Source organism: Ranitomeya imitator, chromosome 2, assembly GCF_032444005.1.
Source record: "Ranitomeya imitator isolate aRanImi1 chromosome 2, aRanImi1.pri, whole genome shotgun sequence".
NCBI classification, from domain to species: domain Eukaryota; kingdom Metazoa; phylum Chordata; class Amphibia; order Anura; family Dendrobatidae; genus Ranitomeya; species Ranitomeya imitator.
The window spans coordinates 273,732,292-273,803,479 of record NC_091283.1 but is presented as its reverse complement, the minus strand read 5'-3'; the positions used below and the strand labels follow the sequence as shown (position 1 = coordinate 273,803,479).

General features: G+C 49.8%; 3 protein-coding genes across 3 annotated transcripts in view; all 3 read left to right on the top strand.

The window, feature by feature from the left end:
* The window catches only part of LOC138666397 (E3 ubiquitin/ISG15 ligase TRIM25-like), a 2,055-nt gene extending 2,025 nt beyond the window's left edge, over positions 1–30 (top strand). Inside the window, exon 1 of the mRNA XM_069754625.1 lies at positions 1–30. This exon is cut by the window's left edge and continues 2,025 nt beyond it. The gene's annotated coding sequence lies outside the window, so the exon portion shown is untranslated.
* A 26,302-nt stretch (positions 31–26,332) lies between these two features.
* LOC138666396 (uncharacterized) lies at positions 26,333–27,788 on the top strand. The gene is made up of 2 exons (XM_069754624.1): positions 26,333–26,943; positions 27,198–27,788. Exons 1-2 carry the CDS (start codon positions 26,503–26,505, stop codon positions 27,786–27,788), a joined length of 1,032 nt encoding a protein of 343 aa, XP_069610725.1. The 5' UTR covers positions 26,333–26,502.
* An 8,185-nt stretch (positions 27,789–35,973) lies between these two features.
* Positions 35,974–39,788, top strand: LOC138663125 (E3 ubiquitin/ISG15 ligase TRIM25-like). Its single transcript, XM_069749259.1, has one exon. The coding sequence runs from the start codon at positions 36,105–36,107 to the stop codon at positions 37,680–37,682; it is 1,578 nt and encodes a 525-aa protein (XP_069605360.1). The 5' UTR covers positions 35,974–36,104; the 3' UTR covers positions 37,683–39,788.
* The last annotated feature ends 31,400 nt before the right edge of the window (positions 39,789–71,188 follow it).

Here is a 71,188-nt window from a genome sequence, read left to right as displayed (position 1 = left end):
ATCCTGAGTTACATCCTGTATTATACCCCAGAGCTGCACTCACTATTCTGCCGGTGCAGTCACTGTGCACATACATACATTACTGATCCTGAGTTACATCCTGTATTATACCCCAGAGCTGCACTCACTATTCTGCTGGTGCAGTCACTGTGTACATACATTACTGATCCTGAGTAACCTCCTGTATTATACCCCAGAGCTGCACTCACTATTCTGCTGGTGCAGTCACTGTGCACATACATACATTACTGATCCTGAGTTACATCCTGTATTATACTCCAGAGCTGCACTCCCTATTCTGCTGGTGCAGTCACTGTGTACATACATTACATTACTGATCCTGCACTGATCCTGAGTTACAGCTTGTATTATACTCCAGAGCTGCACTCACTATTCTGCTGGTGCAGTCACTGTGTACATACATTACATTACTGATCCTGTGCTGATCCAAAGTTACAGCCTGTATTAAACTCCAGAGCTGCACTCACTATTCTGCTGGTTAATACACACTGTAAATGATGCAGCATCAATCAATTATATTATGCTGTTCGTAATGTCACCAGTGAGCACCTGTACACTATACACTATATACAGAGTTCTGCATAATGTCACTGGTGATCACTATATTACCTGTATATTGACACTATTTACAGAGGTCCTGTGTATAATGTCACTGGTGATCACTGTATTACCTGTACACTTACACTATATACAGAGCTCCTGTGCATAATCTCACTGGTGATCACTGTATTACCTGTACAATATATACAGTTAGGTCCATATATATTTGGACAGAGACAACATTTTTCTGTCAGATGTTCAGCTTTCATTTGAGGGTATCCACATTAAAATTAGATGAAGGGTTTAGGAGTTTCAGCTCCTTAACATGTGCCATCCTGTTTTTTAAAGGGACCAAAAGTAATTGGACAATTGATTCCAAGGCTATTTCAAGGACACGTGTGGGCAATCCCTTCGTTATGTCATTCTCAATTAAGCAGATAAAAGGCCTGGAGTTGATTTGAGGTGTGGTGCTTGCATTTGGAAAGTTTTGCTGTGAAGTAAACATGAGGTCAAAGGAGCTCTCCATGCAGGTGAAACAAGCCATCCTTAAGCTGCGAAAACAGAAAAATCCCATCCGAGAAATTGCTACAATATTAGGAGTGGCAAAATCTACAGTTTGGTACATCCTGAGAAAGAAAGAAAGCACTGGTGAACTCATCAATGTAAAAAGGCCTGGGCGCCCATGGAAGACAACAGTGGTGGATGATCACAGAATAATCTCCATGGTGAAGAGAAACCCCTTCACAACAGCCAACCAAGTGACCAACACTCTCCAGGAGGTAGGCGTATCAATATCCAAATCTACCACAAAGAGAAGACTGCATGAAAGTAAATACAGAGGGTTCACTGCACGGTGCAAGCCACTCATAAACATCAAGAATAAAAAGGCTAGACTGGACTTTGCTAAAAAACATCTAAAAAAGCCAGCTCAGTTCTGGAATAACATTCTTTGGACAGATGAAACCAAGATCAACCTCTACCAGAATGATGGAAAGAGAAAAGTATGGAGAAGGCGTGGTCCAGCTCATGATCCAAAGCACACCACATCATCTGTAAAACACGGCGGAGGCAGTGTGATGGCTTGGGCATGCATGGCTGCCGGTGGCACTGGGTCACTAATGTTTATTGATGATGTGACACAGGACAGAAGCAGCCGAATGAATTCTGAGGTATTCAGAGACATACTGTGGGCTCAGATCCAGCCAAATGTAGCCAAACTGATTGGTCGTCGTTTCATACTACAGATGGACAATGACCCAAAACATAAAGCCAAAGCAACCCAGGAGTTTATTAAAGCAAAGAAGTGGAATATTCTAGAATGGCCAAGTCAGTCACCTGATCTCAACCCAATTGAGCAGCATTTCACTTGTTAAAGACTAAACTTCATACAGAAAGGCCACAAACAAACAGCAACTGAAAACCACCGCAGTGAAGGCCTGGCAGAGCATCAAAAAGGAGGAAACACAGCGTCTGGTGATGTCCTTGTGTTCAAGACTTCAGGCAGTCATTGCCAACAAAGGGTTTTCAACCAAGTACTAGAAATCTAATCTAAAATTATTGAATCTGTCCAATTACTTTTGGTCCCTTTAAAAACAGGGTGGCACATGTTAAGGAGCTGAAACTCCTAAACCCTTCATTCAATTTTAATGTGGATACCCTCAAATGAAAGCTAAAAGTCTGAACTTCAACTGCATCTGAATTGTTTTGTTTAAAATTCATTGTGGTGATGTCTATAACCAAAATTAGAAAAATGTTGTCTCTGTCCAAATATATATGAACCTAACTGTACAATATACTGGAGCTCTGTATGTAATGTCACTGGTGATCACTGTATTACGTTTACATTGACACTATATACATAGCTCCTGTGTATAAGGTCACTGGTGACCCATGTATTACCTGTACACTAATACCATATACAGAGCTCCTGTGTATAATGTCACTGGTGATCACTATATTACCTGTATACTTGCACTATATACAGAGCTTCTCTGCATAATGTCAATGGTGGTCACTGTATATTACCTGTACTCTATACACTATATACAGATCTCCTATGCATAATGTCACTGGTGATCACTGTATTACCTGTACACTGACACTATATACAGAGCTCCTATGTATAATGTCACTGGTGATCACTGTATTACCTGTACACTATACGCTATATACGAAGTTCCTGTGCATAATATCACCGGTGATCACTGTATTACCTGTACACTGTATACAGAATTCCTGTGTATAATGCCACTGGTGATCAGTGTATTACCTGTACACTGACACTATATACAGAGCTCCTGTTTATAATGCCACTGGTGGTTCATGTATTACCTGTACACTAAACACTATATATAGAGCCCCTGTATAAAATATCACTGGTGATCGCTGTATTACCTGTACACTGACATGGTGGCAGTATTTGTCCCCTTTTTGGGGTTTTATTTGGTCACTATGTGGTGGTAATATCTGGTTTGGTCATGGTGTTGCAGTATTTATCTCCTGTATTTGGTATTATTTGGTACTATGTGAAGGTTATATAGTCTGATCATTGTGGGATGCTTTTTTACACATATTTGCTGAGAAGGCCAGAGATTAGTTGCAGTAAACAGTTGAGGTGAGAGATGGACTGGTCATCCTTTCCAATTTGAGTTCCTTCAGTACTAATTTTCAAATCTTGTAAAAAAAACCCTTTAAAACTCTCCTTGTCCTTACTTTTTAGTTACCGTTACTTGTATTTTGTGGTTGAAGAAAATGTGCATGGAAATGGGCGTGTCTAACAAAACGGGTGTGGCTTTTTAGATGGGTGTGGTTTCCTAACACAAACAGGGAACCTGTTGTTAAAAAATTGAATCCCATCCCTGTCTCCATGATAATAGAAGCAGCCACAAGTTTTTGAAAAATATATTTCTACATCTGTCTAGTGGGAAGTTGACTTTCACCTTAAAGGGTATGTCCACTTTTGGGTGTCATTGTGCACTTTATGTTATAGGCAAAATCTCTGCAAGGAATCTGCTCAGGATGTAACATTAAAAACTAGAGTGGAAGGTGGGTGGGGGAGGAGGGCGATGCAGCTGCAGTAAAACCTGCAATATTTTTTCACATAATGAGCTCCAATTAAAAATATAAAAGATCGTTCCCCCTTGTTTAAAGGGTCTTTTGCAGAAGCCAATGTAATCTGTGAAAGGAATCGCAACAAGGCAGCCATGAAGTGGATACCCTGTAATGTTACAGAGCGGGGTCATAGAGAGGTGAGTAACATACGTGTAAAAAAAAAAGTCACCACCGCTCTACTGACTCCATAACTGCAGAGTCCAAAGGTCATCTGCAATTCACATCAGCACAAACACTGCGCTCCATGCTAAATTAATGATAAGGATGGACATAATAGCTAATTTTATAATAAGCAAGGACATAGTAGCAAGTTTTATAATAAAAGGCGACAGAGAGGCAGATTTTATAATAAGGGAGGACATAGTGGCCAATTTTATAATAAGCAGGGACTTAGTGGATAATTTTATAATATAGAGGGGCATAGCGGCAAGTTTTATAATAAGGTGGAGCATAGTGGTCAATTTTATAATAAGAGGGGACATAGTGGCTTATTTTATAATAAGAGGGGACACAATGGCCAATTTTATAATAAAGGAGGACATAATGCCTAATTTAATAATAAGAGGAGAACTAGTGGCTATATTATAATAAGGGGGACACAGTGGCTGATTTTATAAAAAAGGGGGACATAGTGGTTATTTTATAATAAGGGAGGAAATGGTGCCTAATTTTATAGTAAGGGAGGACATAACGGCTAATTTTATTATAAGAGGGGACATAGCCACTATGGCCCCTCTTATTATAAAATTAGCGACTAATTATATAATAAGAGGGGACACAATGGCCAATTTTATAATAAGGGAGGACATAATGGCTAGTTTTATAATACATAGTGGCTATATTATTATAAGCGGGGAAATAGATGATAATTTTATAATAAGAGGGGAGAAAGTGCCTAATTTTATAATAAGGGAGAAATAGTGCATAATTTTATAATAAGGGGCAAAATGGTGCCTAATTTTATAATAAGGAGGGACATAGTGCCTAATTTTATAATAAGGGGGGACATAGTGACTAATTTTATGATAAGGGGTGACTTAGTGCCTAGTTTTAAAATGAGGGGGACTTAGTGGCTAATTTTATAATAAGGGGGATATAGTTGCTATGCTAATATTATGGAGGGTGGGCACAGTGGCTAGTTATATTTCAGTCCCCACCTCCAGGACTTAACGCTAACATATATTTTTGTTAACATTAATGAACATCTAAAATTACATTTCACTTTATAAAGACTAACAGCCCCATCTAGTGGCCGATAAGTGCATGACAGCACATCGCATTTCTCCCTCTCTCTGTTCCCATCATGAGAGCCTTTCTATAAGGCCAGAGTCCCACTAAACTTATGAGTGTCATGCGAGTACAATCCGATTTTTCACACCTAGCATCCAATTTATGTCCGAATGCAATGCGATTTTAACAAGAGCTTTTACATAGAGAAATTCTCTGTCACTCTGATTACACATCGTTTTCAAAGGAAATATTCGTGAAAACAGACATATGATATATATACAGTTGTGCTCAAACGTTTACATACCCTGGCAGAATTTTTGCTTTCAGAGAATATGAATGATGACACCAACAATTTTCTTCTCTCATGGTTAGTGGTTGGGTGAAGCCATTTATTGTCAAACTACTGTGTTTTCTCTTTTTAAATCATAATGACAACCCAAAACATCCAAATGACTCTGATCAAAAGTTCACATACCATGATGACTTTGGCTTGATAACATGCATAGAGGTTGGCACGAATGGGTTTGACTGGCTACTACTGGTAACATCCTCACCTGTGACCTGTTTGCTTGTAATCAGTGTGTGTTCATAAAAGTTGAGTGAGTTTTGTGGGATACAGACAGACTCTTGCATCTTTCATCCAGCCACTGACTTTTCTGGATTGTGAGTCACGGGGAAAGCAAAAGAATTGTCAACGGATCTACGGGAAAAGGTAGTTGAACTGTATAAAACAGGAAAGGGATACAAAAAGATATCCAAGGAATTGATGATGCCAGTCAGCAGGGGTGGATTAAGGGTAGCCAGGGCCCCGGGCTGTTCAGAGATTGTGGGCCCGGTCATGTGACGGGGGGTGGGGTCATGTGATGGGGGGTGGTCATGTGACAGGGGTGTGGTCATGTGACGGGGTGGTCATGTGACGGGGGGTGGTCATGTGACGGGGGGTTGTTGGTCATCATGTTATACCTGAACCTGATTATTCAAGAAAAATAGTTGCTGTGTGAAACTATAACCTGTCAAACATCCATTGATGTAGTCAATTTTCCCTTCAGTTAGGAAGAAAAACAAAACAAAAATAAAAACACTTTAAACCATAGCTTTGAACAGTCCAATTTTAACCACAGTGATCAAATTATATCACATACAATGAACAAATGCCAGACCACATATTACCACCAGTGACCGAATAATATCACATACAAGGAACAAATACCGCTACACCATGTCAAGAGCACATATTACCACCACTTGGTGACCAAATAGCACACACAAGGGACAAATACCACAACACCACATATTACCACCACATAGTGACTGAATACTACAATACTGACAGTAATAAAAAAAATAAAAAACAAAATACAGTCACCATAACGGCCAGTATTCACAGGAGATCTGTAATTGGTATGCAATGTCTGTGTAGAGGTAATACAGCGATCACTGGCGACATTATACACAGGAGCTCTGTATATGGTTTACAGCAGTTGTGTCAAACTGCATTCCTCGAGGGCCGCAAACAGGTCATGTTTTCAGGATTTCCTTGTATTGCGCAGGTGATAATTTAATCACCTGCACAGAATGATTCCAGCACCTTGTGTAATGCAAAGGAAATCTTGAAAACACTCATGATCTGAGCTGAGGCCCTCGAGGAATGCAGTTTGACACCCCTGGTTTACAGTGTATAGTGTCAGTGTATAGATAACACTGACTCACCAGTGACGTCTCTAGCGGTGAAGTCCTTCACCTGTCATGAAGCACAGACCGCCATCATTTATTCCAGCCAGGACTTGTTTGTTGTTTCTGCAGGAAATAACACAGTTATCTCGAGCTCCGCTTGCAGAACACATTACTTAATTTTTCCCAATTTCAACATTACACCACATGAAGAAAAAAGGCAATATAGTGTCACTCTGCAAAGTAACAGGACCGCCCTCCCCCCCCATTTAAAACAGTATACTCAAAAAATAAAATAAATACATAACTGCAGTAATAATATCCCTTAATTAGCCCCTATGGTAATAATATTCCCCATCCTGGCCCCCGTGTATCTCATTCCTGGCTTCAGCCATATGTTCTCCCATCCTGCCCTCTTGAGTATCCATTCTACCCCATATGATCTCCCCATCCTGCCCCATCTGTCTCCATCCTGTCCCATGACAGTGTGTTCAACAATCTGCCCCAGTGTGGCCAGCATATTATCCCCAGTGTGTCCAGCATATTACCTCCACACAGTGTATCCAGCAATCTGCCCCAGTATGTCCAGCATTGCCCAGTGTGTCCAGCAATCTGCCCCAGTGTGTCCAGCAATCATCTGCCCCAGACTGTGTCCTCCAGCATTGCCCCCCCAGTTTCTCCTGCATTGCCCCCCCAGTGTCTCCTGCATTGCCCCCCCAGTGTCTCCTGCATTGCCCCCCCAGTGTCTCCTGCATTGCCCCCCCCAGTGTCTCCTGCATTGCCCCCCCAGTGTCTCCTGCATTGCCCCCCCAGTGTCTCCTGCATTGCCCCCCCAGTGTCTCCGGCATTGCCCCCCACCCCCAATGTCTCCTGCATTGCCCCCCCAGTGTCTCCTGCATTGCCCCCCCCAGTGTCTACTGCATTGCCCCCCAGTGTCTCCTGCATTGCCCCCCCAGTGTCTCCTGCATTGCCCCCCAGTGTCTCCTGCATTGCCCCCCCAGTGTCTCCTGCATTGCCCCCCCAGTGTCTCCTGCATTGCCCCCCCAGTGTCTCCGGCATTGCCCCCCACCCCCAATGTCTCCTGCATTGCCCCCCCAGTATCTCCTGCATTGCCCCCCCAGTGTCTCCTGCATTGCCCCCCAGTGTCTCCTGCATTGCCCCCCAGTGTCTCCTGCATTGCCCCCCAGTGTCTCCTGCTTTGCCCCCCAGTGTCTCCTGCATTGCCCCCCCCAGTGTCTCCTGCATTGCCCCCCCAGTGTCTCCGGCAATGCCCCCCACCCCCAATGTCTCCTGCATTGCCCCCCCAGTGTCTCCTGCATTGCCCCCCCCAGTGTCTCCTGCATTGCCCCCCAGTGTCTCCTGCATTGCCCCCCAGTGTCTCCTGCATTGCCCCCCAGTGTCTCCTGCATTGCCCCCCCAGTATCTCCTGCATTGCCCCCCAGTGTCTCCTGCATTGCCCCCCAGTGTCTCCTGCATTGCCCCCCCCAGGCCACCAGTGTGTCCAGCAAATGCAATCATTTGAGGCCCCCAGTCCCCAGACTGTGTCCTCCTCCAGCATCATTGCCCCAGGCCAGTGTGTCCAGATTCAATCAGACTGCCCCAGACTGTGTCCTGCTCCCAGCATTGCCCCCAGTGTGTACAGCACCCTGCCCCCCAGCCCCAGTGTCCGACTCCTCCACTCCACCGTTATAAAAAAAAAAAAAAAAAATTCTCCTCACCTTACCAGCGATCCAGGCGGTGAGCTCCCTCCAGCAGCGCGCACCCGCCAGCGACTGACAATGACGTCAGACGCCGGCGACATGTGCGCTGCGGCCGACGGCTGTTGTTAACTATTGCCGTGCGGGCGCGCCCGCACGGCAATAGGAAACCGCCGCAGGCAGCGCCGCTAGGGGCCCGGTGAGCAGATGAGACGGGGCCCGATGCGGGCCCCCTCTCTCTGCCCACCGGGTCCGGGGGGGCTCCCGGAACGGCATGGCAGTCAGGCAGTGAGTCAGTGACGGCACGGCAGGGGCATGGCCGCAGGCCCGCACGGCACATAAATCAGGACTCAGTCAGGAGGTTATAACGCGGCGGCACCACCAGTCTGACAGGGGCGGGCGGGCGGCTGGTGGGTCACGGCACGGGTGCCACTGTCTGTCACTGTGTCACTCGCTGACTCTCTGGACTAGTCTCTGCACAGTGCGAGTAATGCCCTGATGATGCCGGCGAGCAATCTGTGCGGTAGCCCAGGGCCCCCCCACACCACTGGGCCCTGGGCTACCGCCCAGATTGACCCTCTTATAATCCGCCCCTGCCAGTCAGCAGTGTTCACACTGTGATTAACAAATTAAATATAAGGGTCTCTTTAAAAACAAAACCACAGTTAGGTAGATCAACAAAAATGTCGTCCACAACTGCCAGGAAAATTGTTCGGGATGCAAAGAAAAACCCACAAATACCATCAGCTGAAATGCTGGACTCTCTGAAAACTAGCGGTGTGACTGTTTCAAGATGCACAATAAGGAGGCACTTAATGAAAAAGGGGCTGCATGGTCGAGTCACCAGAAGAAAGCCATTACTGCGCAAATGCCACAAAGTATCTCATCTACAATATGCAAAACAGCACAGAGACAAGCCTCAAAACTTCTGGAACCAGGTAATTTGGAGTGAGGATACCAAAACTGAACTCTTTGGCCACAACCATATTCATTACATTTATAGAGAGGTCAGCAAGGCCTATGATGACAGGAACACCATTCCTACTGTAAAGCACGGAGGTGGCTCGCTGATGTTTTGGGGATGCTTGAGCTACAAAGGCACAGGAAACTTGGTCAAAGTTGAAGGAAAGATAAATGCAGCACGTTATCAACAAATACTGGAGCCAAATTTGCACTCATCAGCCCGGAAGCTGCGCATGGGCCGTACTTGGACTTTCCAACATGACAACGATCCAAAACACAAGGCCAAGTCAACCATTGGCTACAGCAGAACAAAGTGAAGGTTCTGGAGTGGCCATCTCAGTCTCCTGACCTCCACAATATTCCTCACCTTTCCGCAGAGATGCTGCTAATCCATTTGTCCCACGACGGATCTAGCTCTGATACATCTGGATGGCAGGCTGCATGGTTGCATGATGCGACCATACAGCCTGTCATCCAGCAGAGACACTGTGCACCATGTGCTCAGTGTCTGCCTGTGAACTGCTTTTTGCTGAGGGAACCGCGAGCATGAAAAAGTTCTCCTGCTCGCGGTGCCGTCTGACGGGTCCTGGGAGTTCACAGCCAATTAACTCACTTCTCCTTTCTGACGTCAATGCAAGCACCGTGGTAGAATTTCATTATTATTATTGTTGTACATTTTTATAGCGCCATTTATTCCATGGCGCTTTACATGTAAAAAGGGGCAAATATAGACAAATACAACTAAACATGAGCAAAAAACAAGGCACACAGGTACATAAGGAGGGAGGACCCTGCCCACGAGGGTTCACAGCCTGCAGGGGATGGGTGAGGATACACTCATGCAATCTGCCATCTAAATGTAGCACAGCTAGACCCATCATGGGACAAATGTATTAGCAGCATCTCTGTGGAAAGGTGAGGAATATTGTTGTTTCTTTTTTACCTCTTTTGCAGATGACGAGGGCATCGTGGGAATGGGAAAGGTCGTAAGTATGGTTTAATTAAGATTTATTAAAGGAGTTTGTGTTATTCTTTCAATTAAAGAACTTTTTTCTGGGTGTCTCTGTTTTCATACAATGTGACTGGGGGCATCTTATTGATGACTCTGCAATACTAACCTCGGGGCTTGACATCACCTGACAATACAAAGGTGAGATCAACCCTCCCTCCCAAACTATCAGCCTACTTGCCACCGCTAGCGGAAAAGTGTGAAGCGTGAGGCTAAGTGCCAGAACTGGCAGATTATAGAGATGCGCCTTTTCTGGGGTGGCTGAAAGGTGATTTTTTTTTAGCTTGGGGGGGGGGGGGCTAGCATCCATGGCCCCTTCCTAGGCTATTAATATCATCCCGCAGCTATCTGCATAGCCTTTGCTGGTTATTAATTATAGGAGGACCCCACGTCATTGTTTGGGGAGTCCCCCATTTTAATAGACAGTAAAGGCTAATTATCCAGCTGTGAGCAGATATTAATAGCCTGGGAAGCTCCATGGGTATTACCCTCTTCCCAGGCTATAAGCATCTGCCCCCAGCCATTGGCTTTCCCTCTGCTGGTTACAAAAATTGCGCGGGAGCCCACGACATTTTTTTATTAATTAAATACAGTAAGCTGCACACACACTGCACTAATTGTATTTGTCAGTTACATCTATATATCTATCTATTCTATATGTGTTTACTTTATGTAATCCATCTCTTCTATTCTGTCGGCTCCTGCAGTAATTTTACACTACGCGGCTGCTGAATTGCCGGCTTTTCTTAAATCTATCTATGTAATATAAATACATACTATAGTTAAATGGATTAAGGGGGCACCATAGGAAGATTTTAAAGGGATCCAACCTCAGCCTATAGAATCATGAATGCCATAAACTACAAAAAAAAAGGTATAGGCCATAAAGAGGGGATCACCATAGAGGCATGGATGTAAGATCAAAAATGTCTTTATTTAGATACAAAACAACACAAAAACAACATTAAAAACAGTCACACATGTGACATAGCTAGATATAACAAGCTCATAATAAAGCTAACCACCATGAACCAGATTACATGTGTGCAATAATATACAGTAACTCTATTGGCAGCGCACCAGCATTAATAAAGCTCCCGTCCACTCACACCATATAGGCGTAAAAAATATCCGCACATGAAGAACCCTTAATACAACAAACCCACCATGTTTCAATAGAAAATACAGCAAGGGGGCTTACCAAATACAAGCGCCATACAAAATGGTCCTAATAGCCCAAAATTGGAGCAGACTAGAAAGAGAGAACTGGGTGGACGATTAAGTGTAGAGAGATCATATGAGTATAAAATTACCATTAGGATAGATGGAATCATAAGGCAGCTATGATGCGATGCAAGCTGATAAAGCGCACTTGATATCGGGTAGGCAGAAAGGACCCGACGCGCGTCGCCACTCCCAGTGGTTTCGTCAGGATTTATCGCTACTTGTGTGTGGTTCCCTTCTTATACTAAATACTGGCCTCATCAAAATAGATTGCAGCTGTGCTGCTTTACCTGGGACCAAACCGGAAGTATCCATCTTGTGCCCCGGCTGTATGGAACGATGCCCCATAACATACTGCGCATGCGTCAGCAACTATATCACCGGATATACGTCAACCACGTATCCACCGCTAGGTTACCACAGCGACGTGTATTCTAAGTCATTGCGCATGCGCTGCAATCAGTGGTGCCATACGTATACCCTGATCACAAAGGTTAAATCAAATCAAATAAAAGATGTAACGTCCTCATACTGTCGGGGCACCCGCGCATATATACAAACATCCCGCCCGTGCACGGGAATGAAATCATGAGACGAACTGCGCGTGCGTCAGCAGCCATCTCACTGGGCATCGATCAGCCAAATATCGACCGCTGAATTACCAAAGCGACGTGTATACCAAATCATTATGCATGCGCTGTTGTACATAGTGCCATATATATACATCCTGACGCCCACAAGAAGTCACGGCACCTGCGCTAAGATTATTACTGTGGCTTAGTTACTATAGCAACACTTAAACACAAACATGGTGCATGAGCTGGTGACCGTAGTGCTGTGGGTGGACGGTCTGATTAAATAAACGTCAAAAAGAACAGCAACACCCACATAGAATAGAGGCACATACGCTAGAGGAATCCGGATGTTACTCGGGATGTACCACAGCGCACAGCTAATGTCCACGCCTGGCGCATAGTGCCCACATCAACCTCACAGCACAAACACGAGCGAACCACAGGACAAACACAATGTGGATGTGATACCCTGGGTACAGCATCGATCCGGCTGACACCGGTAACCATATTTAACCAGTGTCTTCCCTGGAATATAGAGCCCCGGGATTAAATCGGTCAAAGTGACATAGTGGCAGAAATAAAAAGCCCCACGTCCTACCTGGTGCATACTGAGGGCCACGAAAAGTCATAAAGTGACTAAAGATGACATAAGATGTCAGAGAAGAGGTGCAGATTAATATCTCCTAGGAGTTATGACCACCAATCTCTAGTGGTTGAGTGCAGCACAGTAAATAGTGCACCACAACCACCGGTTAACGCTGCAATGGTCATCCATAGATCTAGATAATGGTACACAACTGTGCCACAGCAATTTGTCACATGGGACACAGATGGTAGATATACCCATTAATATACCAAGTCCAAAGAAAATAGCAATAGACAACCCCGCCGTTTCGTGCCTGACACGTGGAAGCGCCATATCAGGTGCGAAACGGCTGTCGTCTATGCCTACACACTCCTTCTCCTGCACACCCCAGAGCCGCGAAGATTATAACTATGTTTGAATAAAGTACTAAAGGATCGATGAGTGCTGTAACCTGTTTTTCTTGGAACAAGGATTATATCCATTAGTATGCCAAACATGTCGTCAGGCTCAATAGGTAGTCAAGTATATACATATACGACATTTAATCTAAATAGGTACATATAGAACTCGGGTAGCCCAATATGTCCCAAGATCAATGTCAAAAGAAAACACCCCCTTATTCAGACACGATTCAACGTTAATGGTCACTAAAGATTTATAAGACCGGGGCCTAATTGGACCCAAAGAGTAAAATATACGCCCCAGACTAGACCCATCGTAACCAAATGTATTACTCTTAAGATTAGGTAGAATAAAGTGAGCTTGCTGTTAATACAGAGTTCACCGTAATGAGAATAGAAGATAATATTTCTTCAATATACGTAGCCTTGATAGCATAAGCTGTTGCGCTGCTTATAGCGACACAATCATAAATAAAGCATCAAAGAGAATATTCTGTAGCAATGATTATCCCAGTAGATCTCTCGATGATCGTAGAGACATCAGTTACACACAGTCCCCAAGCCGCGTAAATAATCAATTGAGGAAGATTCAGATCTGTTCATAGAATCCTGTAAACCACAAGTCTTTATTCAGACCTAATGGGGTTAGACTCTTGAGGTTTCTAGCTATGTCACGTGTGGCTATTTTTAATGTTTTTAATGTTGTTTGTGTATACATATATGTGTGTGTGTGTGTGTCCCTGACATCTATATATCTATGTATTCTATGTGTATATATTTATCTATTCTACCCTGTCACTCTGTGATTTTACTGTATGCGGCACATGAATTGCCAGCCTTTCAAAGGGCACCAGTGCGTAAAAATCAGACTACACTCGCATGGTCCAACTGCTGTGTGATTTTTTTTCTCGCACCCATAAGAGTGCATTGGCGAGTCTCGGCAGAGTCTTGGTGACAATCGCAGCATGCAGCGATTTTACACGCCAAATACGGCTGAGAAAATAAACGCTGATGTGAGCTGCCCCATAGAATAACACTGGACCGAGTGCAATGCGATGTTATCTCACATGGTACTCGCCCGTGTTCTATGTTAGTGTGACTCGAACCTAAGGTTCGGATTTCTGACTTCCCCTCCTTATCTCTCCCTATTCGCAATGGCGAACAAAAAAAAATATATCCTTCAACTTAATACAAGAATTTTGCATGAAACAACTATAGAACAAACAGCAGAAAAACTAGACAGAAAAAAATGAGAAAACTTTACAAAATAACAGCTGTAAAACTAGACAAAAAAAAACAACGGAAACAATAGAGAAAAACAGCAGACAAACTATAGAAAAAAGTAGCAGGAAAACAAGACAAAAACAGCAGGAAAACTAGACAAAGCAGCAGACAAACTAGACAAAAGAGCAGAAAACCTAGACAAAAGAACAGCAAAAAAGATATTGAAAAAAGCAGCAGGAAAACTAGACAAAATAGTAGAAAAACTTGACAAAAACAAGAAAACTATTGAAAAAAGGAGAAAACTTGACAAAAAACAACAGAAAAAAACAGAAAAACTAGAGACAAAAACAGCCAAAAACTAGAGAAAAATAGCACAACAGAAAACTTAGACTCAAAAACAGTAGGAAAACTATTGAAAAAAGCAGAAGGAAAACTAAAAAAATAAAAAACAGAAGGAAAACTAGAAAAAAAGCAGCAGACAAAAAAAGCAGGAAAACTAGACAAAAATCTGCAGACAAACTAAACAAAAAACAACAGAAAAACTAGAGAAATAACAGCAGAAAGACTAGACATAAAATAGCACAAAATCTAGACAAAGAAAATCATCAGAAAGACCAGAGACAAAAAAAAAACAGGAGAAAAACCTAGACAAAAGGTAGCAGAAAAAAAAACTGCTGAAAAACCAGCAGAAATGCTAAACAAAAAAAGATCAGAACAACTAGACAACAAACAGCTGGAAAACAATGGTGGTGAGGCGTCAGCTGCAGTGTTGGTGAGGTGGCAGCTCCAGTGGTGGTGAGGTGGCAGCTCCGGTGGTGGTGAGCTGACAGATCTGGTGTTGGTGAGGTGGCAGCTCCGGTGTTGGTGAGGTAGCAGCTCCGGTGTTGGTGAGGTGGCAGCTCTGGTGGTGGTGAGGTGGGAGCTCAAGTGGTGGTGAGGTGGCAGCTCTGGTGGTGGTGAGGTGGGAGCTCAAGTGGGGGTGAGGTGGCAGCTCCGGTGCTGGTGAGGTGGCAGCTCCAGTGTTGGTGAGGTGGCAGCTCCGGTAGTGGTAAAGTAGCAGCTCTGGTGTTGGTGAGGTGGCAGCTCCGGTGGTGGTGACGTGGCAGCTCTGGTAGTGGTGAGGTGGCAGCTCCGGTGTTGGTGAGGTGACAGCTCTGGTGGTGGTGAGGTGACAGCTCCAGTGTTTGTGAGGTGACAGTTCTGGTGTTGGTGAGGTGGCAGCTGCGGTGTTGGTGAAGTGGTAGCTCCAGTGTTGGTGAGGTGGCAGCTGCGGTGTTGGTGAAGTGGCAGCTCCGGTGGTGGTGAGGTGGCAGCTGCGGTGTTGGTGAAGTGGCAGCTCTGGTGGTGGTGAGGTGGCAGCTCCGGTGGTGGTGAGGTTGCAGCTCCAGTGTTGGTGAGGTGGCAGCTCTGGTGGTGGTGAGGTGGCAGCTCTAGTGTTGGTGAGGTGGCAGCTCCAGTGGTGGTGAGGTGGCAGCTCCAGTGGAGGTGAGGTGGCAGCTCTGAAGGTGGTGAGGTGGCAGCTCCGGTGTTGGTGAGGTGGCAGCTCTGGTGTTGGTGAGGTGGCAGCTCTAGTGTTGGTGAGGTGGCAGCTCCAGTGTTGGTGAGCTGGCAGCTCCGGTGTTGGTGAGGTGGCAGCTCTGGTGTTGGTGAGGTGGCAGCTCCAGTGGTGGTGAGGCGGCAGCTCTAGTTTTGGTTAGGTGGCAGCTCTGGTGGTGGTGAGGTGGCAGCTCTAGTGTTGGTGAGGTGGCAGCTCCGGTGGTGGTGAGGTGGCAGCTCCGGTGTTACTGAGGTGGCAGCTCTGGTGGTGGTGAGGTGGCAGCTCTAGTGTTGGTGAGGTTGCAGCTCCGGTGGTGGTGAGGTGGCAGCTCCGGTGGTGGTGACGTGGCAGCTCTGGTGGTGGTGAGGCGGCAGTTCCAGTGTTGGTGAGGTGGCAGCTCTGGTGGTGGTGAGGCTGTAGCTCTAGTGTTGGTGAAGTGGCAGCTCTGGTGGTGGTGAGGTGGTAGCTTTGGTGGTGGTGAGGTTGCAGCTCTAGTGTTGGTGAGGTTGCAGCTCCAGTGTTGGTGATGTGGCAGCTCTGGTGGTGGTGAGGTGGCAGCTCTAGTGTTGGTGAGGTGGCAGCTCCAGTGGTGGTGAGGTGTCAGCTCCGGTGGAGGTGAGGTGGCAGCTCTGAAGGTGGTGAGGTGGCAGCTCCGGTGTTGGTGAGGTGGCAGCTCTGGTGTTGGTGAGGTGGCAGCTCTAGTGTTGGTGAGGTGGCAGCTCCAGTGTTGGTGAGCTGGCAGCACCGGTGTTGATGAAGTGGCAGCTCTGGTGTTGGTGAGGTTGCAGCTCCAGTGGTGGTGAGGCGGCAGCTCTAGTGTTGGTAAGGTGGCAGCTCCAGTGGTGGTGAGGTGGCAGCTCTAGTGTTGGTGAGGTGGCAGCTCCGGTGGTGGTGAGGTGGCAGCTCCGGTGTTGCTGAGGTGGCAGCTCTGGTGGTGGTGAGGTGGCAACTCTAGTGTTGGTGAGGTGGCAGCTCTGGTGGTGGTGAGGTGGCAGCTCCGGTGGTGGTGACGTGGCAGCTCTGGTGGTGGTGAGGCGGCAGCTCCGGTGTTGGTGAGGTGGAAGCTCTGGTGGTGGTGAGGCGGTAGCTCTAGTGTTGGTGAGGTGGCAGCTCCGGTGGTGGTGACGTGGCAGCTCTGGTGGTGGTGAGGCGGCAGCTCCAGTGGTGGTGAGGTGGCAGCTCCAGTGGTGGTGAGGTGGTAGCTCTAGTGTTGGTAAGGTGGCAGCTCCGGTGGTGGTGAGGTGGTAGCTCTAGTGTTGGTGAGGTGGCAGCTCCGGTGGTGGTGAGGTGGCAGCTCTGGTGGTGGTGAGGTGGCAGCTCTAATGTTGGTGAGGTGGCAGCTCCGGTGATGGTGAGGTGGCAGCTCCGGTGGGGATGATGTGGCAGCTCTGGTGGTGGTGAGGCGGCAGCTCCAGTGTTGGTGAGGTGGCAGCTCTGGTGGTGGAGAGGTGGCAGCTCCAGTGTTGGTGTAAGATGCCAAAGCGAGGTACTCTTGGGCGAGCTCTGGACCCCACATGCTCTGGCATCCTACAGTCAAGTGATGTCTCAGTCCTGGTGTGCTGCTGTGTATGTGATGCTTCCCACTTACTTCTGGCCTGCAGGCCTCTTCTGGTCCAGGAATCCTTCCTCTGGAACCAGGGCAGCAAACAGTCCAGGAGACAAGTGGTTCATAAAAACCAAACTTTTATTGAGAGAATGGCAGTCTGTTCAATATTTACAAACAGCTTTAACCCCTTTCCGACATCGGGCGTATATTTACACTGATGTCGGACTCCCTCCTGTTGATGTGGGCTCTGGCGGTGAGTCCACATCTTTCCTGACACGTCAGCTGTTTTGAACAGCTGACAAGTGCCCAAAACAGCCGATCCACCTGTGTCTATTAACCAGTTAAATGCCGCTGTCGAACGCTGACAGCGGCATTTAACAAGCACTTCCGGCAATTGCGCCAGAAATCTGCCCACCAGTGATCCACGTCATTGGGTTGGCAGTGACCCAACCAGTGGGTTGGCATGACAACCAGAGGTCTCCTGGAGACCTCTTTGGTTGTCAGTGCCGACTTGCTGTGAGTGCCACCCTGTGAGTAATTCAGCTACATATAGGCGATCTGACCATCACCTGTATGTAGCAGAGCTGATCGGGTTATGGCAGCTTCTAGTCTCCCATGTAGACTATTGAAGTATGCCAAAAGTAAAACATTTTTTTTTAAAAATTAAAAAAATATAAAAAAATATAAAAGTCTAAATCATCCCCTTTCGCACCATTCAAAATAAAACAATTTTAAAAAAATCAAACCAACACATATTTGCTGCGTTCAGAATCTCCCAATCTATCAATAAAAAAGAAGGATTAAGCTGATCACTAAATGGCGTAGCGATAAAAAAGTCAAAATGCCAGAATTATGTTTGTTTAGTCGCCGCGACATTGCATTGAAATGCAATAAAGGGTGACCAAAAGATTGTATCTGCACCAAAATGGTATAATTAAAAATGACAGCTCAGCATGCAAAAAATAAGCCCTCAACCAACCCGAGATCACGAAAAATGGAGACGCTACAGGTTTCGTAAAATTCAGCAATTTTTTAAAGCAAACTTTGGAATTTTTTTTTTCACCACTTAGATAAAAAAAGAACCTAAACATGTTTGGTGTCTATGAATTTGTAATGACCTGGAGAATCATAATATCAGGTCAGTTTTAGCATATAGTGAACCTTTTAAAAAAGCCAAACGAAAAACAATTGTGGGATTGCACTTGTTTTTGCAATTTCACTGGACTTGGATTTTTTTCCCCCCATTTTTGAGTACACGATATGGTAAAACCAATAGTGTCGTTCAAAAGTACAACTCATCCAACAAAAAACACGCCCTCACATGGCCATATTGACGGAAAAATAAAAAAGATATGGCTCTGGGAAGTAGGGGAACGAAAAACGAAAATTAAAAACCAAAAAATGCTCCGGGGGTTAAAGAATAAGCCCAATGGGTTGTCATTTTTCTCACAGGTACCAGATACAACTTTAACCCTGGTTCTCGAGACAGGTGGCATATCCCCCTGTCTGGCTTTATTAGCCCTTGGGGATCTTCCTCTCTTCTAGCAGCATTTCTGGATTGCGATATCTTCCACCCCATGTAGTCCATCTTTTTATCTAGCTTTGCAGGCTGAGTGTGCCCCTGGCCCCCGACGTCAATCTCGAGGTTGCCTTTGGCCATTAGATGGAATCACACAGAAGGTATCTACAGCAATCTGCTGTCCCAAATGTTGAGTTCGCATTGTCGTGTTGAGTTCTGCCTTCCCGTTAACTGAACTGTCACTTCCTGCCTCTGTCTCTAACACTCAGTTCTCCCCTCCCATCTGGGTTGGCCAGTACAGTGAACCCTGTCCCAGAGATGGGTTTTCAGGTTCAATTTGATGGATCCGAATGTGGTTGGGGCATAGTTGGACATGTTGGGACACAGAATTCTAAAGGATGGGGGATAGTCGGAATAAGTCTTGGAGGTGACTGGGTGAGGAATGAATAAGTGTGGAGGAGAGATGGAGGTCTTGGGAGGACCGGAGATTACGTGAGGTGTTGTGAATTCTGTTGTCAAGCTCCCTCCTGTGGTCATGAATGGTACTTCGGCTGGTTCTGTCCATGGGCTTCCTCTGGTGGATGTGAGTGGAGCTGCGGCTTCTGAGTTTCCTTCTACAGGTGACGAGGTTAATTCGTTAGCTGGCTGCTCTATTTAACTCCACCTAGTTCATTGCTCCATGCCACCTGTCAATGTTCCAGTATTGGTCTAGCTCTCTCCTGGATCGTTCCTGTGACCTGTCTTCCCAGCTGAAGCTAAGTTACTGCTTGTTTTTCTCTGGTTTGCTATTTTTCTGTCCAGCTTGCTATTTTGATTTTGTCTTGCTTGCTGGAAGCTCTGGGACGCAGAGGGAGCGCCTCCGCACCGTGAGTCGGTGCGGAGGGTCTTTTTGCGCCTTCTGCGTGGTCTTTTTGTAGGTTTTTGTGCTGACCGCAAAGTTACCTTTCCTATCCTCTGTCTGTTCAGTAAGTCGGGCCTCACTGTGCTAAATCTATTTCATCTCTGTGTTTGTAATTTTCATCTTTACTCACAGTCATTATATGTGGGGGGCTGCCTTTTCCTTTGGGGAATTTCTCTGAGGCAAGGTAGGCTTTATTTTTCTATCTCTAGGGCTAGCTAGTTTCTTAGGCTGTGTCGAGTTGCATAGGGAGCGTTAGGAGCAATCCACGGCTATTTCTAGTGTGTGTGATAGGATTAGGGATTGCGGTCAGCAGAGTTCCCACGTCTCAGAGCTCGTCCTATATTATTAGTAACTATCAGGTCATTCCGTGTGCTCTTTCCCACTAGGTCCATTATTGTCCTTACCACCAGGTCATAACAGTACAGGTGGCCCAAAGTATTAATGCATCTCAATAGAGGGATAAGAGAAGTTCTGAGACCATTTTTTTTTCTTTGCAGTGTGTTTTGTCTCTCTTTTCCCCTTTACCTCTGGGTGGTTCAGGATACAGGTGTAGATATGGACATTCAAGGTCTGTCCTCTTGTATGAATAATCTCACTGCAAGGGTACAAAACATTCAAGATTTTGTGGTTCAGAATCCGATGTTAGAGCCTAGGATTCCTATTCCTGATTTGTTTTTTGGGGATAGATCTAAGTTTCTGAATTTCAAAAATAATTGTAAATTGTTTCTTGCTTTGAAACCTCGCTCCTCAGGTGACCCTGTTCAACAAGTGAAAATCATTATTTCTTTGTTACGTGGCGACCCTCAAGACTGGGCATTTTCCCTTGCGCCAGGAGATCCGGCATTGTGTGCTGTTGATGCGTTTTTTCTGGCGCCCGGATTGCTTTATGATGAACCTAATTCAGTGGATCAGGCAGAGAAAATCTTGCTGGCTCTGTGTCAGGGTCAGGATGAGGTAGAAATATATTGTCAGAAGTTTAGGAAGTGGTCTGTACTCACTCAGTGGAATGAATGTGCCCTGGCAGCAATTTTCAGAAAGGGTCTCTCTGAAGCCCTTAAGGATGTCATGGTGGGATTTCCCATGCCTGCTGGTCTGAATGAGTCTATGTCTTTGGCCATTCAGATCGATCGACGCTTGCGTGAGCGTAAAGCTGTGCACCATTTGGCGGTATTATCTGAGCATAGACCTGAGCCTATGCAATGTGATAGGACTTTGACCAGAGCTGAACGGCAAGAACACAGACGTCGGAATGGGCTGTGTTTTTACTGTGGTGATTCCACTCATGCTATCTCCGATTGTCCTAAGCGCACTAATCCAGTATTGGATTGGAAATCTATGTCTGTGTCCAGCTGGGGTTGTCAGGGGGTACATGGTGATGATCCATTTTTGTCTATTTCGTCATCCACCCCTTCTGAAGTCCCGGAGTTTTTGTCGGATTACCGGGATGTATTTGATGAGCCCAAATCCAGTGCTCTACCTCCTCATAGGGATTGCGATTGTGCTATCAATTTGATTCCTGGTAGTAAGTGTCCTAAGGGCCGACTGTTCAATTTATCTGTGCCAGAGCACGCCGCTATGCGGAGTTATGTAAAGGAATCCTTGGAGAAGGGTCATATTCACCCGTCGTCGTCACCATTGGGAGCAGGGTTCTTTTTTGTGGCCAAGAAGGATGGTTCTTTGAGACCTTGTATTGATTACCGCCTTCTTAATAAGATCACAGTCAAATTTCAGTACCCTTTGCCGCTGCTGTCGGATTTATTTGCTCGGATTAAGGGGGCTAGTTGGTTCACCAAGATAGATCTTCGTGGTGCGTATAATTTTGTGCGTATTAAACAGGGCGATGAATGGAAAACTGCATTTAATACGCCCGAGGGCCATTTTGAGTACCTGGTTATGCCATTCGGGCTTTCCAATGCTCCATCAGTATTTCAGTCCTTTATGCATGACATCTTCCGAGAGTACCTGGATAAATTCCTGATTGTATATTTGGATGATATTTTGGTCTTCTCGGATGATTGGGAGTCCCACGTGAAGCAGGTCAGAATGGTGTTCCAGGTCCTTCGTGCGAATTCTTTGTTTGTGAAGGGGTCAAAGTGTCTATTTGGAGTTCAGAAGGTTTCATTTTTGGGTTTCATTTTTTCCCCTTCTACTATCGAGATGGACCCTGTTAAAGTCCAGGCCATTTATGATTGGACTCAGTCGACATCTGTGAAGAGTCTGCAAAAGTTCCTGGGCTTTGCTAATTTTTATCGTCGCTTCATCAGTAATTTTTCTAGTGTTGCTAAACCGTTGACTGATTTGACCAAGAAGGGTGCTGATGTGGTCAATTGGTCTTCTGCGGCTGTGGAAGCTTTTCAGGAGTTGAAGCGTCGTTTTTCTTCTGCCCCTGTGTTGTGCCAGCCAGATGTTTCGCTTCCGTTTCAGGTCGAGGTTGCTGCTTCTGAGATTGGAGCAGGGGCTGTTTTGTCGCAAAAAAGTTCTGATGGCTCGGTGATGAAACCATGTGCCTTCTTTTCTAGAAAGTTTTCGCCTGCTGAGCGCAATTATGATGTTGGCAATCGAGAGTTGTTGGCCATGAAGTGGGCATTCGAGGAGTGGCGTCATTGGCTTGAAGGAGCCAAGCATCGCGTGGTGGTCTTGACGGATCACAAGAATTTGACTTATCTCGAGTCTGCCAAACAGTTGAATCCTAGACAGGCTCGTTGTGGTCGCTATTTTTCTCCCGTTTTGATTTTGTGGTTTCGTACCTTCCAGGCTCTAAGAATGTGAAGGCTGATGCCCTGTCAAGGAGTTTTGTGCCCGACTCTCTGGGTGTTCCTGAGCCGGCGGGTATTCTCAAAGAGGGGGTAATTTTGTCTGCCATCTCCCCTGATTTGCGGCGGGCGCTGCAAAAATTTCAGGCTGATAGACCTGACCGTTGCCCAGCGGAGAAACTGTTTGTCCCTGATAAATGGACTAGTAGAGTTATCTCTGAGGTTCATTGTTCGGTGTTGGCTGGTCATCCTGGAATCTTTGGTACCAGAGATTTGGTGGCTAGATCCTTTTGGTGGCCGTCTTTGTCGCGGGATGTGCGTTCTTTTGTGCAGTCCTGTGGGACTTGTGCTCGGGCTAAGCCCTGCTGTTCTCGTGCCAGTGGGTTGCTTTTGCCCTTGCCGGTCCCGAAGAGGCCCTGGACGCATATCTCTATGGATTTTATTTCGGATCTCCCTGTCTCTCAAAAGATTTCGGTCATTTAGGTGGTTTGTGATCGCTTCTCTAAGATGGTCCATTTGGTACCCTTGTCTAAATTGCCTTCCTCCTCTGATTTGGTGCCATTGTTTTTCCAGCATGTGGTTCGTTTACATGGCATTCCGGAGAACATCGTTTCGGACAGAGGTTCCCAGTTTGTTTCGAGGTTTTGGCAAGCCTTTTGTGCTAGGATGGGCATTGATTTGTCTTTTTCCTCGGCTTTCCATCCTCAGACAAATGGCCAAACCGAACAAACTAATCAGACTTTGGAAACATATCTGAGATGCTTTGTTTCTGCTGATCAGGATGATTGGGTGTCCTTTTTGCCTTTGGCTGAGTTCGCCCTTAATAATCGGGCCAGCTCGGCTACTTTGGTTTCGCCGTTTTTCTGCAATTCTGGTTTCCATCCTCGTTTCTCTTCAGGGCAGGTTGAGTCTTCGGACTGTCCTGGTGTAGATACTGTGGTGGATAGGTTGCAGCAGATTTGGACTCATGTGGTTGACAATTTGACATTGTCCCAGGAGAAGGCTCAACGTTTCGCTAACCGCCGGCGCTGTGTGGGTCCCCGACTTCGTGTTGGGGATTTGGTTTGGTTGTCGTCTCGTTATGTTCCTATGAAGGTTTCCTCTCCTAAGTTTAAGCCTCGTTTCATTGGTCCGTATAAGATTTCTGAGGTTCCCAATCCTGTGTCATTTCGTTTGACCCTTCCTGCTTCTTTTGCCATCCATAATGTATTCCATAGGTCATTGTTGCGGAGATACGTGGCGTCTGTGGTTCCATCCGTTGATCCTCCTGCCCCGGTGTTGGTTGAGGGGGAGTTGGAGTATGTGGTGGAGAAGATTTTGGATTCTCGTATTTCGAGACGGAAACTCCAGTACCTGGTCAAGTGGAAGGGTTATGGTCAGGAAGATAATTCCTGGGTCTTTGCCTCCGATGTTCATGCTGCCGATCTGGTTCGTGCCTTTCATTTGGCTCGTCCTGGTCGGCCTGGGGGCTCTGGTGAGGGTTCGGTGACCCCTCCTCAAGGGGGGGGGGTACTGTTGTGAATTCTGTTGTCAAGCTCCCTCCTGTGGTCATGAATGGTACTTTGGCTGGTTCTGTCCATGGGCTTCCTCTGGTGGATGTGAGTGGAGCTGCGGCTTCTGAGTTTCCTTCTACAGGTGACGAGGTTAATTCGTTAGCTGGCTGCTCTATTTAACTCCACCTAGTTCATTGCTCCATGCCACCTGTCAATGTTCCAGTATTGGTCTAGCTCTCTCCTGGATCGTTCTTGTGACCTGTCTTCCCAGCTGAAGCTAAGTTACTGCTTGTTTTTCTCTGGTTTGCTATTTTTCTGTCCAGCTTGCTATTTTGATTTTGTCTTGCTTGCTGGAAGCTCTGGGACGCAGAGGGAGCGCCTCCGCACCGTGAGTCGGTGCGGAGGGTCTTTTTGCGCCCTCTGCGTGGTCTTTTTGTAGGTTTTTGTGCTGACCGCAAAGTTACCTTTCCTATCCTCTGTCTGTTCAGTAAGTCGGGCCTCACTGTGCTAAATCTATTTCATCTCTGTGTTTGTAATTTTCATCTTTACTCACAGTCATTATATGTGGGGGGCTGCCTTTTCCTTTGGGGAATTTCTCTGAGGCAAGGTAGGCTTTATTTTTCTATCTCTAGGGCTAGCTAGTTTCTTAGGCTGTGTCGAGTTGCATAGGGAGCGTTAGGAGCAATCCACGGCTATTTCTAGTGTGTGTGATAGGATTAGGGATTGCGGTCAGCAGAGTTCCCACGTCTCAGAGCTCGTCCTATATTATTAGTAACTATCAGGTCATTCCGTGTGCTCTTTCCCACTAGGTCCATTATTGTCCTTACCACCAGGTCATAACAGTGAGGTAAGTTATCAAGAGATTAGTTTGGAGATACATGGAGGAGAAAGGTTATCAATGGCTTTTTTGGACAGTGTTAGTAATTTTAACTGGAAACGCTGAGGAATATGGGAGCCAGTGAAGGGATTTGAAGAGAGAAGTGGAGGAGCAGCGAGAAGAAAGGTGGATTAGTCAGGCAGCAGAGTTAAGGACAGACTGAAGAGGTGGGACAGTGTTAGATGGGAGTCCACAGAGGAAGATGTTGCAGTAGTCGAGATGGGAGATGATGAGGGCATGCCACAAGCATTTTAGTAAATGGACGGTTGAGGAAAGGATGGATTCTAGAAATGTTTTTGAGCTGGAGGCAACAGGAGGTGGCAAGAGCTTGGATGTGTGGTTTGAAGGACATGGTGGAGTTAAGGGTTACTTTGAGGCAGTGGATTTCTGGTACAGGGGAAAGTATAATGTAATTTATTGTGAAGGATAGATCAGGTAGGGAAGTTACGTGAGATGGTCCACATGGACCTTAAGGAAGCGAGAGGAGAAGAAGGAGGATATGGCTAATAGACACTCTGGGATTCTCAGGGACAGCAGAGAGGTGATGTCTGGGCCAGAAAGGTAGATCTGAGTGTCATCAGCATAAAGGTGGTACTGGACACCATGAGACTTTAGGAATTGTCCCAGGACAAGGGTATAGATGGAGAAGAATAGGGGTCCTAGGACAGAACCTTGGGGGACTCCATCAGATAGAGGGTGGGATGAGGATGTAGTGTGGGAGTGGGAGATGCTGAATGTGCAGTTCGTAAGGTATGGGGAGATCCAGGATAGGGTGATGTGATGGTGTGATATGTTATGTGGGTATCATTTTGTGTATATTTATACTTTACTGATTTTCATAGTGTTCTCTTGTTTTCCTGTATCATTCCGTGTATTCTCCATATTGTCTAGAGTCTCAATTACCTTCCAAAAGGCTGATAATTGAATTAGCTCACTAACGATACAGACCTCGATGAGGGACGTCTTGTGTGACGTTGTAGTCACACAGGCGTGCCTTTGCGTTGCCTTTGCCGCCCCATTCAGTTACAATTGGTGGTCGCTACTGCGTTCTGATTGGTCGGCAGCCTAGCCATATGAGGCGACACGATAGCTCTTCCGTCCTTTGTTCCTTGAGCGCGTGGTGGATTGCAGATCGTTGTAGAGTTCTCCGGCCTGCGACTTCTATTCGTTTCTATTCTTCAACGGTTCTTCGGATATCTATACTTTGTGCACGGTAGGTATCATTTGGGGTCTCAAATGCGTTTCCATTCCCTTTCCATTCCCTTAGCACCTATTAATCTGCTATCTTTGCTCTGGAAGGAGGGAGGGAGTGCTTTGTTGGTATCTGTGTATATATACTTTATCACATGGAGCCATTTTAGGTAGTCTCGTGGGCACAGAGTGACCGCAGACAGGGTTACTAGACCTTATTTTTTAAATAATAAATTTGGCTCTATGACGGTTCCATTTGCATGGCAGAGGTACACAGGCAGCATTGTTGTGGTCAGTGGAGGACTATTGGAAGGAGGGACTGCAGACTGGCAGAGATTATTAGCAGTCCAGGCGCATTGTTCTGTATTTTACATTCACAGTAGTGTGGCTCATACATAACTCTTTTCAACATGTTGTTTAAAATTTTCCATATATGCTCACTGTATGCTATTCTTTCTTTCAGATGTCTTTCAATACCGAGGAATTTGTACGGGAATTGATTGAGATGTATCGATCCCTGCCCTGCCTTTGGCAGATTAAATCCGCTGACTACAGCAACAGAAATAAGAAGAGGGAGGCATTTGCCAAACTTGTTGCTCTGTTTAAGCAGCATAACCCCAGCGAGAAGGTGGATGAGAGTGTAGTCCGGAAAAAGATCCAGGGTCTACGCACAGTTTATAAAAAGGAGCTCAACAAGGTGGTGAGGTCAAAGAAGTCTGGTGCCGCCACAGACGAGGTTTATGTGCCATCGTTATGGTACTTTGACTTGCTTGGCTTCACCCGTGACCAGGAGCTCCCGCGCACAATGGCATCTTCAATGCGGCAGACCCTGGATGAAGACCCTGTGATCCCGACTGACACCCCTGTTGGAGATGTAAGTACCTTCTTTGCTTGCTTCCCTGTAAAAAGCTTTAAAACTTGGTCTCTCATGCCATAGTCGAGTAGAAAATAGTAACTAAGTTTTTCCCTCTTTTATTATGCTGCATTTTATCCAAGTTATCCCTTCCACTTCAGATAAGTACAATCCTTTACTTTTTTGCCCCACTCACTGCTCATACCGTTGAATGAAAAAATCCTATCCTGTACTACTAGTTCCTCCACTTAATTCTAAATTTTCTGTTCCTGCAGCAAGATCGGCATGATGATCTGTCCACCCCGTCCAGTGAGGACCTGCTGGGAGATGAACCAAGCCGGGCGGAGGCTACTGAGGGGTCTAGTGAAGACCCTGCACCCTCAACCCCCAACACAGCTTATGTACCACGGCGGATTAACAATGGTCGTAAAAGAAAGGACACCGTGTCGCCATCAACAGAGTTGGTCACTTTGGCAAAGCAAATGTTAAGCCAGCAGAGCAACAGTACCGTGGACAGCTTTGCCAACTTTGCCGCTGATCGGCTAGGGAAGCTGCAAGACACACAAAGGATCCACGCCGAGAGGGTGATTTTTGAAACTTTAAGCAAAGCAGCAGCGGGTCAGCTAGATGAAAGGTCAAGTGTGCACAGTTTTATGGACCGTGATCCTTGTTTATGGCAGCCAATGAATGAAACGCCTGAGGCAATGCGTGGCACACCAGCACACCGTCAATTTAGATCTCATCCGAACATGCCGCTTGCCCCTCCACCACAATATCCCAGGTTTTCCCATTCTTTTCTTGGGCAATTATCATCTCCGCCCAGCCAAGGATTTTTGAATGGTGAAAACCATTATGAAGAACTATAGTTCCATTTAATATTTCGGGTTATAAGTATAATTGTTGTATAGTTAAGTTATTTTATATTAAAGAGCTAAATTTAAATGTTACTTTATGTTAAAAATTGTTATAAATAAAATTGTTTTGATAATTCAAACTTGCAGCCTGCTTTACTGAATTCAGCATATAGTTATTTGCAGGTCTAGTAGGCGGGGTAATGGGCTGGGTGCATGTATACAGATGCATACATATAATGAGTGTGCGTGATAAAACATGTTTGTTGTTTTTTACAAAGCGTACACATCAGGGGATATAAACTGTTATTTTGTTTTATAAACAATATAAATATAACAACAACCTAATAAACTTAGTACAAAACCATCAACAAAAAAAAAAAAAATTAATGGCTGCCGCTATGCTGTTGTGCAGCCACAAAACGAGCCAGCATCACTCCGTGCTGTTTGACTTGCTCAACCAGTGTCCCCTGTGTCGCCATCATCCTCCTGTGTGATGCCTGGAGGTCCTCTAATGTTGGGATTTCTATGGAGGGAATGGTAAAACTTAGTTTGTACATGCATCTAACTATCATGTACGTGTTTGTTATTTAACACTTACGGTTTCCGGTTAAATCGGGTGATGAAGAACTAAGGGACCACCCGGATCCTCTGGCATCACCGCCTAGGGAAAGATACAACACTTCATAGTACACGACAGTCCTATCCTTTACGAGCTGTATGGACCTTTTTTTTGAAGTGCAAGAATTACTGGGGGACAAGGCTTCACCCATGTCACGGAGTGATGCTGGAGACCCTGTTGGTGACGAGCCTGTCGTTGACTCCTGCTGGGGCTCCGGGTCTGCTGTTGCTGGAGAAAAAAAAATTATTACATTATTACATACCTGAGGTGCTGCACTGTAATTACTGTTGTAACAAATGTGCCGCCATATACTGGGCCGTATTTTGGGTCATATGATCAGGGGCCTCATTTGTATGCAGGACTGTGCAGTGCCGGGTGTGCACGAGGAGCACAGTGCGTAGCCGGTTGTGTACGAGGCGTGCGGAGCAGAGCCTGGTGTCTACGAGGCGTGCGGAGCCGAGCCGGGTGTGTACGAGGCGTGCGGAGCAGAGCCTGGTGTGTACGAGGCGTGCGGAGCCGAGCCGGGTGTGTACGAGGCGTGCGGAGCCGGGTGTGTACGAGGCGTGCGGAGCCGAGCCGGGTGTGTACGAGGCGTGCGGAGCCGAGCCGGGTGTGTACGAGGCGTGCGGAGCCGGGTGTGTATGAGGCGTGCGGAGCAGAGCCTGGTGTGTACGAGGCGTGCGGAGCCGAGCCGGGTGTGTACGAGGGCAGCAGAAACACTAAAAACGGTCGTGGCCATATACTATGCTAACCTATCTTAACAACACTCACCACGATGTGGAAGGCTCTGTGACCGGATGCTGGCTAGGCGCTCACTGGACCTGTACTGCAGATCCGCCAGCTTCTTCCGGATCTGGGTACTGGAGCGCTGCACTCCAAATCTCTGGGCTAGGCCCCGACTGATCCTCCGCAGCACAGCCTGCTTATGGAGGACGGGATGCTCTTGGTGATTATGACACCCATAATCACGGGCATCTACCTCAGTTACTTATTTAACGCACTTCTGCGTCACCCCAAGGCGTTGCACGACGCCTGGCCGCCATTTTGCCGCCACTAGGTAAAAGCAAGGCCGCAGCACTGTCCTTTAACCCGCCCACAACGCATCAGCGCCGTAAACCACGCCCACGACGCATCAACGTCACCGCGGTTATTAGAGGACGCTACTGCGTTCGCGAAGGAAGCGGCCTGTAATGTAATCTCCAGGTCACACCGAAGACGCTACTGCGTTCTGAATGTTACGCATTATCAATACAGCGTCTCTGGTTGCACTGGAAGACTGGAGTGTTGGTGGTTTCATGTATGGATATGTATTAATGTTTAGATAGGTATTTATATTTGTATGTCTGTGAGTATGTATGTGTATATGTAGGTATCTGTGTAGATTTCAATGTTGATGTATATGGATGTATCTGTATACATAGGAATACACGTATGTATATACGGGCCCTTACTGCAGAAAGAATGAGAAACAAAGCTTTTTCAAAGTAAAACACACAGTTTATTAGACAAATCAGTACAATAAGTAAAACAGTGTATAAATGTCAGTAGTAGCCCACTATAAGTTCTGATGCTGCCAAGTAACAGCATCAGGACCGTTAAAATATTGGCAGTAGTTGTCTCGGCAGGTCTTCGCATCGTGGGTGTTTCTGCCAGGTAACAATGGTTGAAGGCCTGCAATTGCGGGATCATTTGCGCGCCATTCACCGAGCTGCACTTCCCCATTTACTAGGCCCACAGAGTCCATGAAGCCAGGTGGACTGTACGCCAAAGCATCGCGACGGCGAAGGAAGTTGTGAAGCACACAACAAGCCAAAACAACGGAGTCTATCGATTCAAGCTTCATGTTAATATGCGTGTGGAAAACTCTGAAGCGATTAGCCATGATACCGAATGCATTTTCTACAACCCGACGTGCCCTTGACAAACGGTAATTGAAAATTCTTCTTTCCTCTGTTAGACTTTTTTGGGGGAACGGTTTGATAAGATTGGGATGAAGCGGGAAGGCCTCATCACCGACAAAAACAAAATTAAGGTTGCCTCTAGTCTCAGAGTTGGGAGGCAAGTGAAGGTCACAGTTGTTCAAACGCTCTCCAAAGAGTGGGTGCTCTAAAACGCCACCATCGGAAACCCTTCCGTTCATGCCAACATCTACATTTATAAATTCATAATTCGCGTTAACAAGGGCCATCAGGATGATGCTGAAGTAGCCCTTATAATTAAAGAAGTAGGATCCGCTGTTCGGTGGTTGACTGATCCGGACATGTTTCCCGTCCAAAGCCCCACCACAGTTTGGGAACTGCCAAAGGTGCTCAAAATCGGAGGCAATCTTTTTCCATTCCTCCTCCATGTTGGGAAACTGCATGTAGCTACGTAGACTGTGGAAAATCGCATCACATGTCTCTGGAATTAGAACGCTGAGCAGGGTCCTTGAAATGGCTGAAGAAAAATGCAAGTCTTGCAGCGAGCGCCCGGTGGCCAGGAATCGCAGCGTGACTGCCAATCTTTCATCGGCCGGGATGGCAGCACGCATCACTGTATCCTTCCGTTGAATCAGTGGAGTAATTCTTTCCAGTAAATGTTTGAAGGATTCCTCAGACATCCGCAGATAGTTGCGGAAATCATGAGGATTCTTATCCTGAAGCTCTCTTACAAGTTGCATGTGGGACAAATCAGACCTCTTCTGCAGCCATTCTCTGGTCCACATGCTACGCCTTCGTTTGGAACGCCTCTCTTGCATCCGGGCCTCATCTTGCTGCCGAGCTTCCTCTACTAGCAATGCAGCAAACACAACAGCACACTGCGCATTGTTCATGATGCTGCACACTGAAACACATAAAAGAAAAAGAAGATAAAGTTAATAAATAAAAAAAAAATAAAAAAAAAATCAATTCCGTTACCATGCATGACAGAAAACATGCTGTATGGGTGTGCAAGTACAAGACCCCCTAAAATAGCAGCCCGTGTAAAAGTATATGTACACAGATAGCAGACAAGCCCTCACTCCATCCCTCCACAGCAATGATAGCAGGAAATTATTTTTAGGTGCCCTATAAAAAAATTTAGGGGACAATGAAAACGCACTTGCGACCCCAAACAATACCTACCATCCACAATGTATAGTTGTCAGAAGAATCCTTGCAGAACAGATTATCGAAATGGAAGAGGAGTCGCAGGCCGGAGAACTCTACAACGTTCTGCAATCCACCACGCGCTCAGTAACAAAGGACGGAAGGGCTATTATGTGTCGCCTCATAGGCATGGCCGCAAACCAATCAGAACGCAGTAGCGACCACCAATCGGAACAGAATGGGCGCGGAAAAGGCAACGCAAATGCACGCCTATATGTCGGTGTCTGAGTCGTCAATGAGGTCGTTGGTAAGGTGTCAAACAAAGCGATGTGTGTTCCCCAGCGGGACCTCAACGATCAAAAAATGGTCCAGGCCATTCCGGCACGACCAGCGATCTCACAGCAGGGGCCTGATCGCTGCTACGTGTCACACATAGCGAGATCGCTACTGAGATCGCTGTTGCGTCACAAAACTTGTGACTCAGCAGCGATCTCGCTAGCGATCTCGCTGTGTGTGACGGGGCCTTTATCATAGCAGCCATGTGACAGGGTCACAACGACCAACGACATCGTTGTACAGGTCGCTACAGGTCGCCGCATCGCTGCTGCGTCGTTGGGAAGATCGCTCTGTTTGACATCTCACCAGCGATCTCATAGCGACGCAGCAACGATCCCGGACAGGTCGTATCGTTGTCGGGATCGCTTAAGCGTCGCTATGTGTGACAGGGCCTTTAGGTCCGGACCACCAGTTATGACTAAAGGTACCTTCACACGTAACGATATCGTTAACGATATCGTTGCAACGTCACGCTTTTTTGTGACGTAGCAACGATCTCGCTAATGATCTCCTTATGTGTGACAACGATGAGGCCCCTGCTGGGAGATCGTTGGTCGCTGGGAATGATCAGGACCTTTTTTTTGGTCGCTGATCACCCGCTGTCATCGCTGGATCGGCGTGTGTGACGCCGATCCAGCGATGTGTTCACTTGTAACCAGGGTAAACATCGGGTTACTAAGCGCAGGGCCGCGCTTAGTAACCCGATGTTTACCCTGGTTACCATTGTAAAAGTTAAAAAAAAAACACAACATACTTACATTCCGATGTCTGTCACGTCCCCCGCCGTCAGCTTCCCTGCACTGACTGTCAGCGCTGGCCGTAAAGCAGAGCACAGCGGTGACGTCACCGCTGTGCTCTGGCTCTGCTTTCCGGCCGGCGCTGACAGTCAGTGCGGGGAAGCTGACGGCGGGGGACGTGACAGACATCGGAATGTAAGTATGTTGTGGTTTTTTTTTTAACTTTTACAATGGTAACCAGGGTAAATATCGGGTTACTAAGCGCGGCCCTGCGCTTAGTAACCCGATGTTTACCCTGGTTACCCGGGGACTTCGGCATCATTGAAGACAGTTTCAATGATGCCGAAGTCATTCCCCTGATCGTTGGTCGCTGGAGAGAGCTGTCTGTGTGACAGCTCCCCAGCGACCACACAACGACTTACCAAAGATCACGGCCAGGTCGTATCGCTGGTCGTGATCGTTGGTAAATCGTTTAGTGTAATGGTACCTTAAGACCTCAAGAGTTGAAATATGTAACGCTCCCCCTGAAAACAGGTTTGAATATGCACTGATAGGCTACATTTTATTTTTTTTAAAGGGAACCTGTCACCCCGTTTTTTCAGATTGAGATATAAATACTGTTAAATAGGGCCTGCGCTGTGCGTTACAATAGTGTATGTAGTGTACCCTGATTCCCCACCTATGCTGCGAAATACATTACCAAAGTCGCCGTTTTCGCCTGTCAATGAGGCTGGTCTGGTCAGGTGGGCGTGGTGACATCGCTCTTTTCTTCCCCAGCTTTCCGTTGGTGGCGTAGTGGTGTGCGCATGTCGCAGTGACGAATCCACTGCGTGCACGTGAAGAAGCAGCGCGCGATCTGCGCTATTACCCCCTGTCATCGGTGGGGGCGGCCATCTTCCTGGGGCCGCGTGTGCGCAGATGGAGTGCTCTGCTGCACGGGGCTTCAGGAAAATGGCCGCGGGATGCCGCGCGTGCGCAGAAGAGATCGCGGCGGCCATTTTCCCAAAGCCGAGATGCAAACTCGGCTTTGGGAAAATGGCCGCCGCAATCTCTTCTGCGCACGCGCGGCATTCCGCGGCCATTTTCCTGAAGCCCCATGCAGCAGAGCACTCCATCTGCGCACGCGCGGCCCCAGGAAGATGGCCGCCCCCACCGATGACAGGGGGTAATAGCGCAGATCGCGCGCTGCTTCTTCACGTGCGCGCAGTGGATTCGTCACTGCGACATGCGCACACCACTACGCCACCAACGGAAAGCTGGGGAAGAAAAGAGCGATGTCACCACGCCCACCTGACCAGACCAGCCTGATTGACAGGCGAAAACGGCGACTTTGGTAATGTATTGCGCAGCATAGGTGGGGAATCAGGGTACACTACATACACTATTGTAACGCACAGCGCAGGCCCTATTTAACAGTATTTATATCTCAATCTGAAAAAACGGGGTGACAGGTTCCCTTTAATCAAAGTTGTCCTATATTTGTAACATATTCATGAGAAGGTTGAGGGTGTGAAGCATGTGGATGTCACGCACGCTTGCGCCCAGACTGGTTGGCGCGGGCATGCGGGGGTGTGGCCCCACTGGACCACAGACCACACTTCCCTGGAAGGGGCGTAACTAAGTAGCTTCCTTGGTGTTCGCTTGAGCCTTTGATGGTGAGGTCAGACTTGTGTGGCAGGTAGCTACCAGGTACCACTCCAGGATGGTGTTTGGCTGTGGCTGCTGATCCCACTGGGAGAACGGAACATAGGCAGGCGGGCACAGTTGGCACTCTGGCATCCAGGCGGGCAGACGGGTACAACAGAGACACTGGCAGGCAGGCGGGCACGGCTGGCTCTCTGGTAGGCAGGTGGGCACAGCTGGCTCTCTGGCAGGACAGGAGGATGAGGCTGGTACACTGGAAGAACCGGTAGGGACCAGTCTGCAGGCAGGGATGTAAAACAGGTAAGAACCTGTTCAGACAGGAGGACTTAAGAATAGGTAGAGAAAGACCGCAAGAGCGGATGCAAAGCGGAAGCACAGGAGCTAGAGCCAAGAACAGAGATGCAGGAGGCGGAGCCATGTGCAGAAACGCAGGAGGCGGAGCCAAGAGCAGGAGGCGGAGCCATGTGCAGAAACACAGGAGGCAGAGCCAAGAGCAGGAGCCATGTGCAGAAATGCAGGAGGCGGAGCCACGTGCAGAATAGAGATGCAGGAGGCGGAGCCAGGAGGAGGAGCCAAATGCAGAAACACAGGAGGCGGAGCCAAGTGCAGAAGCGCAGGAGGCGGAGCCAAGAGCAGGAGGCAGTGCCACTTGCAGAAACACAGGAGGCGGAGCCAAGAGCAGAAGGCAGGGCCAAGTGCAGAAACACAGGAGGCTGAGCCAAGAGCAAGAGACATAGAACCGCAAGGAGCAGAGCCACGTAGAACCGCAAGGAGTGAAGCCGCAGAGCGAGAGCCGAGCGGAGCCACAGAGCAAAGCCACAGGATGCAGAGCAAGGTCAGGGTGCAGAGCAAAGTTACAGAGAGCAGAGCTGAGAGCAAAGCCACAGAGTGCAGAGCTGAGAGCAGAGCAAGACACAGCGTGCAGAGCTGAGTGCAGAACAAGACACAGAGTGCAGAGCCAAGAGCAAAACCACAGAGAGCACAGCAAGGTCGCAGAATGCAGAGCAAGGAGCAAAGCAAGATAGCAGAGAGCAGTGCCAAAAGCAGAGCAAATCAAGACACAGAGTAGGCAAAGCAGGGAAAGGAAACCAAGGCAGGGATATAAACGGACACAGGAAAAGGACTAGGCTAAGACAAAGTCAGGAACAGGTGAGGCACAGAGACATGGAGACAAGCTAGGGTGCGACGCCCCTCTGGGTGGCTACACAAGAACACAAGCCAGGGTACGACGACCCTCTGGGTGGCTACACAAGGACACAGGCCAGGGTATGAAGCCCTACTGGGTAGCGAACACAAGAGTCACAGAGACATGGCCTGGCACTTCAGCAGCTAAGAACTGACTGAGGGTGTAAGTTGCACAGGACCCCATCAATGGGTGGGGAAGTCTTAAATACAGGAAGCCTCATGGCAATTGGCTGGGGACACCTTAGCAAGGTGCACACAGTCTCAATAAGACACAGGAGTTGCCAGCGTCGCCCCCCTATGCACACAGACAGAGCATGCACAGAGCAAACAGCAGACATGAGGCACAGCATGGAGCTGGTAGCAGAGACAAGTCACAAGATGGCCCAGAGAAGTGAGTGAGTTGAGTGTAATGCTGGTGGGGGATGGGAGGCCATGCAGTGACGCCAGCAGGGTTGTTACAGTAGACACTTCAGCCCTCCTCCTTCCATCTCACTTCCTCCAAGACTCAGACTGTGATGCACTGGGGTGGAGGCTTCATTGAAGGTCCTCCTCACTTGGGTGGTCCTTCCTCCTAGGACAGAAGAGCCGCCCTCTCATGTGACTATGCTGATGACGAGGTAGGGTCAGGCTTTTCTGTGAGGCGTAGAAACCAGTGGAAGGAAGTCACAGACTAAAGACATGGTGGAAGGATCTTAACAGGCAGATCGAATATCTAAAGCTTTCACTTTCAGTTTCCATCATGGCTTCTCCTGACCTGAAAGACGAGCTGAGCTGCTCCATCTGCCTCAACATCTTCACTGACCCTGTCACCTTGAGATGTGGACACAACTTCTGCCTGGTCTGTATTGATCGTGTGCTGGAGACCCAGGATGGGTTGGGGATTTACTGTTGCCCCGACTGCCGAGCGAGGTTTACAGAGCGTCCCATGCTTCAGAGTAACATAACCCTGCGGAACATTGCGGAGCATTTCTTGTACTTCCGGTCCGATGAGGAGGAAAGAGCTATTTTTTGCACTAACTGTATCAACGCGCCGCTCCCCGCGGTTAAGTCCTGCCTCCACTGTGAAGCTCCGCTGTGCAGCAACCACGTACGAGTCCACAACCAGTCTCCAGAACACGTCCTGTGTGAGCCCACCACTAATTTCAGCAAGAAAAAATGCTCTTTGCACAATGAGGTCCTGAAGTATTACTGCTCCAACGACCGCTTGTGTATCTGCATGACCTGCTGCTTGGCCGGCGATCATAGTGGGCACAAGGTGGAACCGCTCAACAAAGCGTCCCAAAAGAAGAAGGCCACTTTGAAAAACATTCTGAAGAACCTGTCCTCGTTGTCCAAGGAGGCTGAAGAAAAACTGCAGAACATACAAAAATGCCGGAGTAAGGTCCAAGAAAAGGCGACTGACATCAAGGAGGCTGTAGCCAATCTGTTTCTAGACATCAAAAGGCAACTGGAGATCTTGGAGAGCAAGGTCCAAGCAGAGATCTCACGGCAGGAGAACCAGGTCTCAGATCTGATCCGACAGCTGGAAATCCAGAAGAACGAGCTCTCCTTGGTCGTGTATCACATCAAGGAGCTCTGTAACTTGTCTGACCCATTAATCCTTCTACAAGAATGCATATCGGTTCGGTACCACACATCGGAAGAAATGGGCAAGGAGGTCCGAGATGATGATGACGAAGAGATCTATGTGGGAGATATGGATGAAGGTCTGATCTCCGAAACGTTGCACATGGGATTATCCGATATCATGACTTTTATAAAGAGACAAATTTACATCAAGGAGAATAGATGCACCAACCTAGACGAGGACACAGTTGCCAAGAACCTCCTGTTATCCATTGACAAAAAATCTGTGTTTTGGACCCCAAAATTACCGGATTTGGGACATGTTGAATTGCCAGTCAGGTTTCATAATTGTTCCCAAGTTTTAAGTATGGAGAGTTTTTGTTCGGGGAGACATTACTGGGACGTTGAGACGAGCAAACACGGAGAATGGAGGCTGGGCGTCTCTTACTCTACAATCGAGAGAAGTGGAGATCACTCGTATTTGGGATGTAACGACCAGTCCTGGTGCTTGTGCAGATCCAATAATAATAAGTACTCGGTGGTGTATGACAACCGGGAGACCATGTTAGGTCACAACATTTCCCGTCATAAATTCCGCATCTCTCTGGATTATTATGGCGGTCGGGTGTCCTTCTACGAGTTGTGTTCCCCGATCAGACACCTCTATACCTTCACTGCGGAGTTCACTGATGCTCTCCATGTTGCTTTCTACATATGTGGAGTTAATACCTTTGTAAGAATCAGCTATTAGGCTACAATAATCATCAGGAATCTACTCCATGAGTAGGTGCAACGTGGACTTCATTGCGTTGCAGGTCCAAACCCTGACTCTAGCCCTAACCCTACCTCTAACCATAACCCCTCCTCTAACTTTAAACCTTAACCTGTAGTGCCTCCAGGTAGAGGAAGCTTCCTGAGAAGTCACTACAAATATGATCCCTTAGTAGTACTTACATGCATTGTAGGCCCAAACCTAACTCTTACCTTACCTCTAAACCTAACATGTAATGCCACCTGGTAAAGTAAGCTTCCTGAGAAGTCACCAGAAATCTGCTCCATGAGTAGATACAGTGTAGACTCTTCATGCAATTTAGGTCGAAACCATAATTCCAACCTTATCTCTAACCCTAACTCTAAATTGTAGTACCAAAAGGTTGAGGAAGCCTCCCTAGACAGCACAAGAAATCTGCTCCATGAGTAGAAACAGCATAAACTTTACATGTACTGCAGATGTGAACCCTTACTCTAATCGTAACCCTACCTCTAAACCTAACCTGTTGTGCCACCTGCTACAGAAAGCTTCCCGAGAAGTCATCAGAAATCTGCTCCATGAGTGTGGACTCTACATGCAATGGAGGTCGAAACCACAATTCTAATACTATCTCTAAGCCTTACCCTAACTCCAATTTGTAGTACCACCAGGTAGGGGAAGCTTTCTGAGACGGCACCAGAAACCTGCTCTATTAGTAACTACAGCATAAACTTTACATGTACTGCAAGTCCGAACTCCAACTCTAATCCTAACCCTACCTGTAAACCTAACCCTAATTCTAACCCTACATCTAACCCTAACCTGTAGTGTCACCTGGTAGAGGAACCTACCTAAGTAGTCACCAGAAATCAGCTTTATGAGTAGGTACAGCATGAACTCTACATGAACTGCAGGTCCAAAACCTAACTCTAATACTAACCCTAACTCTAACCCTAATTCTAACCCTACCTTTAACCCTAACCTGTAGTGTCACCTGGTAGAGGAACCTTCCTAAGTAGTCACCAGAAATCTGCTCTATGAGTAGGTACAGCATGAACTTTACATGTACTGCAGGTCCGAAACCTAACTCTAACCCTAACTCTAACCCTAACTCTAACCCTAATTCCAACCTTAATCCTAACCTTTAATGTCACCTGGTAGAGGAACCTTCCTGAGCAGTTACCAGAAATCTGCTCTACGAGGAGGTACCGCATGAACTTTACATGTACTGCAGGTCCGAACCCTAACTCTAATGCTAACCCTAACTGTAATTCTGACCCTACCTTTAACCCTAACCTTTAATGTCACCTGGTGGAGGAACCTTCCTGAGACGTTACTAGAAATTGGATCACTTAGTAGGTGCTTAACATGCACTGCAGGCCCTTCCCCTCCTGCTATCACTAACCCTACCTCTGCTTGCTGTCCGTGATTGCATACTAGCTCTCCTCCAAAAGGGAGACATTGGCCTCTCTACTGCCACTTTTTATAATTAGCATGTAGCTGAGGCTGTACTACTGAGGCACGTAGCTGAGGCTGTACTACTGAGGCACGTAGCTGAGGCTGTACTACTGAGGCACGTAGCTGAGGCTGTACTACTGAGGCACGTAGCTGAGGCTGTACTACTGAGGCACGTAGCTGAGGCTGTACTACTGAGGCACGTAGCTGAGGCTGTACTACTGAGGCACGTAGCTGAGGCTGTACTACTGAGGCACGTAGCTGAGGCTGTACTACTGAGGCACGTAGCTGAGGCTGTACTACTGAGGCACGTAGCTGGGGACGATCAGCTCTGTGGTGCAGCCTCAGATATCCCTACGGAAGGAAAGTGTTAGAAAACTGTTTTCACCATATGATAAAGAGACTTTTTACCTATTTCTTCTGGAAGTTCTCCCTTAAAGGGGGCATGTTATGGTACCACTGGGGTGAACAGCGCCTCCTCTGGCCCTGACGGGCATTTGCATATTTGTATATTTTTTAATGACTTCTTTTTCTGGCGGCATCGTCTAGATTCTGTCGTGCTTTGTATCAATGTTTTATTATTACCTTTGTATTATGTCAGACAATCATTGTATGATCCTCGTCATTAAAGACTCAGCCTGATCTGTACGACCACCACTGAGCATGAGACTCACAGCAGCACAGATGATTTCAGGAGAATAATTGGCTAATCTAGAGCAGCACAGAGTATTTCAGGAGAGCAGTGTGTTGGTCTGTGGGGGTCACAGAGGGAGATATATGGTGGAGGAGCAGGGTGACAGCAGCACAGAGTATTTCAGGAGAGCAGTGTGCTGGTCTATGGGGGTCACAGATGGAGATATATGGTGGAGGAGCAGGGTGACAGCAGCACAGAGTATTTCAGGAGAGCAGTGTGCTGGTCTATGGGGGGTCACAGAGGGAGATATATGATGGAGGAGAAGGGTGACAGCAGAACAGAGTATTTCAGGAGAGCAGTGTGCTGGTCTATGGGGGGTCACAGAGGGAGATATATGGTGGAGGAGCAGGGTGACAGCAGCACAGAGTATTTCAGGAGAGCAGTGTGCTGGTCTATGGGGGTCACAGAGGGAGATATATGGTGGAGGAGCAGGGTGACAGCAGCACAGAGTATTTCAGGAGAGCAGTGTGCTGGTCTATGGGAGGTCACAGAGGGAGATATATGATGGAGGAGAAGGGTGACAGCAGAACAGAGTATTTCAGGAGAGCAGTGTGCTGGTCTATGGGGGGTCACAGAGGGAGATATATGATGGAGGAGAAGGGTGACAGCAGAACAGAGTATTTCAGGAGAGCAGTGTGCTGGTCTATGGAGGTCACAGAGGGAGATATATGGTGGAGGAGCAGGGTGACAGCAGCACAGAGTATTTCAGGAGAGGAGTGTGCTGGTCTATGGAGGTCACAGAGGGAGATATATGGAGGAGAAGCAGGGTGACAGCAGCACAGAGTATTTAAGGAGAGCAGTGTGGTGGTCTATGGGGGGTCACAGAGGGAGATATATGGTGGAGGAGAAGGGTGACAGCAGCACAGAGTATTTCAGGAGAGGAGTGTGCTGGTCTATGGAGGTCACAGAGGGAGATATATGGAGGAGAAGCAGGGTGACAGCAGCACAGAGTATTTAAGGAGAGCAGTGTGGTGGTCTATGGGGGTCACAGAGGGAGATATATGGTGGAGGAGAAGGGTGACAGCAGCACAGAGTATTTAAGGAGAGCAGTGTGCTGGTCTATGGGGGTCACAGAGGGAGATATATGGTGGAGGAGCAGGGTGACAGCAGCACAGAGTATTTCAGGAGAGCAGTGTGCTGGTCTATGGGGGTCACAGAGGGAGATATATGGTGGAGGAGCAGGGTGACAGCAGCACAGAGTATTTCAGGAGAGCAGTGTGCTGGTCTATGGGGGTCACAGAGGGAGATATATGGTGGAGGAGCAGGGTGACAGCAGCACAGAGTATTTCAGGAGAGCAGTGTGCTGGTCTATGGGGGCCACAGAGGGAGATATATGGGGGAAGGAGCAGGGTGACAGCAGCACAGAGTATTTCAGGAGAGCAGTGTGCTGATATATGGGGGAGGAGCAGGGTGACAGCAGCACAGAGTATTTCAGGAGAGCAGTGTGCTGGTCTATGGAGGTCACAGAGGGAGATATATGGAGGAGAAGCAGGGTCACAGCAGCACAGAGTATTTCAGGAGAGCAGTGTGCTGGTCTATGGGGGTCACAGAGGGAGATATATGGTGGAGGGAGCAGGGTGACAGCAGCACAGAGTATTTCAGGAGAGCAGTGTGCTGGTCTATGGGGGTCACAGAGGGAGATATATGGTGGAGGAGCAGGGTGACAGCAGCACAGAGTATTTCAGGAGGGCAGTGTGCTGGTCTATGGGGGTCATAGAGGGAGATATATAAAGGAAGCAGCAGGGTGAAAGCAGAACAGAGTATTTCAGGAGAGCAGTGTGCTGGTCTATGGGGGTCACAGAGGGAGAGATATGGTGGAAGGAGCAGAGTGAAAGCAGCACAGAGTATTTCAGGAGAGCAGTGTGCTGGTCTATGGGGGTCACAGAGGGAGATATATGGTGGAGGAGCAGGGTGACAGCAGCACAGAGTATTTCAGGAGAGCAGTGTGCTGGTCTATGGGGGGTCACAGGGAGATATATGGTGGAAGGAGCAGGGTGACAGCAGCACAGAGTATTTCAGGAGAGCAGTGTGCTGGTCTATGGGGGTCACAGAGGGAGAATATATAATGAAGGAGCAGGGTGACAGCAGCACAGAGTATTTCAGGAGAGCAGTGTGCTGGTCTATGGGGGTCACAGAGGGAGATATATGGTGGAGGGAGCAGGGGGACAGCAGCACAGAGTATTTCAGGAGAGCAGTGTGCTGGTCTATGGGGGTCACAGAGGGAGATATGTGGTGGAGGAGCAGGGTGACAGCAGCACAGAGTATTTCAGGAGGGCAGTGTGCTGGTCTATGGGGGGTCACAGAGGGAGAATATATAATGAAGGAGCAGGGTGACAGCAGCACAGAGTATTTCAGGAGAGCAGTGTGCTGGTCTACGGGGGGTCACAGAGGGAGATATATGGTGGAGGAGCAGGGTGACAGCAGCACAGAATATTTCAGGAGAGGAGTGTGCTGGTCTATGGAGGTCACAGAGGGAGATATATGGAGGAGAAGCAGGGTGACAGCAGCACAGAGTATTTAAGGAGAGCAGTGTGGTGGTCTATGGGGGTCACAGAGGGAGATATATGGTGGAGGAGAAGGGTGACAGCAGCACAGAGTATTTCAGGAGAGCAGTGTGCTGGTCTATGGAGGTCACAGAGGGAGATATATGGTGGAGGAGCAGGGTGACAGCAGCACAGAGTATTTCAGGAGAGGAGTGTGCTGGTCTATGGAGGTCACAGAGGGAGATATATGGAGGAGAAGCAGGGTGACAGCAGCACAGAGTATTTAAGGAGAGCAGTGTGCTGGTCTACGGGGGGTCACAGAGGGAGATATATGGTGGAGGGAGCAGGGTGAAAGCAGCACAGAGTATTTCAGGAGAGCAGTGTGCCGGTCTATGGGGTCACAGAGGGAGATATATGGTGGAGGGAGCAGGGTGACAGCAGCACAGAGTATTTCAGGAGAGCAGTGTGCTGGTCTATGGGGGTTCACAGAGGGAGATATATGGTGGAGGAGCAGGGTGACAGCAGCACAGAGTATTTCAGGAGAGCAGTGTGCTGATATATGGGGGAGGAGCAGGGTGACAGCAGCACAGAGTATTTCAGGAGAGCAGTGTGCTGATATATGGGGGAGGAGCAGGGTGACAGCAGCACAGAGTATTTCAGGAGAGCAGTGTGCTGGTCTATGGAGGTCACAGAGGGAGATATATGGAGGAGAAGGAGGGTCACAGCAGCACAGAGTATTTCAGGAGAGCAGTGTGCTGGTCTATGGGGGTCACAGAGGGAGATATATGGGGAGGGAGCAGGGTGACAGCAGCACAGAGTATTTCAGGAGAGCAGTGTGCTGGTCTATGGGGTGTCACAGAGGGAGATATATGGTGGAGGAAGCAGGGTGAGAGCAGCACAGAGTATTTCAGGAAAGCAGTGTGCTGGTCTATGGGGGTCACAGAGGGAGATATGTGGGGGAAGGAGCAGGGTGACAGCAGCACAGAGTATTTCAGGAGAGCAGTGTGCTGGTATATGGGGGTTCACAGAGGGAGATATATGGTGGAGAAGCAGGGTGACAGCAGCACAGAGTATTTCAGGAGAGCAGTGTGCTGGTCTATGGAGGTAACAGAGGGAGATATATGGAGGAGGAGCAGGGTGAAAGCAGCACAGAGTATTTCAGGAGAGCAGTGTGCTGGTCTATGGGGGTCACAGAGGGAGATATATGGTGGAGGAGCAGGGTGACAGCAGCAGAGTATTTCAGGAGAGCAGTGTGCTGGTCTATGGGGGTCACAGAGGGAGATATATGGTGGAGGAGCAGGCTGACAGCAGCACAGAGTATTTCAGGAGAGCAGTGTGCTGGTCTATGGAGGTCACGGAGATATATGGGGGAAGGAGCAGGGTGACAGCAGCACAGAGTATTTCAGGAGAGCAGTGTGCTGGTGTATGGGGGTCACAGAGGGAGATATATGGGGAGGGAGCAGGGTGACAGCAGCACAGAGTATTTCAGGAGAGCAGTGTGCTGGTTTATGGAGGTCACAGGGAGATATATGGAGGAGGAGCAGGGTGACAGCAGCACAGAGTATTTCAGGAGAGCAGTGTGCTGGTCTATGGGGGTCACAGAGGGAGATATATGGTGGAGGGAGCAGGGTGAGAGCAGCACAGAGTATTTCAGGAGAGCAGTGTGCTGGTCTATGGGGGTCACAGAGGGAGATATATGGTGGAGGGAGCAGGGTGACAGCAGCACAGAGTATTTCAGGAGAGCAGTGTGCTGGTCTATGGGGGTCACAGAGGGAGATATATGGTGGAGGAGCAGGGTGACAGCAGCACAGAGTATTTCAGGAGGGCAGTGTGCTGGTCTATGGGGGTCATAGAGGGAGATATATAAAGGAAGCAGCAGGGTGAAAGCAGAACAGAGTATTTCAGGAGAGCAGTGTGCTGGTCTATGGGGGTCACAGAGGGAGAGATATGGTGGAAGGAGCAGAGTGAAAGCAGCACAGAGTATTTCAGGAGAGCAGTGTGCTGGTCTATGGGGGTCACAGAGGGAGATATATGGTGGAGGAGCAGGGTGACAGCAGCACAGAGTATTTCAGGAGAGCAGTGTGCTGGTCTATGGGGGGTCACAGAGGGAGATATATGGTGGAAGGAGCAGGGTGACAGCAGCACAGAGTATTTCAGGAGAGCAGTGTGCTGGTCTATGGGGGTCACAGAGGGAGATATATGGTGGAGGAACAGGGTGACAGCAGCACAGAGTATTTCAGGAGAGCAGTGTGCTGGTCTATGGGGGTCACAGAGGGAGAATATATAATGAAGGAGCAGGGTGACAGCAGCACAGAGTATTTCAGGAGAGCAGTGTGCTGGTCTATGGGGGTCACAGAGGGAGATATATGGTAGAGGAGCAGGGTGACGGCAGCACAGAGTATTTCAGGAGAGCAGTGTGCTGGTCTATTGAGGTCACAGAGGGAGATATATGGTGGAGGAGCAGGGTGACAGCAGCACAGAGTATTTCAGGAGAGCAGTGTACTGGTCTATTGAGGTCACATAGGGAGATATATGGTGGAGGGAGCAAGGTGACAGCAGCACAGAGTATTTCAGGAGGGCAGTGTGCTGGTCTATGGGGGTCACAGAGGGAGATATATGCTGGAGGTAGCAGGGTGACAGCAGCACAGAGTATTTCAGGAGAGCAGTGTCCTGGTCTATGGGTGGTCACGAAAATATATGGTGGAGGAGCAGGGTGACAGCAGCACAGAGTATTTCAGGAGAGCAGTGTACTGGTCTATTGAGGTCACAGAGGGAGATATATGGTGGAGGGAGCAAGGTGACAGCAGCACAGAGTATTTCAGGAGGGTAGTGTGCTGGTCTATGGGGGTCACAGAGGGAGATATATGCTGGAGGGAGCAGGGTGACAGCAGCACAGAGTATTTCAGGAGAGCAGTGTCCTGGTCTATGGGTGGTCATGAAGATATATGGTGGAGACGCTGAGTGACAGCAGCACAGAGTATTTCAGATGAGCAGTGTGCTGGTCTATGGGGGTCACAGAGGGAGAGATATGGGGGAAGGAGCAGAGTGACAGCAGCACAGAGTATTTCAGGAGAGCAGTGTGCTGGTCTATGGGGGCGACAGAGGGAGATATATGGGGAAGGAGCAGGGTAACAGCAGCACAGAGTATTTCAGGAGAGCAGTGTGCTGGTCTATGGGGCTCACAGAGGGAGATATATGGGGAAGGAGCAGGGTGACAGCAGCACAGAGTATTTCAGGAGAGCAGTGTGCTGGTCTATGGGGGTCACAGAGGGAGAGATATGGGGGAAGGAGCAGAGTGACAGCAGCACAGAGTATTTCAGGAGAGCAGTGTGCTGGTCTATGGGGGTCACAGAGGGAGATATATAGTGGAGGGAGCAGGGTGACAGCAGCACAGAGTATTTCAGGAGAGCAGTGTGCTGGTCTATGGGGGTCACAGAGGGAGATATATGGTGGAGGGAGCAGGGTGACAGCAGCACAGAGTATTTCAGGAGAGCAGTGTGCTGGTCTATGGGGGTCACAGAGGGAGAGATATGGGGGAAGGAGCAGAGTGACAGCAGCACAGAGTATTTCAGGAGAGCAGTGTGCTGGTCTATGGGGGTCACAGAGGGAGATATATGGTGGAGGGAGCAGGGTGACAGCAGCACAGAGTATTTCAGGAGAGCAGTGTGCTGGTCTATGGGGGTCACAGAGGGAGAGATATGGGGGAAGGAGCAGAGTGACAGCAGCACAGAGCATTTCAGGAGAGCAGTGTGCTGGTCTATGGGGGGGTCACAGAGGGAGATATATGGTGGAGGGAGCAGGGTGACAGCAGCACAGAGTATTTCAGGAGAGCAGTGTGCTGGTCTATGGGGGTCACAGAGGGAGATATATGGGAGAAGGAGCAGGGTGACAGCAGCACAGAGTATTTCAGGAGAGCAGTGTGCTGGTCTATGGGGGTCACAGAGGGAGATATATGGGGGAAGGAGCAGGGTGACAGCAGCACAAAGTATTTCAGGAGAGCAATGTGCTGGTCTATGGGGGTCACGGAGGGAGATATATGGTGGAGGAGCAGGGTGACAGCAGCACAGAGTATTTCAGGAGAGCAGTGTGCTGGTCTATGGGTGTCACAGAGGGAGATATATGGTGGAGGAGCAGGGTGACAGCAGCACAGAGTATTTCAGGAGAGCAGTGTGCTGGTCTATGGGGGTCACAGAGGGAGATATATGGGGAGGGAGCAAGGTGACAGCAGCACAGAGTATTTCAGGAGAGCAGTGCGCTGGTCTATGGGGGTCACAGAGGGAGATATATGGGAGAAGGAGCAGGGTGACAGCAGCACAGAGTATTTCAGGAGAGCAGTGTGCTGGTCTATCGGGGTCACAGAGGGAGATATATGCTAGAGGAGCAGGGTGACAGCAGCACAGAGTATTTCAGGAGAGCAGTGTGCTGGTCTATGGGGGTCACAGAGGGAGATATATGGTGGAGGAGCAGGGTGACAGCAGCACAGAGTATTTCAGGAGAGCAGTGTTCTGGTCTATGGGGGTCACATAGGGAGATATATGGTGGAGGAGCAGGGTGACAGCAGCACAGAGTATTTCAGGAGAGCAGTGTGCTGGTCTATGGGGGTCACAGAGGGAGATATATGGGGGAAGGAGCAGGGTGACAGCAGCACAGAGTATTTCAGGAGAGCAGTGTCCTGGTCTATGGGGGTCACAGAGGGAGATATATGGTGGAGGAGCAGGGTGACAGCAGCACAGAGTATTTCAGGAGAGCAGTGTGCTGGTCTATGGGGGTCACAGAGGGAGAGATATGGGGGAAGGAGCAGAGTGACAGCAGCACAGAGTATTTCAGGAAAGCAGTGTGCTGGTCTATTGAGGTCACAGAGGGAGATATATGCTGGAGGTAGCAGGGTGACAGCAGCACAGAGTATTTCAGGAGAGCAGTGTCCTGGTCTATGGGTGGTCACGAAAATATATGGTGGAGGAGCAGGGTGACAGCAGCACAGAGTATTTCAGGAGAGCAGTGTACTGGTCTATTGAGGTCACAGAGGGAGATATATGGTGGAGGGATCAAGGTGACAGCAGCACAGAGTATTTCAGGAGGGTAGTGTGCTGGTCTATGGGGGTCACAGAGGGAGATATATGCTGGAGGTAGCAGGGTGACAGCAGCACAGAGTATTTCAGGAGAGCAGTGTCCTGGTCTATGGGTGGTCATGAAGATATATGGTGGAGACGCAGAGTGACAGCAGCACAGAGTATTTCAGATGAGCAGTGTGCTGGTCTATGGGGGTCACAGAGGGAGATATATGGGGGAAGGAGCAGGGTGACAGCAGCACAGAGTATTTCAGGAGAGCAGTGTGCTGGTCTATGGGGGTCACAGAGGGAATATATGGGGAAGGAGCAGAGTGACAGCAGCACGGAGTATTTCAGGAGGGCAGTGTGCTGGTCTATGGGGGTCACAGAGGGAGATATATGGTGGAGTGAGCAAGGTGACAGCAGCACAGAGTATTTCAGGAGGGCAGTGTGCTGGTCTATGGGGGTCACAGAGGGAGATATATGCTGGAGGAGCAGGGTGACAGCAGCACAGAGTATTTCAGGAGAGCAGTGTGCTGGTCTATGGGGGTCACAGAGGGAGATATATGGTGGAGGAGCACGGTGACAGCAGCACAAAGTATTTCAGGAGAGCAGTGTACTGGTCTATTGAGGTCACAGAGGGAGATATATGGTGGAGGGAGCAAGGTGACAGCAGCACAAAGTATTTCAGGAGGGCAGTGTGCTGGTCTATGGGGGTCACAGAGGGAGATATATGGTTGAGGGAGCAAGGTGACAGCAGCACAGAGTATTTCAGGAGGGCAGTGTGCTGGTCTATGGGGGTCACAGAGGGAGATATATGCTGGAGGAGCAGGGTGACAGCAGCACAGAGTATTTCAGGAGAGCAGTGTGCTGGTCTATGGGGGTCACAGAGGGAGATATATGCTGGAGGAGCAGGGTGACAGCAGCACAGAGTATTTCAGGAGAGCAGTGTGCTGGTCTATGGGGGTCACAGAGGGAGATATATGGTAGAGGAGCAGGGTGACAGCAGCACAGAGTATTTCAGGAGAGCAGTGTGCTGGTCTATTGAGGTCACAGAGGGAGATATATGGTGGAGGGAGCAAGGTGACAGCAGCACAGAGTATTTCAGGAGGGCAGTGTGCTGGTCTATGGGGGTCACAGAGGGAGATATATGGTGGAGTGAGCAAGGTGACAGCAGCACAGAGTATTTCAGGAGGGCAGTGTGCTGGTCTATGGGGGTCACAGAGGGAGATATATGCTGGAGGAGCAGGGTGACAGCAGCACAGAGTATTTCAGGAGAGCAGTGTGCTGGTCTATGGGGGTCACAGAGGGAGATATATGGTGGAGGAGCACGGTGACAGCAGCACAAAGTATTTCAGGAGAGCAGTGTACTGGTCTATTGAGGTCACAGAGGGAGATATATGGTGGAGGGAGCAAGGTGACAGCAGCACAAAGTATTTCAGGAGGGCAGTGTGCTGGTCTATGGGGGTCACAGAGGGAGATATATGGTTGAGGGAGCAAGGTGACAGCAGCACAGAGTATTTCAGGAGGGCAGTGTGCTGGTCTATGGGGGTCACAGAGGGAGATATATGCTGGAGGAGCAGGGTGACAGCAGCACAGAGTATTTCAGGAGAGCAGTGTGCTGGTCTATGGGGGTCACAGAGGGAGATATATGCTGGAGGAGCAGGGTGACAGCAGCACAGAGTATTTCAGGAGAGCAGTGTGCTGGTCTATGGGGGTCACAGAGGGAGATATATGGTAGAGGAGCAGGGTGACAGCAGCACAGAGTATTTCAGGAGAGCAGTGTGCTGGTCTATTGAGGTCACAGAGGGAGATATATGGTGGAGGGAGCAAGGTGACAGCAGCACAGAGTATTTCAGGAGGGTAGTGTGCTGGTCTATGGGGGTCGCAGAGGGAGATATATGCTGGAGGTAGCAGGGTGACAGCAGCACAGAGTATTTCAGGAGAGCAGTGTCCTGGTCTATGGGTGGTCATGAAGATATATGGTGGAGACGCAGAGTGACAGCAGCACAGAGTATTTCAGATGAGCAGTGTGCTGGTCTATGGGGGTCACAGAGGGAGATATATGGGGGAAGGAGCAGGGTGACAGCAGCACAGAGTATTTCAGGAGAGCAGTGTGCTGGTCTATGGGGGTCACAGAGGGAATATATGGGGAAGGAGCAGAGTGACAGCAGCACGGAGTATTTCAGGAGTGCAGTGTGCTGGTCTATGGGGGTCACAGAGGTAGATAGATGGTGGAGGAGCACGGTGACAGCAGCACAGAGTATTTCAGGAGAGCAGTGTACTGGTCTATTGAGGTCACAGAGGGAGATATATGGTGGAGGGAGCAAGGTGACAGCAGCACAGAGTATTTCAGGAGGGCAGTGTGCTGGTCTATGGGGGTCACAGAGGGAGATATATGGTGGAGGGAGCAAGGTGACAGCAGCACAGAGTATTTCAGGAGGGCAGTGTGCTGGTCTATGGGGGTCACAGAGGAAGATATATGCTGGAGGAGCAGGGTGACAGCAGCACAGAGTATTTCAGGAGAGCAGTGTGCTGGTCTATGGGGGTCACAGAGGGAGATATATGCTGGAGGAGCAGGGTGACAGCAGCACAGAGTATTTCAGGAGAGCAGTGTGCTGGTCTATGGGGGTCACAGAGGGAGATATATGGTAGAGGAGCAGGGTGACAGCAGCACAGAGTATTTCAGGAGAGCAGTGTGCTGGTCTATTGAGGTCACAGAGGGAGATATATGGTGGAGGGAGCAAGGTGACAGCAGCACAGAGTATTTCAGGAGGGCAGTGTGCTGGTCTATGGGGGTCACAGAGGGAGATATATGGTGGAGGGAGCAAGGTGACAGCAGCACAGAGTATTTCAGGAGAGCAGTGTGCTGGTCTATGGGGGTCACAGAGGGAGATATATGGGGGGAGGAGCAGGGTGACAGCAGCACAGAGTATTTCAGGAGAGCAGTGTGCTGGTCTATGGGGGTCACAGAGGGAGATATATGGGGGAAGGAGCAGAGTAACAGCAGCACAGAGTATTTCAGGAGAGCAGTGTGCTGGTCTATGGGGGTCACAGAGGGAGATATATGGGGAGGGAGCAGGGTGACAGCAGCACAGAGTATTTCAGGAGAGCAGTGCGCTGGTCTATGGGGGTCACAGAGGGAGATATATGGGAGAAGGAGCAGGGTGACAGCAGCACAGAGTATTTCAGGAGAGCAGTGTGCTGGTCTATGGGGGTCACAGAGGGAGATATATGGTGGAGGCAGTAGGGTGACAGCAGCACAGAGTATTTCAGGAGAGCAGTGTGCTGGTCTATGGGGGTCACAGAGGGAGATATATGGTGGAGGCAGTAGGGTGACAGCAGCACAGAGTATTTCAGGAGAGCAGTGTGCTGGTCTATGGGGGTCACAGAGGGAGATATATGGTGGAGGTAGCAGGGTGACAGCAGCACAGAGTATTTCAGGAGAGCAGAGTCCTGGTCTATGGGTGGTCATGAAGATATATGGTGGAGGAGCAAAGTGACAGCAGCACAGAGTATTTCAGGAGAGCAGTGTGCTTGTCTGTGGGAGGTCACAGAGGGAGATATATGGGGGAAGGAGCAGGGTGACAGCAGCACAGAGTATTTCAGGAGAGCAGTGTGCTGGTCTATGGGGGTCACAGAGGGAGATATATGGGGGAAGGAGCAGGGTGACAGCAGCACAGAGTATTTCAGGAGAGCAGTGCGCTGGTCTATGGGGGTCACAGAGGGAGATATATGGGAGAAGGAGCAGGGTGACAGCAGCACAGAGTATTTCAGGAGAGCAGTGTGCTGGTCTATGGGGGTCACAGAGGGAGATATATGGTGGAGGCAGTAGGGTGACAGCAGCACAGAGTATTTCAGGAGAGCAGTGTGCTGGTCTATGGGGGTCACAGAGGGAGATATATGGTGGAGGCAGTAGGGTGACAGCAGCACAGAGTATTTCAGGAGAGCAGTGTGCTGGTCTATGGGGGTCACAGAGGGAGATATATGGTGGAGGCAGTAGGGTGACAGCAGCACAGAGTATTTCAGGAGAGCAGTGTGCTGGTCTATGGGGGTCACAGAGGGAGATATATGGTGGGGGGAGCAGGGTGACAGCAGCACAGAGTATTTCAGGAGAGCAGAGTCCTGGTCTATGGGTGGTCATGAAGATATATGGTGGAGGAGCAGAGTGACAGCAGCACAGAGTATTTCAGGAGAGCAGTGTGCTTGTCTGTGGGAGGTCACAGAGGGAGATATATGGGGGAAGGAGCAGGGTGACAGCAGCACAGAGTATTTCAGGAGAGCAGTGTGCTGGTCTATGGGGGTCACAGAGGGAGATATATGGGGGAAGGAGCAGGGTGACAGCAGCACAGAGTATTTCAGGAGAGCAGTGTGCTGGTCTATTGAGGTCACAGAAGGAGATATATGGAGGAGGAGCAGGGTGTCAGCAGCACAGAGTATTTCAGGAGAGCAGTGTGCTGGTCTATTGAGGTCACAGAAGGAGATATATGGAGGAGGAGCAGGGTGACAGCAGCACAGAGTATTTCAGGAGAGCAGTGTGCTGGTCTATGGGGGTCACAGAGGGAGATATATGGTGAAGGAGCAGGGTGACAGGAGCACAGAGTATTTCAGGAGAGCAGTGTGCTGGTCTATGGGGGTCACAGAGGGAGATATATGGGGGGAGGAGCAGGGTGACAGCAGCACAGAGTATTTCAGGAGAGCAGTGTGCTGGTCTATGGGGGTCACAGAGGGAGATATATGGTGAAGGAGCAGGGTGACAGGAGCACAGAGTATTTCAGGAGAGCAGTGTGCTGGTCTATGGGGGTCACAGAGGGAGATATATGGGGGAAGGAGCAGAGTAACAGCAGCACAGAGTATTTCAGGAGAGCAGTGTGCTGGTCTATGGGGGTCACAGAGGGAGATATATGGGGAGGGAGCAGGGTGACAGCAGCACAGAGTATTTCAGGAGAGCAGTGCGCTGGTCTATGGGGGTCACAGAGGGAGATATATGGTGGAGGGAGCAGGGTGACAGCAGCACAGAGTATTTCAGGAGGGCAGTGTGCTGGTCTATGGGGGTCACAGAGGGAGATATATGCTGGAGGAGCAGGGTGACAGCAGCACAGAGTATTTCAGGAGAGCAGTGTGCTGGTCTATGGGGGTCACAGAGAGAGATATATGGTAGAGGAGCAGGGTGACAGCAGCACAGAGTATTTCAGGAGAGCAGTGTGCTGGTCTATGGGGGTCACAGAGAGAGATATATGGTAGAGGAGCAGGGTGACAGCAGCACAGAGTATTTCAGGAGAGCAGTGTGCTGGTCTATGGGGGTCACAGAGGGAGATATATGGGGAGGGAGCAGGGTGACAGCAGCACAGAGTATTTCAGGAGAGCAGTGCGCTGGTCTATGGGGGTCACAGAGGGAGATATATGGTGGAGGGAGCAGGGTGACAGCAGCACAGAGTATTTCAGGAGAGGAGTGTGCTGGTCTATGGGGGTCACAGAGAGAGATATATGGTAGAGGAGCAGGGTGACAGCAGCACAGAGTATTTCAGGAGAGCAGTGTGCTTGTCTATGGGAGGTCACAGAGGGAGATATATGGGGGAAGGAGCAGGGTGACAGCAGCACAGAGTATTTCAGGAGAGCAGTGTGCTGGTCTATTGAGGTCACAGAAGGAGATATATGGAGGAGGAGCAGGGTGACAGGAGCACAGAGTATTTCAGGAGAGCAGTGTGCTGGTCTATGGGGGTCACAGAGGGACTATATGGGGGAAGGAGCAGGGTGACAGCAGCACAGAGTATTTCAGGAGAGCAGTGTGCTGGTCTATTGAGGTCACAGAAGGAGATATATGGAGGAGGAGCAGGGTGACAGGAGCACAGAGTATTTCAGGAGAGCAGTGCGCTGGTCTATGGGGGTCACAGAGGGAGATATATGGTGGAGGGAGCAGGGTGACAGCAGCACAGAGTATTTCAGGAGAGCAGTGTGCTGGTCTATGGGGGTCACAGAGAGAGATATATGGTAGAGGAGCAGGGTGACAGCAGCACAGAGTATTTCAGGAGAGCAGTGTGCTTGTCTATGGGAGGTCACAGAGGGAGATATATGGGGGAAGGAGCAGGGTGACAGCAGCACAGAGTATTTCAGGAGAGCAGTGTGCTGGTCTATGGGGGGTCACAGAGGGAGATATATGGTGGAGGGAGCAGGGTGACAGCAGCACAGAGTATTTCAGGAGAGCACTGTGCTGGTCTATTGAGGTCACAGAAGGAGATATATGGAGGAGGAGCAGGGTGACAGCAGCACAGAGTATTTCAGGAGAGCAGTGTGCTGGTCTATGGGGGTCACAGAGGGAGATATATGGGGAGGGAGCAGGGTGACAGCAGCACAGTATTTCAGGAGAGCAGTGTGCTGGTCTATGGGGGTCACAGGGGGAGATATATGGGGGAAGGAGCAGGGTGACAGCAGCACAGAGTATTTCAGGAGAGCAGTGTCCTGGTCTATGGGGGTCACAGAGGGAGATATATGGTGGAGGAGCAGGGTGACAGCAGCACAGAGTATTTCAGGAGAGCAGTGTGCTGGTCTATGGGGGTCACAGAGGGAGATATATGCTGGAGGTAGCAGGGTGACAGCAGCACAGAGTATTTCAGGAGAGCAGTGTCCTGGTCTATGGGGGTCACAGAGGGAGATATATGGTGGAGGAGCAGGGTGACAGCAGCACAGAGTATTTCAGGAGAGCAGTGTGCTGGTCTATGGGGGGTCACAGAGGGAGATATATGGTGGAGGAGCAGAGTGACAGCAGCACATAGTATTTCAGGAGAGCAGTGTGCTTGTCTATGGGAGGTCACAGAGGGAGATATATGGGGGAAGGAGCAGGGTGACAGCAGCACAGAGTATTTCAGGAGAGCAGTGTGCTGGTCTATGGGGGTCACAGAGGGAGATATATGGGGGAAGGAGCAGGGTGACAGCAGCACAGAGTATTTCAGGAGAGCAGTGTGCTGGTCTATGGGGGTCACAGAGGGAGATATATGGGGGAAGGAGCAGGGTGACAGCAGCACAGAGTATTTCAGGAGAGCAGTGTGCTGGTCTATTGAGGTCACAGAAGGAGATATATGGAGGAGGAGCAGGGTGACAGGGGCACAGAGTATTTCAGGAGAGCAGTGTGCTGGTCTATGGGGGTCACAGAGGGAGATATATGGGGGGAGGAGCAGGGTGACAGCAGCACAGAGTATTTCAGGAGAGCAGTGTGCTGGTCTATGGGGGTCACAGAGGGACTATATGGGGGAAGGAGCAGAGTGACAGCAGCACAGAGTATTTCAGGAGAGCAGTGTGCTGGTCTATGGGGGTCACAGAGGGAGATATATGGGGAGGGAGCAGGGTGACAGCAGCACAGAGTATTTCAGGAGAGCAGTGTGCTGGTCTATGGGGGTCACAGAGGGAGATTTATGGTGGAGGCAGTAGGGTGACAGCAGCACAAAGTATTTCAGGAGAGCAGTGTGCTGGTCTATGGGGGTCACAGAGGGAGATATATGGTGGAGGCAGTAGGGTGACAGCAACACAGAGTATTTCAGGAGAGCAGTGTTCTGGTCTATGGGGGTCACAGAGGGAGATATATGCTAGAGGAGCAGGGTGACAGCAGCACAAAGTATTTCAGGAGAGCAGTGTGCTGGTCTATGGGGGTCACAGAGGGAGATATATGGTGGAGGAGCAGGGTGACAGCAACACAGAGTATTTCAGGAGAGCAGTGTTCTGGTCTATGGGGGTCACAGAGGGAGATATATGGTGGAGGAGCAGGGTGACAGCAGCACAGAGTATTTCAGGAGAGCAGTGTGCTGGTCTATGGGGGTCACAGAGGGAGATATATGGGGGAAGGAGCAGGGTGACAGCAGCACAGAGTATTTCAGGAGAGCAGTGTCCTGGTCTATGGGGGTCACAGAGGGACATATATGGTGGAGGAGCAGGGTGACAGCAGCACAGAGTATTTCAGGAGAGCAGTGTGCTGGTCTATGGGGGTCACAGAGGGAGATATATGGTGGAGGAGCAGGGTGACGGCAGCACAGAGTATTTCAGGAGAGCAGTGTGCTGGTCTATGGGGGTCACAGAGGGAGATATATGGTAGAGGAGCAGGGTGACGGCAGCACAGAGTATTTCAGGAGAGCAGTGTGCTGGTCTATTGAGGTCACAGAGGGAGATATATGGTGGAGGGAGCAAGGTGACAGCAGCACAGAGTATTTCAGGAGGGCAGTGTGCTGGTCTATAGGGGTCACAGAGGGAGATATATGCTGGAGGTAGCAGGGTGACAGCAGCACAGAGTATTTCAGGAGAGCAGTGTCCTGGTCTATGGGTGGTCACGAAAATATATGGTGGAGGAGCAGGGTGACAGCAGCACAGAGTATTTCAGGAGAGCAGTGTACTGGTCTATTGAGGTCACAGAGGGAGATATAGGGTGGAGGGAGCAAGGTGACAGCAGCACAGAGTATTTCAGGAGGGTAGTGTGCTGGTCTATGGGGGTCACAGAGGGAGATATATGCTGGAGGTAGCAGGGTGACAGCAGCACAGAGTATTTCAGGAGAGCAGTGTCCTGGTCTATGGGTGGTCATGAAGATATATGGTGGAGACGCAGAGTGACAGCAGCACAGAGTATTTCAGATGAGCAGTGTGCTGGTCTATGGGGGTCACAGAGGGAGATATATGGGGGAAGGAGCAGGGTGACAGCAGCACAGAGTATTTCAGGAGAGCAGTGTGCTGGTCTATTGAAGTCACAGAGGGAGATATATGGAGGAGGAGCAGGGTGACAGGAGCACAGAGTATTTCAGGAGAGCAGTGTGCTGGTCTATGGGGGTCACAGAGGGAGATATATGGGGGGAGGAGCAGGGTGACAGCAGCACAGAGTATTTCAGGAGAGCAGTGTGCCGGTCTATTGGGGTCACAGAGGGAGATATATGGTGGAGGAGCAGGGTGACAGCAGCACAGAGTATTTCAGGAGAGCAGTGTGCTGGTCTATGGGGGTCACAGAGGGAATATATGGGGGAAGGAGCAGAGTGACAGCAGCACAGAGTATTTCAGGAGTGCAGTGTGCTGGTCTATGGGGGTCACAGAGGTAGATAGATGGTGGAGGAGCACGGTGACAGCAGCACAGAGTATTTCAGGAGAGCAGTGTACTGGTCTATTGAGGTCACAGAGGGAGATATATGGTGGAGGGAGCAAGGTGACAGCAGCACAGAGTATTTCAGGAGAGCAGTGTGCTGGTCTATGGGGGTCACAGAGGGAGATATATGCTGGAGGGAGCTGGGTGACAGCAGCACAGAGTATTTCAGGAGAGCAGTGTGCTGGTCTATGGGGGTCACAGAGGGAGATATATGGTGGAGGGAGCAAGGTGACAGCAGCACAGAGTATTTCAGGAGGGCAGTGTGCTGGTCTATGGGGGTCACAGAGGGAGATGTATGCTGGAGGAGCAGGGTGACAGCAGCACAGAGTATTTCAGGAGAGCAGTGTGCTGGTCTATGGGGGTCACAGAGGGAGATATATGCTGGAGGAGCAGGGTGACAGCAGCACAGAGTATTTCAGGAGAGCAGTGTGCTGGTCTATGGGGGTCACAGAGGGAGATATATGCTGGAGGTAGCAGGGTGACAGCAGTACAGAGTATTTCAGCAGAGCAGTGTCCTGGTCTATGGTTGGTCACGAAAATATATGGTGGAGGAGCAGGGTGACAGCAGCACAGAGTATTTCAGGAGAGCAGTGTGCTGGTCTATGGGGGTCACAGAGGGAGATATATGGTGGAGGCAGTAGGGTGACAGCAGCACAGAGTATTTCAGGAGAGCAGTGTGCTGGTCTATGGGGGTCACAGAGGGAGATATATGGTGGAGGCAGTAGGGTGACAGCAGCACAGAGTATTTCAGGAGAGCAGTGTGCTGGTCTATGGGGGTCACAGGGGGAGATATATGGTGGAGGAGCAGGGTGACAGCAGCACAGAGTATTTCAGGAGAGCAGTGTGCTGGTCTATGGGGGTCACAGAGGGAGATATATGGTGGAGGAGCAGGGTGACAGCAGCACAGAGTATTTCAGGAGAGCAGTGTTCTGGTCTATGGGGGTCACAGAGGGAGATATATGGTGGAGGAGCAGGGTGACAGCAGCACAGAGTATTTCAGGAGAGCAGTGTGCTGGTCTATGGGGGTCACAGAGGGAGATATATGCTGGAGGTAGCAGGGTGACAGCAGCACAGAGTATTTCAGGAGAGCAGAGTCCTGGTCTATGGGTGGTCATGAAGATATATGGTGGAGGAGCAGAGTGACAGCAGCACAGAGTATTTCAGGAGAGCAGTGTGCTTGTCTATGGGAGGTCACAGAGGGAGATATATGGGGGAAGGAGCAGGGTGACAGCAGCACAGAGTATTTCAGGAGAGCAGTGTGCTGGTCTATTGAGGTCACAGAAGGAGATATATGGAGGAGGAGCAGGGTGACAGGGGCACAGAGTATTTCAGGAGAGCAGTGTGCTGGTCTATGGGGGTCACAGAGGGAGATATATGGGGGAAGGAGCAGGGTGACAGCAGCACAGAGTATTTCAGGAGAGCAGTGTGCTGGTCTATTGAGGTCACAGAAGGAGATATATGGAGGAGGAGCAGGGTGACAGCAGCACAGAGTATTTCAGGAGAGCAGTGTGCTGGTCTATTGAGGTCACAGAAGGAGATATATGGTGGAGGGAGCAGGGTGACAGGGGCACAGAGTATTTCAGGAGAGCAGTGTGCTGGTCTATGGGGGTCACAGAGGGAGATATATGGGGGGAGGAGCAGGGTGACAGCAGCACAGAGTATTTCAGGAGAGCAGTGTGCTGGTCTATGGGGGTCACAGAGGGACTATATGGGGGAAGGAGCAGAGTGACAGCAGCACAGAGTATTTCAGGAGAGCAGTGTGCTGGTCTATGGGGGTCACAGAGGGAGATATATGGTGGAGGAGCAGGGTGACAGCAGCACAGAGTATTTCAGGAGAGCAGTGCGCTGGTCTATGGGGGTCACAGAGGGAGATATATGGGAGAAGGAGCAGGGTGACAGCAGCACAGAGTATTTCAGGAGAGCAGTGTGCTGGTCTATGGGGGTCACAGAGGGAGATATATGGTGGAGGCAGTAGGGTGACAGCAGCACAGAGTATTTCAGGAGAGCAGTGTGCTGGTCTATGGGGGTCACAGAGGGAGATATATGGAGGAGGAGCAGGGTGACAGCAGCACAGAGTATTTCAGGAGAGCAGTGTGCTGGTCTATGGGGGTCACAGAGGGAGATATATGGGGAGGGAGCAGGGTGACAGCAGCACAGAGTATTTCAGGAGAGCAGTGTGCTGGTCTATGGGGGTCACAGAGGGAGATATATGGGAGAAGGAGCAGGGTGACAGCAGCACAGAGTATTTCAGGAGAGCAGTGTGCTGGTCTATGGGGGTCACAGAGGGAGATATATGGTGGAGGCAGTAGGGTGACAGCAGCACAGAGTATTTCAGGAGAGCAGTGTGCTGGTCTATGGGGGTCACAGAGGGAGATATATGGTGGAGGCAGTAGGGTGACAGCAGCACAGAGTATTTCAGGAGAGCAGTGTGCTGGTCTATGGGGGTCACAGAGGGACTATATGGGGGAAGGAGCAGAGTGACAGCAGCACAGAGTATTTCAGGAGAGCAGTGTGCTGGTCTATGGGGGTCACAGAGGGAGATATATGGGGAGGGAGCAGGGTGACAGCAGCACAGAGTATTTCAGGAGAGCAGTGTGCTGGTCTATGGGGGTCACAGAGGGAGATATATGGGAGAAGGAGCAGGGTGACAGCAGCACAGAGTATTTCAGGAGAGCAGTGTGCTGGTCTATGGGGGTCACAGAGGGAGATATATGGTGGAGGCAGTAGGGTGACAGCAGCACAGAGTATTTCAGGAGAGCAGTGTGCTGGTCTATGGGGGTCACAGGGGGAGATATATGCTAGAGGAGCAGGGTGACAGCAGCACAGAGTATTTCAGGAGAGCAGTGTGCTGGTCTATGGGGGTCACAGAGGGAGATATATGGTGGAGGAGCAGGGTGACAGCAGCACAGAGTATTTCAGGAGAGCAGTGTGCTGGTCTATGGGGGTCTCAGAGGCAGATATATGGGGGAAGGAGCAGGGTGACAGCAGCACAGAGTATTTCAGGAGAGCAGTGTCCTGGTCTATGGGGGTCACAGAGGGAGATATATGGTGGAGGAGCAGGGTGACAGCAGCACAGAGTATTTCAGGAGAGCAGTGTGCTGGTCTATGGGGGTCACAGAGGGAGATATATGCTGGAGGTAGCAGGGTGACAGCAGCACAGAGTATTTCAGGAGAGCAGAGTCCTGGTCTATGGGTGGTCATGAAGATATATGGTGGAGGAGCAGAGTGACAGCAGCACAGAGTATTTCAGGAGAGCAGTGTGCTTGTCTATGGGAGGTCACAGAGGGAGATATATGGGGGAAGGAGCAGGGTGACAGCAGCACAGAGTATTTCAGGAGAGCAGTGTGCTGGTCTATGGGGGTCACAGAGGGAGATATATGGGGGAAGGAGCAGGGTGACAGCAGCACAGAGTATTTCAGGAGAGCAGTGTGCTGGTCTATGGGGGTCACAGAGGGACTATATGGGGGAAGGAGCAGAGTGACAGCAGCACAGAGTATTTCAGGAGAGCAGTGTGCTGGTCTATGGGGGTCACAGAGGGAGATATATGGGGAGGGAGCAGGGTGACAGCAGCACAGAGTATTTCAGGAGAGCAGTGTGCTGGTCTATGGGGGTCACAGAGGGAGATATATGGTGGAGGCAGTAGGGTGACAGCAGCACAGAGTATTTCAGGAGAGCAGTGTGCTGGTCTATGGGGGTCACAGAGGGAGATATATGGGAGAAGGAGCAGGGTGACAGCAGCACAGAGTATTTCAGGAGAGCAGTGTGCTGGTCTATGGGGGTCACAGAGGGAGATATATGGTGGAGGCAGTAGGGTGACAGCAGCACAGAGTATTTCAGGAGAGCAGTGTGCTGGTCTATGGGGGTCACAGGGGGAGATATATGCTAGAGGAGCAGGGTGACAGCAGCACAAAGTATTTCAGGAGAGCAGTGTGCTGGTCTATGGGGGTCACAGAGGGAGATATATGGTGGAGGAGCAGGGTGACAGCAGCACAGAGTATTTCAGGAGAGCAGTGTCCTGGTCTATGGGTGGTCACGAAAATATATGGTGGAGGAGCAGGGTGACAGCAGCACAGAGTATTTCAGGAGAGCAGTGTACTGGTCTATTGAGGTCACAGAGGGAGATATATGGTGGAGGGAGCAAGGTGACAGCAGCACAGAGTATTTCAGGAGGGTAGTGTGCTGGTCTATGGGGGTCACAGAGGGAGATATATGCTGGAGGTAGCAGGGTGACAGCAGCACAGAGTATTTCAGGAGAGCAGTGTCCTGGTCTATGGGGGTCACAGAGGGAGATATATGGGGGAAGGAGCAGGGTGACAGCAGCACAGAGTATTTCAGGAGAGCAGTGTGCTGGTCTATTGAGGTCACAGAGGGAGATATATGGAGGAGGAGCAGGGTGACAGGAGCACAGAGTATTTCAGGAGAGCAGTGTGCTGGTCTATGGGGGTCACAGAGGGAGATATATGGTGGAGGAGCAGGGTGACAGCAGCACAGAGTATTTCAGGAGAGCAGTGTGCTGGTCTATGGGGGTCACAGAGGGAGATATATGGTGGAGGAGCAGGGTGACAGCAGCACAGAGTATTTCAGGAGAGCAGTGTGCTGGTCTATGGGGGTCACAGAGGGAGATATATGGTGGAGGAGCAGGGTGACAGCAGCACAGAGTATTTCAGGAGAGCAGTGTGCTGGTCTATGGGGGTCACAGAGGGAGATATATGGTAGAGGAGCAGGGTGACGGCAGCACAGAGTATTTCAGGAGAGCAGTGTGCTGGTCTATTGAGGTCACAGAGGGAGATATATGGTGGAGGGAGCAGGGTGACAGCAGCACAGAGTATTTCAGGAGAGCAGTGTGCTGGTCTATTGAGGTCACAGAGGGAGATATATGGTGGAGGGAGCAAGGTGACAGCAGCACAGAGTATTTCAGGAGGGCAGTGTGCTGGTCTATAGGGGTCACAGAGGGAGATATATGCTGGAGGTAGCAGGGTGACAGCAGCACAGAGTATTTCAGGAGAGCAGTGTCCTGGTCTATGGGTGGTCACGAAAATATATGGTGGAGGAGCAGGGTGACAGCAGCACAGAGTATTTCAGGAGAGCAGTGTACTGGTCTATTGAGGTCACAGAGGGAGATATATGGTGGAGGGAGCAAGGTGACAGCAGCACAGAGTATTTCAGGAGGGTAGTGTGCTGGTCTATGGGGGTCACAGAGGGAGATATATGCTGGAGGTAGCAGGGTGACAGCAGCACAGAGTATTTCAGGAGAGCAGTGTCCTGGTCTATGGGGGTCACAGAGGGAGATATATGGGGGAAGGAGCAGGGTGACAGCAGCACAGAGTATTTCAGGAGAGCAGTGTGCTGGTCTATTGAGGTCACAGAGGGAGATATATGGAGGAGGAGCAGGGTGACAGGAGCACAGAGTATTTCAGGAGAGCAGTGTGCTGGTCTATGGGGGTCACAGAGGGAGATATATGGGGGGAGGAGCAGGGTGACAGCAGCACAGAGTATTTCAGGAGAGCAGTGTGCCGGTCTATTGGGGTCACAGAGGGAGATATATGGTGGAGGAGCAGGGTGACAGCAGCACAGAGTATTTCAGGAGAGCAGTGTGCTGGTCTATGGGGGTCACAGAGGGAATATATGGGGGAAGGAGCAGAGTGACAGCAGCACAGAGTATTTCAGGAGTGCAGTGTGCTGGTCTATGGGGGTCACAGAGGTAGATAGATGGTGGAGGAGCACGGTGACAGCAGCACAGAGTATTTCAGGAGAGCAGTGTACTGGTCTATTGAGGTCACAGAGGGAGATATATGGTGGAGGGAGCAAGGTGACAGCAGCACAGAGTATTTCAGGAGAGCAGTGTGCTGGTCTATGGGGGTCACAGAGGGAGATATATGGTGGAGGGAGCAAGGTGACAGCAGCACAGAGTATTTCAGGAGAGCAGTGTGCTGGTCTATGGGGGTCACAGAGGGAGATATATGGTGGAGGGAGCAAGGTGACAGCAGCACAGAGTATTTCAGGAGGGCAGTGTGCTGGTCTATGGGGGTCACAGAGGGAGATGTATGCTGGAGGGAGCTGGGTGACAGCAGCACAGAGTATTTCAGGAGAGCAGTGTGCTGGTCTATGGGGGTCACAGAGGGAGATATATGGTGGAGGGAGCAAGGTGACAGCAGCACAGAGTATTTCAGGAGGGCAGTGTGCTGGTCTATGGGGGTCACAGAGGGAGATGTATGCTGGAGGAGCAGGGTGACAGCAGCACAGAGTATTTCAGGAGAGCAGTGTGCTGGTCTATGGGGGTCACAGAGGGAGATATATGCTGGAGGAGCAGGGTGACAGCAGCACAGAGTATTTCAGGAGAGCAGTGTGCTGGTCTATTGAGGTCACAGAGGGAGATATATGGTGGAGGGAGCAGGGTGACAGCAGCACAGAGTATTTCAGGAGAGCAGTGTGCTGGTCTATTGAGGTCACAGAGGGAGATATATGGTGGAGGGAGCAAGGTGACAGCAGCACAGAGTATTTCAGGAGGGCAGTGTGCTGGTCTATAGGGGTCACAGAGGGAGATATATGCTGGAGGTAGCAGGGTGACAGCAGCACAGAGTATTTCAGGAGAGCAGTGTCCTGGTCTATGGGTGGTCACGAAAATATATGGTGGAGGAGCAGGGTGACAGCAGCACAGAGTATTTCAGGAGAGCAGTGTACTGGTCTATTGAGGTCACAGAGGGAGATATATGGTGGAGGGAGCAAGGTGACAGCAGCACAGAGTATTTCAGGAGGGTAGTGTGCTGGTCTATGGGGGTCACAGAGGGAGATATATGCTGGAGGTAGCAGGGTGACAGCAGCACAGAGTATTTCAGGAGAGCAGTGTCCTGGTCTATGGGGGTCACAGAGGGAGATATATGGGGGAAGGAGCAGGGTGACAGCAGCACAGAGTATTTCAGGAGAGCAGTGTGCTGGTCTATTGAGGTCACAGAGGGAGATATATGGAGGAGGAGCAGGGTGACAGGAGCACAGAGTATTTCAGGAGAGCAGTGTGCTGGTCTATGGGGGTCACAGAGGGAGATATATGGTGGAGGAGCAGGGTGACAGCAGCACAGAGTATTTCAGGAGAGCAGTGTGCTGGTCTATGGGGGTCACAGAGGGAGATATATGGTGGAGGAGCAGGGTGACAGCAGCACAGAGTATTTCAGGAGAGCAGTGTGCTGGTCTATGGGGGTCACAGAGGGAGATATATGGTGGAGGAGCAGGGTGACAGCAGCACAGAGTATTTCAGGAGAGCAGTGTGCTGGTCTATTGAGGTCACAGAGGGAGATATATGGTGGAGGGAGCAGGGTGACAGCAGCACAGAGTATTTCAGGAGAGCAGTGTGCTGGTCTATTGAGGTCACAGAGGGAGATATATGGTGGAGGGAGCAAGGTGACAGCAGCACAGAGTATTTCAGGAGGGCAGTGTGCTGGTCTATAGGGGTCACAGAGGGAGATATATGCTGGAGGTAGCAGGGTGACAGCAGCACAGAGTATTTCAGGAGAGCAGTGTCCTGGTCTATGGGTGGTCACGAAAATATATGGTGGAGGAGCAGGGTGACAGCAGCACAGAGTATTTCAGGAGAGCAGTGTACTGGTCTATTGAGGTCACAGAGGGAGATATATGGTGGAGGGAGCAAGGTGACAGCAGCACAGAGTATTTCAGGAGGGTAGTGTGCTGGTCTATGGGGGTCACAGAGGGAGATATATGCTGGAGGTAGCAGGGTGACAGCAGCACAGAGTATTTCAGGAGAGCAGTGTCCTGGTCTATGGGGGTCACAGAGGGAGATATATGGGGGAAGGAGCAGGGTGACAGCAGCACAGAGTATTTCAGGAGAGCAGTGTGCTGGTCTATTGAGGTCACAGAGGGAGATATATGGAGGAGGAGCAGGGTGACAGGAGCACAGAGTATTTCAGGAGAGCAGTGTGCTGGTCTATGGGGGTCACAGAGGGAGATATATGGGGGGAGGAGCAGGGTGACAGCAGCACAGAGTATTTCAGGAGAGCAGTGTGCCGGTCTATTGGGGTCACAGAGGGAGATATATGGTGGAGGAGCAGGGTGACAGCTGCACAGAGTATTTCAGGAGAGCAGTGTGCTGGTCTATGGGGGTCACAGAGGGAATATATGGGGGAAGGAGCAGAGTGACAGCAGCACAGAGTATTTCAGGAGTGCAGTGTGCTGGTCTATGGGGGTCACAGAGGTAGATAGATGGTGGAGGAGCACGGTGACAGCAGCACAGAGTATTTCAGGAGAGCAGTGTACTGGTCTATTGAGGTCACAGAGGGAGATATATGGTGGAGGGAGCAAGGTGACAGCAGCACAGAGTATTTCAGGAGAGCAGTGTGCTGGTCTATGGGGGTCACAGAGGGAGATATATGGTGGAGGGAGCAAGGTGACAGCAGCACAGAGTATTTCAGGAGAGCAGTGTGCTGGTCTATGGGGGTCACAGAGGGAGATATATGGTGGAGGGAGCAAGGTGACAGCAGCACAGAGTATTTCAGGAGGGCAGTGTGCTGGTCTATGGGGGTCACAGAGGGAGATGTATGCTGGAGGGAGCTGGGTGACAGCAGCACAGAGTATTTCAGGAGAGCAGTGTGCTGGTCTATGGGGGTCACAGAGGGAGATATATGGTGGAGGGAGCAAGGTGACAGCAGCACAGAGTATTTCAGGAGGGCAGTGTGCTGGTCTATGGGGGTCACAGAGGGAGATGTATGCTGGAGGAGCAGGGTGACAGCAGCACAGAGTATTTCAGGAGAGCAGTGTGCTGGTCTATGGGGGTCACAGAGGGAGATATATGCTGGAGGAGCAGGGTGACAGCAGCACAGAGTATTTCAGGAGAGCAGTGTGCTGGTCTATGGGGGTCACAGAGGGAGATATATGGTAGAGGAGCAGGGTGACAGCAGCACAGAGTATTTCAGGAGAGCAGTGTGTTGGTCTATTGAGGTCACAGAGGGAGATATATGGTGGAGGGAGCAGGGTGACAGCAGCACAGAGTATTTCAGGAGAGCAGTGTACTGGTCTTTTGAGGTCACAGAGGGAGATATATGGTGGAGGGAGCAAGGTGACAGCAGCACAGAGTATTTCAGGAGGGCAGTGTGCTGGTCTATGGGGGTCACAGAGGGAGATATATGCTGGAGGTAGCAGGGTGACAGCAGTACAGAGTATTTCAGGAGAGCAGTGTCCTGGTCTATGGTTGGTCACGAAAATATATGGTGGAGGAGCAGGGTGACAGCAGCACAGAGTATTTCAGGAGAGCAGTGTACTGGTCTTTTGAGGTCACAGAGGGAGATATATGGTGGAGGGAGCAAGGTGACAGCAGCACAGAGTATTTCAGGAGGGCAGTGTGCTGGTCTATGGGGGTCACAGAGGGAGATATATGCTGGAGGTAGCATGGTGACAGCAGTACAGAGTATTTCAGGAGAGCAGTGTGCTGGTCTATGGGAGGTCACAGAGGGAGATATATGGGGGAAGGAGCAGGGTGACAGCAGCACAGAGTATTTCAGGAGGGCAGTGTGCTGGTCTATGGGGGTCACAGAGGGACTATATGGGGGAAGGAGCAGAGTGACAGCAGCACAGAGTATTTCAGGAGAGCAGTGTGCTGGTCTATGGGGGTCACAGAAGGAGATATATGGTGGAGGGAGCAGGGTGACAGGAGCACAGAGTATTTCAGGAGAGCAGTGTGCTGGTCTATTGAGGTCACAGAGGGAGATATATGGAGGAGGAGCAGGGTGACAGGAGCACAGAGTATTTCAGGAGAGCAGTGTGCTGGTCTATGGGGGTCACAGAGGGAGATATATGGTGGAGGAGCAGGGTGAGAGCAGCACAGAGTATTTCAGGAGAGCAGTGTGCTGGTCTATGGGGGTCACAGAGGGACTATATGGGGGAAGGAGCAGAGTGACAGCAGCACAGAGTATTTCAGGAGAGCAGTGTGCTGGTCTATGGGGGTCACAGAGGTAGATAGATGGTGGGGGAGCAGGGTGACAGCAGCACAGAGTATTTCAGGAGAGCAGTGTGCTGGTCTATTGAGGTCACAGAGGGAGATATATGGTGGGGGAGCAAGGTGACAGCAGCACAGAGTATTTCAGGAGGGCAGTTTGCTGGTCTATGGGGGGTCACGAAGATATATGGTGGAGGAGCAGGGTGACAGCAGCACAGAGTATTTCAGCAAAGCAGTGTGCTGGTCTATGGGGGTCACAGAGGGAGATATATGGGGAGGGAGCAGGGTGACAGCAGCACAGAGTATTTCAGGAGAGCAGTGTGCTGGTCTATGGGGGTCACAGAGGGAGATAGATGGTGGAAGGAGCAGGGTGACAGCAGCACAGAGTATTTCAGGACAGCAGTGTGCTGTTCTAGGGGGGTCACAGAGGGAGATATATGGTGGAGGAGCAAGGTGACAGCAGCACAGAGTATTTCAGGAGAGCAGTGTGCTGGTCTATGGGGGCAACAGAGGGAGATATATGGGGAGGGAGCAGGGTGACAGCAGCACAGAGTATTTCAGGAGAGCAGTGTGCCGGTCTATTGGGGTCACAGAGGGAGATATATGGGGGAAGGAGCAGGGTGACAGCAGCACAGAGTATTTCAGGAGAGCAATGTGCTGGTCTATGGGGGTCACAGAGGGAGATATATGGGGGAGGAGCAGGGTGACAGCAGCACAGAGTATTTCAGGAGAGCAGTGTGCCGGTCTATTGGGGTCACAGAGGGAGATATATGGTGGAGGAGCAGGGTGACAGCAGCACAGAGTATTTCAGGAGAGCAGTGTGCTGGTCTATGGGGGTCACAGAGGGAATATATGGGGGAAGGAGCAGAGTGACAGCAGCACAGAGTATTTTAGGAGAGCAGTGTGCTGGTCTATGGGGTCACAGGGGGAATATATGGGGGAAGGAGCACGGTGACAGCAGCACAGAGTATTTTAGGAGAGCAGTGTGCTGGTCTATGGGGGTCACAGAGGTAGATAGATGCTGGAGGAGTACGGTGACAGCAGCACAGAGTATTTCAGGAGAGCAGTGTGCTGGTCTATGGGGGTCACAGAGGGAGATATGTGCTGGAGGTAGCAGGGTGACAGCAGCACAGAGTATTTCAGGAGAGCAGTGTGCTGGTCTATTGAGGTCACAGAGGGAGATATATGGTGGAGGAGCAGGGTGACAGCAGCACAGAGTATTTCAGGAGAGCAGTGTGCTGGTCTATGGGGGTCACAGAGGGAGATATATGGTGGAGGGAGCAAGGTGACAGCAGCACAGAGTATTTCAGGAGGGCAGTGTGCTGGTCTATGGGGGTCACAGAGGGAGATATATGGTGGAGGGAGTAGGGTGACAGCAGCACAGAGTATTTCAGGAGAGAAGTGTGCTGGTCTATGGGGGTCACAGAGGGAGATATATAGTAGAGGAGCAGGGTGATAGCAGCACAGAGTATTTCAGGAGAGAAGTGTGCTGGTCTATGGGGGTCACAGAGGGAGATATATAGTAGAGGAGCAGGGTGATAGCAGCACAGAGTATTTCAGGAGAGCAGTGGGCTGGTCTATGGGGGTCACAGAGGGAGATATATGGTGGAGGGAGTAGGGTGACAGCAGCACAGAGTATTTCAGGAGAGCAGTGTGCTGGTCTATGGGGGTCACAGAGGGAGATATTTGGTGGAAGGAGCAGGTTGACAGCAGCACAGAGTATTTCAGGAGAGCAGTGTGCTGGTCTATGGAGGTCACAGAGGGAGATATATGGTGGAGGAGCAGGGTTACAGCATCACAGAGTATTTCAGGAGAGCAGTGTGCTGGTCTATGGGGGTCACAGAGGGAGATATATGCTGGAGGTAGCAGGGTGACAGCAGCACAGAGTATTTCAGGAGAGCAGTGCGCTGGTCTATGGGGGTCACAGAGGGAGATATATGGTGGAGGAGCAGGGTGACAGCAGCACAGAGTATTTCAGGAGAGCAGTGTGCTGGTTTATGGGGGTCACAGACGGAGATATATGATGGAGGGAGCAGGGTGACAGCAGCACAGAGTATTTCAGGAGAGCAGTGTGCTGGTCTATGGGGGTCACAGAGGGAGATATATAGTAGAGGAGCAGGGTGATAGCAGCACAGAGTATTTCAGGAGAGCAGTGTGCTGGTTTATGGGGGTCACAGACGGAGATATATGATGGAGGGAGCAGGGTGACAGCAGCACAGAGTATTTCAGGAGAGCAGTGTGCTGGTCTATGGAGGTCACAGAGGGAGATATATGGTGGAGGAGCAGGGTTACAGCAGCACAGAGTATTTCAGGAGAGCAGTGTGCTGGTCTATGGAGGTCACAGAGGGAGATATATGGTGGAGGAGCAGGGTGACAGCAGCACAGAGTATTTCAGGAGAGCAGTGTGCTGGTCTATGGGGGTCACAGAGGTAGATAGATGGTGGAGGAGCACGGTGACAGCAGCACAGAGTATTTCAGGAGAGCAGTGTACTGGTCTATTGAGGTCACAGAGGGAGATATATGGTGGAGGGAGCAAGGTGACAGCAGCACAGAGTATTTCAGGAGAGCAGTGTGCTGGTCTATGGGGGTCACAGAGGTAGATAGATGGTGGAGGAGCAGGGTGACAGCAGCACAGAGTATTTCAGGAGTGCAGTGTGCTGGTCTATGGGGGTCACAGAGGTAGATAGATGGTGGAGGAGCACGGTGACAGCAGCACAGAGTATTTCAGGAGAGCAGTGTACTGGTCTATTGAGGTCACAGAGGGAGATATATGGTGGAGGGAGCAAGGTGACAGCAGCACAGAGTATTTCAGGAGAGCAGTGTGCTGGTCTATGGGGGTCACAGAGGGAGATATATGGTGGAGGGAGCAAGGTGACAGCAGCACAGAGTATTTCAGGAGAGCAGTGTGCTGGTCTATGGGGGTCACAGAGGGAGATATATGGTGGAGGGAGCAAGGTGACAGCAGCACAGAGTATTTCAGGAGGGCAGTGTGCTGGTCTATGGGGGTCACAGAGGGAGATGTATGCTGGAGGGAGCTGGGTGACAGCAGCACAGAGTATTTCAGGAGAGCAGTGTGCTGGTCTATGGGGGTCACAGAGGGAGATATATGGTGGAGGGAGCAAGGTGACAGCAGCACAGAGTATTTCAGGAGGGCAGTGTGCTGGTCTATGGGGGTCACAGAGGGAGATGTATGCTGGAGGAGCAGGGTGACAGCAGCACAGAGTATTTCAGGAGAGCAGTGTGCTGGTCTATGGGGGTCACAGAGGGAGATATATGGTAGAGGAGCAGGGTGACAGCAGCACAGAGTATTTCAGGAGAGCAGTGTGTTGGTCTATTGAGGTCACAGAGGGAGATATATGGTGGAGGGAGCAGGGTGACAGCAGCACAGAGTATTTCAGGAGAGCAGTGTACTGGTCTTTTGAGGTCACAGAGGGAGATATATGGTGGAGGGAGCAAGGTGACAGCAGCACAGAGTATTTCAGGAGGGCAGTGTGCTGGTCTATGGGGGTCACAGAGGGAGATATATGCTGGAGGTAGCAGGGTGACAGCAGTACAGAGTATTTCAGGAGAGCAGTGTCCTGGTCTATGGTTGGTCACGAAAATATATGGTGGAGGAGCAGGGTGACAGCAGCACAGAGTATTTCAGGAGAGCAGTGTACTGGTCTTTTGAGGTCACAGAGGGAGATATATGGTGGAGGGAGCAAGGTGACAGCAGCACAGAGTATTTCAGGAGGGCAGTGTGCTGGTCTATGGGGGTCACAGAGGGAGATATATGCTGGAGGTAGCATGGTGACAGCAGTACAGAGTATTTCAGGAGAGCAGTGTGCTGGTCTATGGGAGGTCACAGAGGGAGATATATGGGGGAAGGAGCAGGGTGACAGCAGCACAGAGTATTTCAGGAGGGCAGTGTGCTGGTCTATGGGGGTCACAGAGGGACTATATGGGGGAAGGAGCAGAGTGACAGCAGCACAGAGTATTTCAGGAGAGCAGTGTGCTGGTCTATGGGGGTCACAGAAGGAGATATATGGTGGAGGGAGCAGGGTGAGAGCAGCACAGAGTATTTCAGGAGAGCAGTGTGCTGGTCTATTGAGGTCACAGAGGGAGATATATGGAGGAGGAGCAGGGTGACAGGAGCACAGAGTATTTCAGGAGAGCAGTGTGCTGGTCTATGGGGGTCACAGAGGGAGATATATGGTGGAGGAGCAGGGTGAGAGCAGCACAGAGTATTTCAGGAGAGCAGTGTGCTGGTCTATGGGGGTCACAGAGGGACTATATGGGGGAAGGAGCAGAGTGACAGCAGCACAGAGTATTTCAGGAGAGCAGTGTGCTGGTCTATGGGGGTCACAGAGGTAGATAGATGGTGGGGGAGCAGGGTGACAGCAGCACAGAGTATTTCAGGAGAGCAGTGTGCTGGTCTATGGGGGGTCACGAAGATATATGGTGGAGGAGCAGGGTGACAGCAGCACAGAGTATTTCAGCAAAGCAGTGTGCTGGTCTATGGGGGTCACAGAGGGAGATATATGGGGAGGGAGCAGGGTCAAAGCAGCACAGAGTATTTCAGGAGAGCAGTGTGCTGGTCTATGGGGGTCACAGAGGGAGATAGATGGTGGAAGGAGCAGGGTGACAGCAGCACAGAGTATTTCAGGACAGCAGTGTGCTGTTCTAGGGGGGTCACAGAGGGAGATATATGGTGGAGGAGCAAGGTGACAGCAGCACAGAGTATTTCAGGAGAGCAGTGTGCCGGTCTATTGGGGTCACAGAGGGAGATATATGG

What these genes read in the sequence shown, in the direction of transcription:
- LOC138666396 (XM_069754624.1), top strand. Translation starts at nt 26,503, where the DNA reads ATGCTCACTGTATGCTATTCTTTCTTTCAGATGTCTTTCAATACCGAG. An exon ending in CTGACACCCCTGTTGGAGAT is followed by an intron (nt 26,944 to 27,197) that starts GTAAGTACCTTC and finishes CTGTTCCTGCAG; the next exon opens with CAAGATCGGCATGATGATCT.
- LOC138663125 (XM_069749259.1), top strand. Translation starts at nt 36,105, where the DNA reads ATGGCTTCTCCTGACCTGAAAGACGAGCTGAGCTGCTCCATCTGCCTC.